The following is a 71,906-nucleotide window of genomic DNA, read 5'->3' on the forward strand; positions in this document are numbered from 1 at the left end:
GTGTTTCCGTGCTCTGCTCACGGTACATGACACAGACACTGTCCCCATCAGCTGATCTCCATTCGTACGGCAATCTCTCCGCCGTAGCATTGCCCGTATCTGTGTCCCCTGTCTCAGAGTCAGCTCTAGTCAGCTGCGTTACCTGCTCTCTGGCGATTCCGCCAACACTGAGGACGCTCTTTGAACTGTGCCATTGGCGCAACACTCCTGCCACCCTGTTTCCACATCGATGCGCAAAGACTGTTCACAGTGGGCACTCGCGCCTGGCGATTCGCCCGTAACCGCATGCTCATGCGGTTCGACGCAAATGTCTTCCTTTTCCTCACGCGCGTCGGCAACCTGGACTGTTTCGACAACAACCTGTATGTCACCCGGCACGCTCTCAGGGCTCATCTCAGTACAGGCAGGTAGGGACTGCTGTTCTTTTTCAGCCTCGATTGCCGACACAGCCAAATCCGGCAACTCAGCGCCTGCGATCTCTGCATTGTTTGCCTAGACCTGCACTTCGCCTGAGGCGCTATCAGCCCATACCGATTTAAAGCCATAGCAATTACCCAACACCTCTTTTACACCGCTCAGACCTTGGATGTCATCTCCTCTACGTGGAGGGGGTATTCGGCTCTGAACTCGCTCCAGCGGTACCGCCGGCTTCTGTGAAATTCGCTCTTTCTGGAGAGATTCTTGCATTTCCCTGTACTTTTCTTCGGCCACCGCGAGCTGGCGCTCAAGAGCCTCCAGACTCACATCGTCCAGTTCATTTTTGAGACAACCATCCCGCCTGGACCCTGATGCGCGTCTCACGTAATGCCCACTCGAACACCTCAGTGATGCAGTCACCTGCCATTCCATTGGCACGCTAACGGCTTCAACCGGCTTCATGCCGTCGCAACTTCCCCGATCATCTGACGCATTTTCCTGCTCCTGCCTGGCATCTCCTCCGCCTGAAGGATGTGATCGGATCTGAGTTCGCCCCGGCAGTACCACAACCTTCTCCGCACTTCGCTCTTCATAGAGAGATTTTTTCATCTGCCTGTATTTTTCTTCAGCCACTGCGAGTTGGCGCTCGAGAGACTCCAAACTCACACCGTCCAGCTGATTTTTGAGATAACTACCTCGCCTGGGCCCCAAGGTGCGCCCTGCGTAATGTCCACTCGAACACCTCAGCGCGGCCATCACACCTGCAGTTCACTAACCCTGTGGCTCGAGCGCTACGGAGGCAAGCAAAATGGGAAGGGGATTCACTCTACCGTCGTGTTGGCGTCCATGGCTTCTGCGGCTTCCTCCGAGTCTTCTCACTCAGATGGCGCCTCGTCCTTTCCAACGGCTGCAGCACTCTCTTGCTCGTAGGCCTCTCGTTGCCTCCTCGTCGCTCCACAGAGTTGCAGCGCTCTTCATCCAAGGACACTCCTCAGCTTCCGTCCCCTATTCGCCTCCAGCAGCTCCAGAGGCCTCGAACCAGGATGTCGCCTCTCTTCGCTCCAAACAGCCTCCAAGGTCTCTCACCAGCAGCCCGCTTACTTTCTCCGCAAAGGGCGCCCAGGTGTCGCGATGATCAGCCGCAGCGGTGGGGACTCTCACCAAGGCGTTGCTCTCCGGTAGTGTCCAATTGTGCCCGTGCCCGTGTCTGCTCCGCAGTAAGCCGCCGGAATCATCCTGTCGACTGCGCCAGTTAATTTTGATGATGTCTTCTAATAGTTCGGTGATCCGGCGAGATGTTGCGCAATGGACTGGACAACTTCTTCGCGACTGTGTAGTTTATTCACGAGCGCTCATCAGCGACTTCTCTCCGAACTCACTCACAGACCTTGCCCGGTCTCCTTTGCGGTGCCGGCTGGTCCCTCCGGACTCTCTCGAGCACTGATCTACCCCCTCGATCTCTCAGTCTCCCCATCTCTCAGACTCCCCCTTTTCACGCCAAAAACTCGCCCTTGAATACATTTCCCCAGCATTCTGGGGACCATTTTTGTAACCAATAGGAAATGCGCTTGTCAGAGCCAATCAGGAGAATTTCGTTCAAACTGAAGCAGCCAATAGCACGCCGGTGCTCGCAGGGTTGTTTACGCGAGCACCGCGCGAATTCCACGAAAAAGTTACGCATTTCCGCTTGGTTACAGCACCGACACACACAAACACACAAAAATACCAGCGGTGGCACAGGGAAGGGAAACACTCAGCCCGAACCGCGCGCAGTGCCCCGGTCGCGCTCTTCCTCTTCGCCGCTCGTCTTCGGAGTATCCCGTCCGTCACGCGCTGTGCCGTTGAAACCAATAAATTTACACGCGGCCCCCCTCGACGCCCCAGGAGTCCGCGCGTCGGCTTCGTTTTGCGGTTCGAACGCGACCCTGCAGGGCCTCGTCTTCTCGCCGCCGGCTACGGTGCAGTCCACTAACCGCCTTTCTTTCATGCACTTTACGACATTAGTTTTAAGCAAACCCATTCGAACGGCGCCGGGGTGGCGGCTGCTCGAGGAGCCCCGGCAAACAGCCAACACACACGCAAAACCAAGGGGGCCAGGTTACCGGCTTCGGGGTGCGTGCGCAATGGGTCCCTGAGCCGCAACCCGGCCACTCAACTGTCTCTCTGTCCTTTCAAAGATTATCCCGGCTAGTAATTCGGACACGGTAGTTTGCAGCTTTTCTTGGCGAAGTCAAGCTTTATAGTTATGACTAGAGACCGGATTTAGGCAAATGCCTATTTTTTTCAACGCATCATAGGCGCACCATTTTTACATATGAGCACGAATTAGGTGTTGACAATATGTTTCATACTCTGTTTATAGTGCCTATAAATGCTTATTTTCGGTGTCAGTGCCTATAAATGCCTATTTCCGACGTCGGTGCCTAAGAATGCCCTCTTTTACAGAAAAGGGGCCTGAAATACGCCGTGGTTTTGCTTTCAGATTCTGTTTGCTTTCGAATCCATTTCGGTTTTGAGTAGAACACAAACGTTGCAACATTAGATGACCTCGTCAGTTGGCTGTAGTGAACACTGCACCTACGCCGGCTGCGTACACAATACCAACCACGTCAGCCGAAAATATCGAAGCAACGTTTTTCCTATTTTCTCCCATTTTATCATGGCAGCTTCTTGATGACTTAGCCTGTTAAAGTGGTAGTTGGCCAGATGGCACCACATTTCGGAAAGTATACGGAGTAAGTTACAGGTTCCTCCAAATAATTACCAGTTGGATCTAATTGAAACCAACAGTAAAATGCTCCATAAACCTGCTGGAAACAGTTTAACTGATTAAAACTTCCACCTGGGTAACCTGCCTTATTTTCGATCCTTGTGCCCCAGCCGCATGCCATCTTCATCAAATGGCAATTGGCGGTAATTTTGTTGGAGCAGGCCACATTAGACATCTGGCAGTCGTGCGTGCATACGCAAACGCATTCGTGCACTCAAACCATAGAGTAAATGACTCAAACAATGTTCATTTATTTCTTGCATAAAGGCCACTCTTCCGGCATCGCTCCCGCACCATGTTCTCTCGATCCTTAAATCGAAATGATTTCTTCGCTCATTGCTCTTCTATAAATTTCTAAATACATGGCCTCCTGTTAAGGTGTTCATTGTTTCTACTTTTGTACACGAGAAGCGAATTGTTTGTTTCGAGGTATACCAAAGTGTTTTAAAAGGGTTGGTAACCGTGTTTTTGCTCTGCTGAAGCATGTGTATTGTACGAAAAGTTGCGAGACAGCCTTAAAAAAAACGGCTTCTAATGTTCGCACCTTGCTTAAGGTCCCAAATCATTCCTGCTGTGTTTTTGTTTTATTTTGCGGCAGATATTGCGCGCTGAAGTTCGGAAGTGTGTGCACTTTTGATAAAGTTTATAGTGCCTATTTTTCTCCGTTAGGTGCCTTAAATGCAATTTTAGCCGCCTATTTGTGGCGCCTAAAATGTGCTTTTTAGTGCCTAGAAATCCGGCCTCTAGTTATGACATAATGATCACTCTCCAGGGACTCATTTGAGTTTGTCCAGACCGGCGTTGGAAGGTTACGACCAAAAGTAAGATCTGGGCTAGTGTCGGCGGTGACACTATTGCCGATTCTTGTAGGTGGCTCAGATTATTATATATGGACAGGCCTTGCATCTGAATGGTGTTGCGCAATGCCGCTCCTCTCTTATTAGTGCGCGTTTGCCCCAGTGTACATGTGCGCTGTTGAAGTCCCTAATATAATGAGGGGGTCCTTTTATGCAGCGTTGGAGGCGGATTAATAAGATAAATAAAAGTTAGAGCGGTCTCCTCGGAAGGAGGTAACAGTTCACGATGAAGAAGGGATGAGGTCTGTGAGTGGAGGGGTTCTAATTCTAGGAATGTAGGAGCTACCGGGGAGGTTAGTACATGACAAGTGTATGGTACAGAATGTTGGACATACGTGGTAGCCCTAGGGTTTGGAATGGTGTCAAAGGGTACCAGAGTGTATCCTGGCAGCGATATGTTTGTGCCAGCACTAATATTAAGGGGGTGTGGAGGAGGCAGAGAGGAGTTGCTGCGGGGGGTGTCGTTTGCGGCTAAACCCCTGCAGTTCCACTGTAGGATGCTTAATTGGGGATTATTTCTCGTCAACTGGGTCATGCTGGAGGGTGGGGAGGCGAAGAATGGGAGCAGCTATGGGGTTGCTTGGGGGGGGGGGATATTTGAAGACATTCCAGCAATTATTTGAGGAATTAGTTGCAGAATGGCGTTTGTTACCTGACTGATATTCGTTTCTGTAAGCTTAGTGATGGCGGCTTCAATGTAATTTTGAGTCTGAGCCAGAGTACTGGCTTCGAGCTGTAGGGCACAGTTTTTTTAATTTACAGGTACCCGGGGTCGAAGTGGACCACAGCGGCCGTGTTTCCATGGAAGCGGAACGCAAAAGCCGCCCGTGTGCTGTGCGATGTCAGTGCACGTTAAAGATCCCCGGCGGTCTAATTTCTTCCGGAGACCTCCACTATAGCACCTTTTCTCTTTTTCTTCTTTCACTCTCGCCTTCCTCCCTTCCCAACGGCGCGGTTCAGGCGTCCACCGAGACATGTGAGACATAGTGCGTCACTTCCATTCCTCAAAAACCAATTTTCCTATTTTACCCCCCCCCCACCCCCCGTAGCTTAAGCACGACTGAGGTGTGCATTGTTCCAAGAGGGCAGTTATGCGCTGTTGGGACTGGGAGTCCGAGCCAGGAAACGGTCGAGGCGACGGTGAGTCAAATGACTTTTATGTACAATATGTACAAGGGCTTTTACATGATACAAGGGACAAGAGCACCACGGGCTAGCACAAAGAAGGGCGCCCCGGCGGCGAGCGTAGCTCCGGCGTGATGGCTCTTCTGCTGCCCGTCTGCTGCGCGGGTTGAGCGCGGCTCCGTTTTTAAAGCCGCCGGTGTCGGTTGCGGCAGCCAGCAGTTTAAACCCTCCAATCAGGTCACGGCACTGGCCATCGTTCAAATTAGACCAATGGTGGAGAGGCGACGGCCGACGAAGCGTCGTAGGAGTTCGCGCCGACGGTGAGAAGGGAAGGAGGAAGGGTCCGCGTCGGCGCCAGCGAGGCGGATGATTCACGCTGCAAGCCGCGACATGTCCGAGAGAGTCTGGGCCTGCTTTGAGCTACGGCGTGAGCGCAGCGCTGGTTTCCAGAGAGGCCAGCCAGCGAAATGTGGGCGCCGGCACTACAGCACCACCGCCGCCAGACAATGCGCCACGAAGACGAGCTACTTCCGCGTGGCTCGGATGCGGGGCGCGCTCGTACGCCAGCCACCTCCAAGTTCTCGTCCGGTGTTCAGCCGCAGGTAGCTCCAGGCTCCTTTCCGTGAGCAGGGCCCGCTCGTCAAAACAGGATCACTGCTCCGCAGCTTTGTCGCCCAGGTGACGGGATCAGCTTCGCTCGGTCCTTAGGAAGAGCTTGCTTCTCAGAATCGGTCGTTGATCGTTCTGCATGTTCCCAAGAACCGACCGACAACAGGCAACACCCAACACGAGCAAGTGCCCTCCGTCACCCGTCAAAACGCCAGACTTAACGGTCATAAAAAACTCCGCTAGCAATAATTCTGCCCCCTTTTCGCTCCCTCTTCAACAATAGACACATGTGGGATACCAGAACTCGTAAAATAATAAACTCAAACAAAGTGTCAAACGCAAGCAACACAAGGAATGAAATGATTGTAAATTCGGTCCTTCGAGATCATTTGGGAAGGAAAACAATCGGCTGAGGCCGCGAATCAGGACATCAATTTTGCCCCGAATTACGAGCGAACTTTAACAACCGTTTGCGAAGTGACAAACGGTAAATAGCGAGGCGTTCGAAGGTAGCCTTGCTCAGAGCGCACGGCTTAGTGCGTCTGCGTTCGCGTTTAACTTGCCTTTCTTATAACGAACGACAAGATTGTGCTGCTGGAGTATCATACTCCACCTCAGCAACCGGCCGCTCTTAGATGACATATTATTTAACCAAGTTTGTGGGCAGTGGTCGGTTTCGACTACGAACTTGGAACCGGCGACGTAGCAGGCGTGCTTCTGAACGCCCCACACCAGGCATGCGCATTCCTTTTCAGAAGTGCTGTACGCCTCTTCACGGCAAGTCAACTTACGGCTTAGTTTCAAAACTGGCCTTTCATTGCCCTCATAATCTTCTTGGCATAGCACAGCTCCCATGCCCCGATCACTGGCATCACACTGAATTGTGAAGCCTTTTGAAAAATCAGGCGCCATTAGAACTGGCTCCTCACTCAAGGCTTGTTTCAGCATTTGAAACGCGCTCTTTTTTTTGGTCACATATCACCTTCACGGGTTCCGACTTTCGAAGCGCGTCTGTGAGAGGACTGGCAAGCGTCGAGTAATCTTTTACATGCTGCTGGTAATATCCAGCTAAGCCTAGAAAGGCCCTTACCTCGGTCTTAGTTGTTGGCCTGGGGTAGTTTACGGCACCGGCTACTTGTGACAGTCTACGCCGGCCACGCCCCACCACATGCCCTTGGTAAGTCACTTCGGCGCAACCTAGCTGGCATTTAGCAGGTTTGAATGTGAGGCCGGCATCTTTCAGCCTGCTCAGCACGACTCGTAAGTGATCTACATGTTCTTCCCATGTGTTAGAAAAGATGGCGACATCGTCGAGATACGGGACTGCGTACTCGGACAGACCATGGAGCACGTGGTCCATTAGATTGGAGAAGCAATGTGGCGCGTTTTTGAGTACGAAACTCAACATGACTGGGCGGAACGTTCCGAATGGGGAAACGAACGCTGCGTAGCGGCTGGCGCTCTCTTTAAGGGGGACTTGCCAATAGCCTCGCACGAGGTCTAGTGTGGATATGTATTTCGACTGTGACACTGTCTCCACCCTTTCCTCAAGGTTTGGTATTGGATAAGTCTGATCCCGGGTCTGGTCGCCGGTAATCAATACACGGTCTGGGATCTTTTCCCGGTACATGCACTAGTATCAAGGGCGATGTGTAATCGCTCTCATCCGGTACTATGACTCCCAGGTCGCACACTCGCTTGATCTCACCTGCCATGATTTCTTTCTGCACCGGAGAACATCGATACGGCTTACTACGGATTGGTTCTTCACACGTTAGCTCGATATCGTGCTCAATTAGTGTCGTCTTCCCGGGACGATCCGAAAGCACTTTTTAGAACTCAGAACCGATCGTTCTCAAGTCTTCCTTCTGGGCTTGGCTTAGACGTCGTTCTAGGTTAACCTATTCTAACAGTGCATCCAAACCGCATTCCTTCATGTCCGCAGAGGTCAGGATTTCTGCACCTTCCTCGTCCGAACCATTCAAAATCACATTCAAGACAGCGTGACGCTGAATGTGCGGTTTCATCAGGTTACTATGATAGATTTTGTTGATCCTTCTACCTAGTTTAACTTCGTAGTTCGTATCAGAAAGTTTCGATACCACGTTCGCTGGCCCCTCCCACTGGACCTCAAGCTTATTTTTCTTATACGGTCGCAGTATCATTACTTGGCTGCCCACTTCGAAAGTACGCTTCTTTGCTGACTTGTCGTAGTACTCTTTTGACAATTCTTGCGCTGCCTTCATGTGGCTCTCTACAAGATCTTTCGTTTTTCCGATCCTTTGAAGTACGTTAAGGACGTACGCGACCACATTTGGGTCTTCCTCATCGCCTTCCCACGACTCTCGCAGCATTCGCAGCGGTGTTCTTAAGCTCCGGCCGTACACAAGCTCCGCAGGGCTGAAGCCTGTGCTCTCATGGGGAGCAGATCGTAAAGCGAACATGGCTGCAGGCACGCAGGCTTCCCAATCGCGTTTGCGCTCAAAGCAAAAAGCTCGCAATATTTTTTTGAGCACCGAGTGCATTCGCTCTACTGGGTTTGACTGCGGGTGATGGATCGAGCTGTGTACGACCTTGATACCGCACCTTTCGAAAAAGGTAGAGGTTAGGCAGCTGGTAAAGACACTGCCATTGTCACATTGAATTTCCGAAGGAAATCCGACACGACCGAAAATTGAGAGAAGGGCGTCTGCCACCTGAGGAGAATTGAACTCCTTGAGAGGTATCGCATCAGGAAACTTTGTCGCGACACACAGAGCAGTCAGAATGTAGCGACAACCGTTCTTGGACTCTGGAAGTGGCCCTACAATGTCAGTTACCAACCGGCGGTAGGGTTCAGTTATGATTGGCACCAGTTTCATGGGCGCCTTCCACTTGTCGGTAGACTTGCCTACTCTCTGGCAAGTGTCGCAAGAGCGCACAAAGCCTTCAATGTCCTTCCAGCAATGAGGCCAGTAATACTCTTGGGCGAGCCTAGCTTTGGTCTTTTTCACGCCGAGGTGCCCTGCCCACGCGTTTTCATGCGCCAGGTTCAATAGCTGACGGCGATACTTTTGTGGGATGAAAAGCTGTTCGTACTTACGACCACGGGCGTCAGCGTAATTTCGGTACCACAAGCCGCATTTCTGATGAAATGAAACATTCTTTTTCTTTGTTCCTCCTTTAGCTTTTTCCAGCAAAGCTATTATCAAGCTATCTTCCTGCTGTTCCCGAACGAGCGTCGCTCTGTCAGCCTGAGTTAGCTCGTGCCAGCTGTCGGAAAGTGGGCTCAATGTGGAATTCACCTCGCTCAGTGGCGTCGCCGTTACCTTCCCGTTGCCACTATCGTTGAAACTGTTTTCAGTTTCGGTAGCAGTGAGTTTTCCGCTTCCCCGAGAGTCCTCGATCTGAGGTTTTACCGACACCGTATCTAGGCTACAATGTTCATCTGCTTCCCTAAGCGGTGTTTCCCTCTCCGCTGCAAGGTGAAATTTCTGCGAGAGCTTCCGCGCTTGGGATCGCGTAAGGGCCATGCATGCCACGCCGGCAAAGAACGGTTTGCCTTTATCCCTCAGAAGCTGCTCTGAGCTGTACGAAAAGAGGTAAGGAAAATGCTCAGGGAGGGCGGGAGAAACGGCCGCGTCGGTGTTAAGCTGACCAAAAGGACCCTCAATGATCACTGTAGCGATCGGTAAGCAAGCACATTGCTCCTCGGCTACTTGCGTTATCCACGCGCATTCTCCTGTAAAGTCATTCGGAGAAACTAAAGACGGGTGGACAACGTCCATAGTTGCCGCCGAGTCACGAAAGGCTTTGCACCTCTTACCGTTCACACTAATCGCCTGCATATATGGTTCTAACAACCGCATATTCTTATCTGTCTCCCGAATCGTTGCAGAAGCAACCTTTTGTTTACAGTTTGCCGCGATATGCCCTTCCTTTTTGCAGTGGTAGCATGTCAAAGGCCTCCGTGACTCAAACGCACGTGCGGCATCAGCGCGCTGCTTAGGGGCATCGTCAGATTTCCTTAACTCCTTTTGTTCTTCGCCTACTGCCTCCTTTAGAGCAGACGCATCTTTTCGAAAATCGCGACGCGCGAACGGTTTCCTTCCATCAGGCTTTCTTAGAGAAGCATCCTTTGTTTCCGCCTTTTCGATGCGTAATGCCCTGTTGTGCAAGTTTCTGCGAGTGTAGAACTCCTCAGCCAGCTCTGCTGCCATGTTGAGCTTAACCTCAGTAAGCCTATCCTGCAGCCAGAGCCTTACATCGTCCTGGATACAGCGGTAGAATTGCTCTAGCGCAATACACTCTACTACCTTATCACGATCGTCATAAACTTCCTTGCCCTTGAGCCATTCAACTAGGTCGGCTTTCAGCTTAAACGCGAAGTCGATGTGCGACTCACTACCTTTTTTCGCGTACCGGAACCTTTGCCGGAATGCCTCAGGCGACAGCTTATATTTCCTCAACAGGGCCTCTTTGACCTCTTCGTAGCTCTCGAACGCCTCCTTCGACAAACACGTTATCACGTCGGACGCTTCCCCGGGAAGCAGAGCTAGCAAATTCTGTGCCCACAGTTTTCGCTCAATGACATTCCTCTCACAGACATCCTCAAATTTCACGAGATACTTTGCCATGTCCTCGCCGATTACGAACGGTGGCAGTTGGTCTCGGAATCTTTGGCCGTTAGCCTGCACTGTCATTGAAGCTACGCTAGGCGCCGGCGAGCTGTACCGCAGCTCTGACTCTTTTAATTATCTAATCTCTCGGCGTTCCTCTCGCTCTTCGTCTTCCCGCTGGAGGCGTTCTTGTCGATCTCTCTCTTCCCGCTGAAGGCGTTCCTGTCGCTCTTCCCTCTGATGGCGTTCTTGTCGCTCTCGCTCTGCGTCTTCGCGCTCACGCTGCTTCTGTTTTCTCCCTCTTCGCGCTCGCGTTCTGCCTGTTCGCGCTCAAGCTGCTTCTGTTTTTCAGCCTCTTCGTGCTCACGGCGTCTTTTGGCCTCCTCGCGCTCACGGCGTTCTGTGATCTCTTCCCAGGCCTCATTGGCTTCCTCAGCCGTTACATTCTCCCTTCGCATGATCTCAAGAATCGCATGCTTTCGTTTTGCGGGGCCCAAATCAATGCCCAACTATTCATAAATTTCGATGAGTTCCTTCACTTTGAAGTTCTCCATCGCGCACAATAGCCTCTTGTAGTTTGCCCTTTTCTTATAATTCCCTTGCCTTTTACTACTATAGCGCTACTAGCATGACACGAGAAAGTAATTCTTTCCAAAACGCCTCGTTTACTCCCTCTGGACCAGCTTTCGTTTCAAAGCGCTCCGACTTGGCTCGAAACAGCAAAGCTCTCTACACTGCTACACACACAGCCCTACTCTAGACTACAATCACGTGTGCTAGAGCAGTCTGGCGAATTGAGGGGAAAACATCAGGCACTCACCGCGCCGAGGTAGCTGACGCCGGTCGATCCCGCAGCTGCCATCCACTGTTGTGACTGGGACTCCGAGCCAGGAAACGGTCGAGGCGACGGTGAGTCAAATGTCTTTTATGTACAGTATGTACAAGGGCTTTTACATGATACAAGGGACAAGAGCACCAAGGGCTAGCACAAAGAAGAAGGGCGGCCCCGGCGGCGAGCGTAGCTCCGGCGTGATGGCTTTTCTGCTGCCCGTCTGCTGCGCGGGTTGAGCGCGGCTCCGTTTTTAGAGCCGCCGGTGTCGGTTGCGGCAGCCAGCAGTTCAAATCCTCCAATCAGGTCACGGCACTGGCCATCGTTCAAAATAGACCAATGGTCGAGAGGCGACGGCCGACGAAGCGTCGTAGGAGTTCGCGCTGACAGTGAGGAGGGAAGGAGGAAGGGTCCGCGTCGGCGCCAGCGAGGCGGATGATTCACGCTGCAAGCCGCGACATATCCGAGAGAGTCTGGGCCTGCTTTGAGTGACGGCGGGCGCGCAGCGCTGGTTTCCATTGAGGCCAACCAGCGAAATGTGGGCGCCGGCACTACAGCGCCTTCCATGTGCTTTCCAAGCTCCCGCTCCATTGGTTTCGCAGCTTAAAGCGCGACTGAGGTGTCCAGCGCTGGTTACAACGGACAACGGCGGAGGCGACGCAGCGAAACGCAGAAACGGGCGCCAAAGAGCTGCGCTCTAAAACATGTTGTGACTGAGAGAAGGATGAAAAGGAAATTCCACGGGCCTGTCAACTGGCTCAAGCCCAGCCACCAAGCGCTGCCACGTGCAGATAGAGGAGAGTTAAAAGATAAGAGGAAAGAGTGAGGGTAGAGACGCGTGTCGCAACAACCACGTCCGCCGAAGCGAAGATGCTGGCTGAAACAACAGATACCCCCTAATCATCTAAAACATCGTGGCCAAAGCATTCCTTTCGCATCTGGCCCACAGAGGGCCTGGGTTCGAACTCTCACTGTGGCTGTTTTATTTTTCTGTATTCTTTCTTGAGTGATCCTGGGTTTTTTTCTTACTAACGCCGGACGAAGGAAGACGCCAGGTTTCATACAGAACGAGCTCCTTACGCTATCGCGTAAGAGTTACATAAATTCTGCAAGGAGGGCGTGCTAAAATAAATGCGTGCGGTAATATGCAGAACAGGTTCGCGTGAAATAAAATAGAAGAATAAAGGTAAAGCTACACAGTTTTTTTTTCTAATATCTAGCCACACTTCCGCAACAAAAATAACTGAAAAAAAGATCGAAAACAAGCGTAATGAAAGGGGGCAGGCAATGAGTGCGGAAAGGTACCTGCAATGAAGAAGGGTATGAGTGATTAAAAGTTGTTTCTGCAACAACGCGCAGAACCTGTCTTGTGGGCATGCTCAACACGAGATGAGCGATAGTTAGGAGCGATAATGGTGTGGCTGCATGAGAGATAATGACGATGGATTTCGTGGATCAAAGGCGGTCGGGTAAGGTTTATTCAAAGTGTTAGGCTCGGTAAGTACGAACTGTTTTCCGTTAATGTAATACCTGTAGTGGGGTCTTGCAATTTGAGAGAATAAAATGGCATAGTCGTTATGAACTAGACAGCTTGCGTTACGAAACGCAAGGTATTTATTCTGGCTACATGATGAAGGTAGCTTATTCGAACAAAATCTGAACATGGGTATCATAAACCAGTAGCTTTGTAGAGGGGGAAGGTGAACAGTACAATAATTACAACGCGAATAATATATAGCGTGAGTATTCTTGCTAATTACTCCTGAGCGTGCACCTTCCAATGTAATGTCGATGTAATCAGCCCGTCTAAAAATACATGTCATGAAACGGAAGGAGTCTAGTGTTATTTAGCGGGCAGGAAAAAGGGATAGTAGTCTGTCTGGGAGCATTTATTTGCTTGCATTTGTTAGGATTCTGAAGACGCTGGGCTGGTTTTTTTATATCGGATTTTATAGCCCACTGGCAACTAAGACCATCGTCCGAGAAGTTGAGATTTGTTGCACCTTCTTTCGTAAATCTGCTCGGCAATGCCCGACCCGTTGCAGGCGTTACGATACACGAGCTGGCATTTCCACGGAATGGAATTGTTTGTTGGTGGTTCGTTGACAAGAACCATGCATGCATATCCTGCAAAATAAAAAGTAGTGTCACAGAGGCTGTGCCAGAAAGACTGGCTTTTCACAAACAGTCAATATTGTCAACAACATGATTACATCTACTGCACGATACAGACCCCTCCCACAAATCTCCAGTTAGCGATCTCCTGTATCAATTACAGTCACCGAATCTCTCAAATTTTTCTTCCCTTTCTTGCAGACATAAATTCAAGTGGTAGCCTGCTGCGTTACCGATTTGTTGCAATGCGCTCAGTTAAGTGAAGAAACGATAATTTTTATGATCTTCGCAATCACCAGTTGCCTATTAAGATTTTCGTCTTATTAGTGGTCTTCTCTCAGATATCATTCATACGTGTTTACTGCTTAGTCAATTATCCTGTATCTTTGGTATTTTACATCGCAGTTATTGTCTTCCTTTCGATAGATTGCTGTTTTGCATACCTTGGCTACATCCATTGTCGTCAACCTTCCAGTTGATGCCCGAATGTTTAACACTTCCTCTTCTATCTTCATGTGGCATAATGTTAAGCTGATTGCCATGAGTAGACAACGTTTTCCGTATGCATTTCAAGCCGCTCTTAACACGCCATTTATTTCAGAGACATGCTTTGAATGCGTGGCTATTTCTCGAGATTGATATCCTTCTTTCGATCTTATATTTGCTGTTGTTAAGGCTCGTTCCATATGTACACTTCTCGTTCTGAATTTGGATTTCTTTATATTAATTTTGTTCACTGGCCAGCCTTTGATGTTCAGGCCTTCACTAAGGCGCTGCAGGTGCTCTCTCTAGTTTAACATGCTCCGCGGCTATTTCTTGTTTATGTCTGATATATAAAACTTGTGCGAAGAGCACCCACAAAAACTCGACTGGGAACCAGACGAGCAAACTTGATGATCTAAGAGGGTATTGTCGCCTGTATACTGCTACGACCCGTGCTGACTCAGCGCTCCCGTCGCCCACACTGTGTGGTTGCGCATGCTAGCAGCCTGCTCTCACCTGCCGAGCGAAATTACTCCATTACGGAACGTGAGTGCCTCGCCCTCGTTTGGGCTGTATCTAAATTCCGCCCATACTTGTTCGGACGTGTTTTTTCTGCAGTCAAGGGCCGCCATGCCCTTTGCTGGCTATCCTCGCTGAAAGACCCTTCCGGGCGTCTTGGCCGCTGTACCCTACTCCTTGAGGAGTATTCGTACACTGTCGTGTACAAGCCTGGACGCCTCCACCAAGACGCTAATTGCGTGTCTCGGTACCCTGTCGACCCACCTGCTCTCAGTGACACTGATGATATCCCTTCCCTGTTTGGCATTTCTGATCTACACATCACCGAGCAGCAGCGCAAAGACCCACATTTGCAAACAACCATCGAGGGCCTCCGCTCTAGAAGCTCGGCGCGCTCCCTGCAGCTCTTTATTATCAAAAATGGCATTCTCTATCGCCGCAACATCCATCCTGACAGGCCCTCCCTCCTTGTAGTTATTCCTCAGCAGCTGCGGCCTTCTATAATTGCAGAACTCCATGACCTGCCTGCAGCTGCCCACCTTGGTGTGAAACGAACTTACGACCGGACATGGCGCCGTTTCTTTTGGCCTGGATTGTACCGTACAGTCCGGCATTACGTCACCACTTGCGACCTCTGTCAGAGCAGGAAGAAGCCTTCGGCACCACCTCATTGTCTTCTGCATCCTATAGACGTGCCCGTGGAGCCAATCCACCGTGTACGGCTCGACCTCCTTGGACCATTCCCGAACTTGGAATCCGGAAATAGGTGGGTCACAGTAGCCATAGGCTATGCCACTCGGTATGCGGTCACCCCTGCGTTCCCAACGAGCTGCGCTGCCGATGTCGCTGACTTTCTTTTGCACAATGTTATTCTACAACATGGTGCCCCTCGTCAATTACACACAGGCCGCGGGCGCTATTTCCTGTCCACAGTTCTTGACGACATCCTGCGTTCATTTTCTACCAAGCATAAGACTCTCACAGCATACCACTCGCAGACAAACGGGTTAACCGAGCGCTTGAACCGAACATGAACAGACATGTTGTCTATGCACATCTCCCCCGGCAACAAAGACTGGGATCTCGCCTTTCCCTATGTGACGTTCGCTCACAGCACCTCCGGGCATGACACAACTGGTTACTCTCCGTTTTATCTCTTATACGGCAGACACGCCGTCCTGCCTTTGGGCACACTCGTCCCAGCCACTCATCGTCCAGTCACCGCCTACGCCCGTGACGCAATTGCTCAAGCTACAGACGCTCGCCAAATCGCTCGTACTCGGCTCCAAGCGTCCCAGTAAGCACAAAAGTCTATGTACGATAATCGCCATCGCCATGTCACCTACAAACCGGGGTCTCGTTCTTCGGTGGTTCCCTTCCCTTCCGTCGGTCGGTCTGAGAAATTTTTGTCCCCCTAACGTGGTCCTTGTCTTCTTGTGCGTCAGGTCACCGATGGCACGTATGAGGTTGCTCCTCATACACCTGCATCCTTATCATGTACACCACCCACCGTTATTATTCACGTTATGCGCCTCAAGCCCTACCATGCCGCTCCTCTATCACCGACCTAACGCCGGGACTGCGCTCGTGCCATCGGGGGTCATGCTACGACGAAGAGGAAGTGGAAGACGAAGTGGCCTCCCGCGTGAAAGGGATGAACGAAGTAGAAGAGGTTGATTGTGCTTCCTGTTCGCGTTGGGGCTCCGTGCTGCTCCCTGCCAGGAACTATTTACCAACCACTTATTAATAAATGTCAATAGTATTTCACCTTCACAATAAGAGAGCTTCCGGAAGTATCAGCCATGTTTATTTTTAAATTCCTGAGCGCTACCCTCTGGATAAGTATGCCATGTAGTATTAAAATGTAGTGAAGATACTCTGTTGGCTTGGCAGTCCTACATTGTTATTGCATCAATTTTTTTCGTGCAACAGTGAAGTGACTGTCGACTCCCAACTGACATTATAGACGGCCTTTGTATATTGCACCGAATTATCATTGTTTTATTATCTCTATCTGTGCAGGTGTTTTCACTTGACGATCATGTGCTTATTAGCATCAATGAAGGGTACATAATCAAACTGCCCTTATTCTCTCATGTATCACGTCTATAAAGGTCATATTGACACTTCTCTGTTACTGCGATCATTCCATACTTTCGAGCAAGGTTTCCGAAATCCATCGTATTGCTTTTCGTGATAAAGGAAGGTTCTTTGGTTCTGTTGCGCATTAATTTGTACACTCGAATTAAGTTATAAACTTCTAGCTAGTTATTAAATTAACTTATTTCCTATATTTCCTAACTCATTGAATGTTTTATCATTAGCATGTCTTTGTGCCTCTGGTAATTCTGGTGCTTATGGCAATATAGGTTGCTGTACAAAAATACCAATGCAAAATATTTTATTTCACTTATGCGATTCCGCGTATGTTTTTTAATATGGTGTTTTCTTGCTCACTGTTGTTAAATTGTTTTCGTTAAGATTTGTTTCAGTTTTAAGGAATGCGAATAATTAAAAGTTTGCTGCAATCTTGTGCAGTAAATCATAAACCCGGATGGTATGCCGCAATAACTAACGGTTGCAGAAATCCCACAAGAACAATTCGTCGAGGAACCATTTTTTTTTTCAACTACCATAAAGCACTTACCTTTATAAAAGTCTCGCACACGAAGGATTAGGCAGTTTTCATAGTCCGAATAGATAAGCGTGTAGTTCTGGGGATGCCATTTTTCTGTAGGTGGTGTACAAATAATGGTAAAACTGTTGTTTAACTTCCGTTATTGAAAAACGGCCTAAAAGCAGATAACTACATTTTTGTTTCGCGCAGTCATGTTACTCGATAACCGCGCAGTCGTTTTCAGAATACATCTTTGCATCACTGCAGCTTTTATATCGCGATCGGAGGGGTTGAGTCCTCATATTTTGTAATCCACTTGTATAGCATCAATCAGTTTTTACAGGAAAATATGAGCGTTCTTAAAACGGATGAAACAAACCTTTTGCGCGTCACCGGTCGTATTCATGTTATAAAAACTGGCAATTCATGTGTGTGTATAGCAAGATAAAGCTATAGATCTGTTTGGACCTTTCAAGCATGTTTTTTTTTTATCCGCTGTCTTTAAGAGCTCTGTGAGCGTCGCAGCGAAACTATACGATAATTACGTGCCAGAATGTGTTAAAGTAGTCATTTCCAGAACGCCAGTAATATTAAAGAAAATCATATTTTTGGAGGCGCCAAAATTAGATGGGTTCAGGTTGGTATCTCTAGCAGCCTATCAATTTTTTCTAGTACAAATTTGCTCATGGAATGGTTTCTCAGCATTGACCTTTTTCTAGCGACTGTGAGTTTTATATGAGAAGAATATTAGCCAATTCATTCTTAAAGATAAGGATTCTAGCGAGATTCATTATTCAAGTTATTATTTTTTACCACTTACATAAAAAGGTTCCGAATTTCCAACTTTGATTAGCTTGATTCTTTAGTTCATATGTGTAATCATGGAATGTGTGTTAAAACCTATCAATCGCATTCAAATTTTTCCGAAATTTCAATCTGTGAAAGACGTTTCATGTGTATTTAAAACATTGGATTGATTTCTGGCTTTACCTTACAGTCGGGCTTCAGCGCATTACATCTGACCTAAGCCATCTGAGCCGCAACAAAATGCGCCCGTAAATTTTGGGCACTGCAAGCTGAATCTCAAGCCGTTCTTGTGCCCGGATACGCGCACCCTAAATTAGAGTAGGTTGCACCGTGACATGACATTTATTATCAATTAGAAATCGTTGTTATTTGTAGCCTACTAACAACATGGGCTACCAACAACAGGGGGCTGAGGCCCTGTCAGGCAACATTGTGCCTTTAGCCTCAGCCCCTTCTTAGGCAAGCGTCTAAGCAAGAAATAAAAAGAAAAGGAAAAATGAACATTTAGTAAATTCTTCTAAAGTAGAAGCTGGTACAGCGTTTGAGGTGTGCCTATATAAATGTTTCCTTTTACAAGCTTTTTGTCATAAAGTGAAACATTAGTGAATGCTAAAACAGTAACTGGCGCTTTTTAGGCAACTCCTTCAACTCGTTATTTTCTTATTGCACTCTCAAAAAGGACTTGAAAATTACGCTGTCCCACATTATGTACCGTTACCATGCTGCGTAAAATGGTAACGTCTCACCACCATTTACCCTTCTTGCGAGTAATCGTATACAAGCTTAGAGAACGCAATATAGGGCATCCTATTAGCTAAGTGCCTGAAAAAAAATTGCTGTTAAGAAGAAGAAATTGCGTGTAGTTAATAGGGGTTATCAGAGACTGCCTCTGTTTCAAACCGCATGTTCGCCGTTGGCTCAAGGAATGTTCGTGGCTCCAGGAAAGATTTTATAAGAGACACGCTCACAGATACAGGCAGCGAAGAAATAAAGGACACAGAGAACTCGTGTTTCCTCGCCTTAAGGGCTAGACTTAAATTCGTAGTCGTTGGGGAAGCGAGGGAGCCAAGTTTCTGAGAAATGCAAAGAGAAAATTATAGCAGAAAAAGATAGGAGAATGAAGAGGAACACATGAAAGTGAGGCACACACCTGATGTCAGGGAGGCGTAGAAGCCGTTATTCGTTTTGCGTTCTGGTACTGGGCCATCTAGCGGTGTTTGAAAGAATGTTCCGACATACTCCATTCCCTGCCTGTGAAAATAAAAAAAAATGGAATTAACACATGCTCCGCCTTAAGGGGATTACAAGATACTTTCATTGATTAATTCCATAAATGCAGAATTCATTACACTCTGCTGAACAGTTATAGATCTCTGAAAGTCCTCGTGATACTACTGTCGAAGTGGTGATGCGGCTAAGGGATGCGCTACTGCACTCCTATTGTAGGTGCTGCCACTGGTGGGGCTGGTGCAACCCAGGTTACTCTGGCCGAGCATCATTACTTCAGATGCCACCTGCCACTGTGGTCAGCTTGCTCACCATCCGATGGGAATGTCATGACGCTGCAATGTAACAGGATCTAAGTGGACCACCTACCTGCTAGGTTGCTTCTCTGGGAATTTTTCGTGGAGTTTTAACTCACCGTCAAAGACGCCGACGACACACGCGACACAAGTTCCTTAAGGCTATTGCGTTAAAAGGTTGGGCGCGAAGGGAATGATGCCTGTAACTAAGTAGGTCCCATAAAGAGAACGTCCCCGCTCTTCTTACAATACACAAAACTCCCTCAGAAAATCGCCGCTGGGATTTGCAACGCGAAAGCACGCTGAAAAAACTTGACAACTGCTTGCTGTCTCACGAAATTTAGTTTTATAGTCATCGCGACCGTCACTATCGCTAAAAAAATCGGCAGAGAAACTTAACGCTGCTTATCGGAGAATGTGGAAGCATTATTGTGTAAAAGTGCGAAAGGTAGATGAACACATTAGTGTTCATGCTTCCGTGCCCAGTACCTACGCTGCTAGCGGGAGCCCCATTTATAGCTTGATTCAACTCTGTCGCCACCTGGACTGGTGGACGCAAAATTCTGATGCAGGCATGGCCAAAGGTAGGACGCTGATGGGTGAAAATCTTGATCCACTTGTTCTGGCAATTCATGGTGGTCATGCGCAGTTTACATGACTAGGACGACACGCCTAGAAATAGAATTCGGTGCTGCGTAAAAACTTCTGTATGATGTACTCGGAATTCCGTGCCATAGACCGTAGACGTTGGGTCTTATGGTAATGAGATGTGTAATGGGTTCGCATTAATTAATTCGGCCCTTTTTATCTCAGCGGTTTAAATCGCAAGAAATGTTAAATTCTTGTGGGCCACTAATGTTTAAGGCGAGCTCACAATATGCTCTCGGGTATCAAACACGTCACAGCTGTCCCCTGAGATTTCCGGTCGCCGAAACAAGTTTTTTTGAAATTAGACACGGGGTATCACAGCGATGCAGACATCCAAATTATTTTAGATTTTAATAAAAAAAAGACCAGTTTGAGGAGGGCAACATTTACAGCAACACCAACAAAATTTTCTCGGCAGCTTTTCTCGAAAATTGTTCAGCGTGTATTAAAAATATAATTTATATCCTGTATTTTTTTCACAGTTTTGGCATTGTCACTTGCCTTGAGTAGCGGCCGTACATAAATACTTGTACGACGTGTTCTAAATATACTCGCAGTGGTAACAGTCGCGTTGCTACTAGCAATGTTGCACAAGTGGCGTTTTCGCGTGCACAACGACGCCTGCGTCAGGACGAAATGTCATTAACATGTGCCTCAGTGAGTTGCACTGAAATACTGCATTTACAAGTTCTGCATATTTTTAAGCATTACTTCGCATCCTGCAATTGAGAGGAGTGGTTTTCGTTGATATGAAGAGCGCGGATTCTTTCGTGAAGTTTTCGATACACTGGATGAACATTTTGGGTGAACAGGAACTCTACATTCTATTGAGGGACTAACATTCTCCATAGAAGCCACAGTAGTTTTGGAGAGGCTTGAAACTACAGACTGTAAGTACGCAAAGAGGAGGCTTGAACTTCTCGTGAAATATTTTCGAGCTGAAACTAACATGAGCTACTCTTGAAATATTTTTGAGTACAAACTATAGGGACGGGTTTTCACCGAACATTATCGTTTATTAACGCCATCTTCCGGTACTCTAAAACGAATGCTACGAATCGAAACTGAGATCGCAGCCGCACATCAATTTCAAGGACCACGAGAGGGCCTGAGAAACGCCTGTTCCCTTAGAGCCTTTTCACGTACTAAAGCGGTGTATTCGCATGTGGGACTTGTGCGTGAAATGCTTAACCGCCACGACGATAATCTTAGTAAATAAATTGTTTTTTGATGTGCTAGATTGAGCACCATACTTTGGGTTTTGAAAAGATAACAAAGCTAAAGAACTTTTTTGTGCTCAGATTCGCTAAGAGAGATACTGTATTTGGTGAAATTGAACTGAAATTTATTCACGGCACATCTTATAGTGTGTTTATATGACACTGGTAGCTCGAAGAAAAATCGTCCTCGAAGACAGCTTCAGAAAAGCCTCACGCTCGTATTTGACATCACACATCAGCGTGAAAATAACCCATTCGCAAACACAAAAAAAAAATATTGGGAAAACGCACTGACAGAGCAGAGGGTGGCTTGTTGAGAAGCAGAGCCAAATGAAATAACAGAGGGCACACTGGCCAAATTATTCCAAAAATAAAATATTATACCCAAAATATTATATAAATATTATATTAAATATTATTTAAAGATTATACCCAAAACTTATTAGAGAAAACAAAATGAACAGAACGCAGCTTTTGATTGTTGTATCGCACTGTTGCAGTAATTGCTTGCAACGCTCCGTAGTGTTCTGTAATTAATTTCAACAAGATCTGGTTTTAGTTAAACCTGTTTAGAACCATATGTTGCCCATAGGTATCTGTCTATGCACTTTCCATGTTTCGCTATACCATGTTGTGTTCTGAAGAACACTTTTTGTACCAAAAAATTGTTTCTTGGCCTGTTGTTTAGCTGTCGATTTGTAAACAGAATGGTAGTAAATAATTCTAGAAAAGGATGTACGCCTTATTATCTTCGTGACAGTATATTTCGTATTCACTAAACGACCGTATAGTTTCAAATGACTTCAGGAAAAAGCATCCAGCTGTGAGTCCTAGGAGATGTTGTCTTTAAAAAAAACGCCGAGCGCGTTAACCTTTTGTAATGTTTTGATTGCCACTGATTACAACAATTTCATTTTTGGCTTTGGAATAATAATATTTCCGTTTTTCCCGTGTCCATTTTAAGGCTATTTTTTTTAGAGCATTGATTCAACTTATCGAGCCTTACGTTCGCTTGGTGATCAAGCGCACTGCGTTGTTTCCCGAGTACAAACATGCTCGTATAATTTGCTCACATAACGTGATTTGTTTCGGCGCTGCTCTTCAAAATATCATTTGCACCTATATTGCAGCAAGAAAAGAAGATAACTAAGACCACAGAGAAAGAAATGATAAACATCCGCTTTGAGGAGTCTCAGAACTCTTTATTGCAGATGGAAAATTATTCCATCAACATGCTTGGATTCCTCAGGAATGAAAAGTCGTCAAAGTGACCCGTTTACCAAAAAATAGCGGTGGCGGGTATTTTCTATAAAATATTACACCTATTTCATTGACATCCAACGTGGTTAAATTAATTGAAAGGGTCATGTTCCTGTGGGCTTCGTAGCTTTTGGAGCACGAAAATTTCCTCAGCCCCTGCCAGTCTGTTTTCCGTCCAAGATGTTCCATATGAAGTTCACACACCGACCTCGAGAATAGAAATCTCCTTGCGTGGAGCCTAAAAATGAGCGCTGGTTTGGTGATATTAGATGTATTCAAGTATGATGCCAGTGTGGAACGCAAGATATTGTTAAAAAGACATCAGACTCTGCAGTTTCTACAACATTGAGCTGCGTGGATATCTGCGTTCTTCAAAAGGAGATATTTTTGTGCACTAAATAGTGCCAACTCTGGGTGATATAAGCAAAGCAGTGTTGTTCCTCAACGGCCAGTTTTTTAGCCCGTGCTTTTTACTATTCTCCTGATATCTAGGCATAAAAAAATCGCACGTGCGTCTATTTGGAAGACACTGCATTTTTCCTGGATGGCCTTGATATTCACAGTCCTTATGTGCGCCTGGGATCACATCTGAATTTGCTTCAGAATTGGTTATGTGGGTTGCGGCTCACCTTAAATGTTAGCAAGTGCGCGGTCGTTTTTCAAATAAACGATACTCTTCACATGTCTCTAAGTTACCACAGATGAAATAATCCTTAGGATAAGCCTGTAAAATATCTTCGTGTCATTTATGATAACAACCTGAATGGCGTCTTGCACTGACCATTTTGCAGCGAAAGATGCTCGTGCTGTGGGCATGTTGCTTGGGATAAGTAATCCCCTGTCTGGAATGTGGAAAGGTGCATTTTTACTGATTTATTTTGTGTATTTCTGAGCAGTTTTACAATTTACACCTCAGCAGTTTTCTCGTGCAGCTCCTTTTAAAAATTTGCCCGTTCCTTCTTTAAGAGCGGGACGAGCTTCAGTAGTGCGTTGTCCTCCCCAAATTTGTGGCTAACAGCGTGCTTTATTTTAAAGCCCGGATTCCACCTTTATTATCTTCATTTTAAATTTATAACTGCTAAGCCATACCTGAGGATATGCGAGTCAAGTTTTCACCACTCCTTGTTCGTTTTTAGTTGCCTGCCGACGTTCCTTTTGGAATCCACTGGTCTGATTTCAACCCTCGCAGGATGCATTAGTACAAAATTTCCTTGCACCTTTAAATGTACTGCTTTCTAACATCTTTCCGACACAAAACCGTGGGTTTTCTATGGAAATTTTCTCTGGTGACATTTCCTCTCCTAAATGCTAAGTATTTACCACCCTGCATTTTAAATGGAATATTAGACAACTATTTACAAAGCGTACCTGTTACATAACAGTAGCAACTGACAGCTCCCAATGCGATGAAAAGGCAGGAATGGAAATATATTGCCCACATCTACATTTGTCGTTTTTTTGTGCGTCGTTTGAATTTGAAACCAATTTTCCAAGAGGAGTTTCTGGTAGTGGTACCTGCTCTTGGCAAACTAGACCCATATTACTCTACAATGGATGTTATTACAGACACTTCCTCTATGCTCCTCCCTGTCTGCGACTATGGGTTCTCCAATATTAAACACCTTCCTATCATTCCTCCTTCCACATATCAGCCTTATACTTACGATATGCGTAGCAGGTCCTAGCAGAGTGACAGTCAGTGAAGTTGTTGATAGGCTGGCAAAGGCGCCCCTCAACGCCCCGTGCTACCTATCCGCCTGGCAACAGGTCCTGGGCTAAGGATGTTCTGCGTTCTGTGTATCTTGTGGGTAGAATTATTACGTAACGTTTACTGTGCACATTTAATAAAATGCCAGTTTTATCTAAATAAATAATCCTTGAGCATATGGTCTGCACCTCCAAGTCAATGTAACCGTGGTGTTTTTCAGTTAGAAATGACGCCTCGGAAATTTAGAAAGGACAAAATTATATTTTAGGAATTCGTCAACAACAAATCCAGGTAGCCATACCTCCCTTAGGTGTTACTCATCAATAATGAAGTCAATCGTAAAGTTACCACTGAAATGAGGGACGTCTCAGTATTCCTTGCAAAAGCGGACACGCAAACCGGAGTGGGTGGCCTTTGCTTTCACTGTCCGACTTCAGAGCCGTCTCAACGTGGTTTGCCTCTGTACGATACCTTGCGCCTTCGGCTCCACAGTCCTTGTCTTTATCCGGCCTTCATTGCATCTGGCTTCCGCCATAAAGATATACAACGTGACTATCTTCCCTCCCTTGTATCTTTCGCTCCACCTCACGTCCACAAAACTCGAAATCATGCTGAAATATCTTGGCCCTAAATTGCTCTGACTACCGGCAAGTTCCCGTTCTAATTATTCTTACTGGCTACCCATATTCTGTGCCGGAGTAGTGTGCAACTGCCCACTAGCTATTTTCATCCAGTTTTCTATTAATGGGACATTGATTGCACTATCACAAATTAACCGGGTGACTAGTCATGGCGACTAGTCATCACCCTGCAAATTTTAGAGTTAGCTATCCGCTTTACCCCATCTCAATTATACCTTACAATTACTGACATTTTATTAATGGTATGCTATCAGGTTTACTGCTAGCCAAATCAACTTTTTTACAATGTGCTCCACTAAGACAAGGAGTTAAGGTAGTTCGTACACACTCAATGGGAATAGCAGCGCTGACACAAAGGACAGAGGAAGCAGACGTTACGGGCGGTATCTAACTGCGTTTTAGCACAATGAAACACAAAAAAAACTCTTTTCGCAATCAGAAGTGCGCGTGCAACACCAATCCATAGACGCATAACCTCAACCATGCGAATCCAGATAATTAGGCACACACTGTCTATGTGTTCATGATTGTGAAATAAAATATCTAATTTCTTATTATTGGAGTTACCAGCGTGTCTTTTGGTGATGCACATGCGCTCCTGGTTGTGAAAAGAGTATTTTTTGTGTTTCTTTCTAATAAGCCGCAGTTGCTAGTAAGCGCCAGTCCTGTCTGCTTCCCGTGCCTCTTGTCTCAGCACTGTTAATCGCAGTTAAAATGCTACACGAGGACACAAAAAGATAGGGTGACGAGCACTGGCGTTTTCGCTCGTTTTCCTGTCTTTTTGTGCCTTCATGTAACTCTTCGTCGGAAATTAAGCATTCATGACTAACTAGGCAGGAAACATACGTTACTAAAAGCCATAAAACTCGAAAAATCATGCAAGCGCTACGATGTTATGTCCACTTGGTACCATTTAACACCGACTTTGTAGAATATGCGCTTACCTAATAAAAAAAAACAGTTTTTCTAAATGAAACATTTAATATAGTTTCTGCATAACTTACAGAGTGTCATTCACTAGGTAGTGACTTGAGTAGTTCATGCGATCTTCATGCCACTGTTTTATGTGAAAAATCGTACACCTTCTCCCTTCTGTATATGCTCTCGGAAAATTCACCGTATGGAGCCAATAATCAGTCGAGATGTTCAATGCCTGAAAAGAAGATAGAAGTGGCTTATATTCCTTTATAATACTACACCAAGGTTATTCAAGGAACGTGTCTTCGAATTCTTGTCGCCCGCAGTGGCTCAGTGGTTACGGCGGTCGGCTGCTGACCCGGAAGGCGCCGGTTCGAACCTGGCCGAGGCAGTCGAATTTCGATGAAGGTAAAATTTTACAGGCCAGTATACTGTGCGAAGTCTGTGCACGTTAAAGAACTCTAGGTGGTCGAAATGTCCGGAGCCCTTCACTACGGCGTCCCTCACGACCAATGCCGCTTTGGGACGTTAAACTCCAAATAATTCAATACAAATTCTTGCCGCAATAGAGAAAACAAATTTCTTTTAAAAGGCTCCATTAATTGGAAATTTACTGCAATCATATGAAGGTGCGCAAGTCGACGCAAGTTATTCGATGGATACAATCGCTGGGTGCAGCCGAGAGTTGCGTAAACTCTATAATTTCCTGCTGCAAATCGCTGGCCCTCAGCATGCATGCACTCCTTCATTCAAAAGGTTTTACAGTATTAAATGTGTGGTTTTGCAGAAACACTCATAATAACTAGGAGATGAATATACTTTTATGACCTCAAGCTTTTTAGAATTTCCCACACCTTGAATAAACACAGTTAACTTTTGTAGGGTCTGCTCGCGGGCAGGTCAAATCTCGCGCCGCTCACCGCGGGTAGCCTCGGACCCCTTCATCCCGAGTGGCGGGGCGGGGGGAGCGAGGCTAGGAGAAAGCCTTTATAAGGCGCGACCGGGAAGGCTCGCGCTCTCTCGCTCTTGGACCAGCCCTGCCAAAGGACCACCTGACCCAGCTGCCACGACGACGACCGGCCCCCCTGATGTGAGATTAAACCTTTTCATACAAAGACCTGCCTCGAGTCACTGCCTGTGCGTCCCCGCGCAGAGGAATCGCCCACAAATAATGGCGCCCAGCGTGCGGCTTTAATTAACACCTTGTGGACGATTTCTCTGCCGATTTTGGGACGTGCAGCCAGACTCGTGGCAGGCCCTCTTTGTTCGGGGTCACGCCGGACCGATAGGGTTAAGGAGCGGATCAGGCGGAATGTTCGCGGGGTAGCGACTTGTGTAGTGTTGTAAATTTGTTAGGGGTTTTGTGTTATTTATGTAGTTTTCGGGCGTTTTCTGTTGTGTATTTCCGTGTGTTTGTAGATAGATTGTTGTGTATATGAGTGTTCTTGTTGCCATGAGCAATTAGCCGGTGCGGCCGGACAGTTAGCGCGAACTATGCCTCCCAGAAAGGATGTTTCAGCCACGGCTTTGGATGGCAGGCAGCCGGTAGTGAGACGGCCGACGCGGCGGCCGTAATGGGGCAGGTGACTGAGATGTTTGCCGCATTAGCCCGTCAGCTCGGTTCGGTGGCTGGCGCCAGCCAGGCCGCAGCATCGGTAGCATCGGCGACAACATCGCGCCCGCGGATAAATATGGAGGTCCCCTCCTTTTCCAGGTACACGGACGCGAAATCAGTCCACGAGTTTTTACAAACACTCGAGGACTACCAGACGGCTCTGGGCGCCCCAGATGACGTAATGCTAGGGCAGGTCCTGCCTGTAGCACTCGTCGAGAGCGCGGCGCGATGGAGGCGCTGCCAGCCGACTTTCCAGTCGATGGCGGACTTCAAAGACCGTTTCCGCGCCGAGTTCTTGCCGCCTGATTATGAGCGCCGGATGCTGGAGGAGCTCGCGTTGCGCACCCAACACCCAGAGGAAAGCCTCCTCGAGTACGTACGCGCAATGCAAGAGCTGTACAAGAGGGCAGATCCGACGGCAACCGACCGAGATCAGGTTGCGCGTGTGATCAGGCAGTGCCATCCACGCTTCAAGCCGTATCTGCGGGGCCGCAGTTTTACAAACCTCGAGGCCCTAGCGCAGGAGGCCAAGGCCGTGCAGGCGGATTTATTGGCCGAACTGCGCTACCAGCCGCCCCCCAGGCCGGCCGAATCGCTAGAACCGGGATGCGCATGGGATGGAGGCCGAGAATGCGCGATGAGGGCTCGGCGCGCCGAGGTAATGGCCGTGGAAAGGCAGGCGGAACCCCCTGTTGTCCCTCGCGCGCTGGACCCGTACGCATTCGAGCAGCGGCGTCATGCCGGCCTCACAGGCCGCGCGCCGAGCGAGCGTCAGGAAGGCGCGGAGAAAGGGGAGAGTCGTCCCCAACCGCTTCGTGGAACGAGGGGCCCTCCGTCCACGCGGCGGGTGAACGACCGGCTTTGCTGGAATTGCAACCAGCCCGGCCACATGGCACGCGAATGCCAAGCTAGGCGTATGCAGGGAAACGCCAGGCGCTGGCGCTGATGTCTGGTGGCACCGGCCTTTCACCGTCAGCGGGAGAATTTCATGGTTGTCAAGGCGCTAGTCAGGAAAAGAACTCCCGCGCCGGCGACGGGGAGGCCTTTGTCCCGCTCGCCTGTAGAGCTCAGGGAGTCGTTCCGCGCTCAAGCCCTTTTATGCTAGTGCAGTTAGCGGGTCGATGCTACTCTGCACTCGTAGACACGGGCTCAACGCTGTCACTGGTCGGTGACGAGGTGTACGAGGCCTGCCGGATAGGTAACATCCGTGTCAGACCGGCCGAAACCCCGTTAAGCTTAGCAGCTGGGGCGGCAAAGGCAAAGGGAGCAGTGCGTCTTACGATGCGCTTTGACGGCAGAAAGCGGAGACATCGCTTCGTCTATCTGCCTGGCTTGTCGATACCAGTAATTCTGGGAAGGGATTTTCTCTCGAGCGAAGGCATTGTGCTCGACATGGGGGAGAATGGCTATCGTTACAGCCAGCTCGCCCCCCTCATTCCCTTCGAAAGCGCATCCTTGCCCGGCTGTCCTGCACAAAAGGTGGGTGTCCACGCCTGTGCGACAGAAAGGCAGGGGAGCTCCCTCGAGATGCTGAGAGACGGTGGCCCGTTAGAAGCGATTATTGCGTCTTTCTCAGGACCCAGTAGTCAGCGCCGAAGGCTCGCGGAAACTTTACTCCCGTTTTCGGATTGCTTCACGGAGAAACCGGGCAGAACCGACCTGCTTCAGCACGAGATTCAGACGGGTGATACGCGCCCTTTCAGGTGTAACCCGAGGCCGTGAAGTGCGCATAAGAGGCAGCGTCTCGACTGTGCCCTTGACGAGATGATTGACACCGGTGCGGTGAGACACTCAGAAAGTCCCCGGGCGTCACCAGTGGTTCTAGCGCCGAAGAAAGATGGATCGGTCAGGCTGTGTGTTGATTATCGTAAGCTCAACTCACTGACGCCTACGGTTGCGTGCCCTTTTCAGTCGATCGAGGCTGTGATGTACGCGTTAGGGAACGCGAGGTTCTTCACAGTCCTAGATGCAAGCAGAGGGTACCTGCAGATTGAGGTGGCCGAAGGTGACATTGAGAAAACCGCATTCACCTGCCACCGCGGGCTCTTCGAATTTACTCGACTCCCGTTTGGTTTGTCTAACGCCCCGAGCACGTTCATGCGACTGATGGACATCGTGCTGGGCGATGCAAGGTTCAACTACGCCATGGCGTACCTCGACGACGTTGTGATATTCTCACAGTCGTTCGAGGAGCACCTCATTCACCTGAATTCCGTTCTCGATAGAATGAGACGTGCCGGTCTAACCATTAATCCAAAGAAAGTGCAGTTGGCATCGAAGAGAGTGAACCTCTTGGGCTTTGTCGTGGATGATGGCACACTGAGACCGAATGATGACAAACTGCAGGCAATTCTGAACTACCCCTGCCCCATGGATGTGAAAAGCTTGCAGAGGTTTTTGGGGATGGTTGCGTTCTACAGGCAATTCATCCCGCGCTGTTCGGAGCTTGCAAGGCCGCTGAACCTGCTGTTGCGTAAAGGCTCGAAGTGGGTCTGGGGCAAGGAACAGAGGGACGCATTTGTTGCCTTGGCTCGCGCGATAGCGAATACCGCTAGTCTGCGCCTCCCCGACCTGAACAAGCAGTTTGTCTTGCAGACAGACGCTAGTGACTACGGTGTTGGAGCTGTTTTGTTACAGGAACACGAGGGCAAACTGCGCCCTGTCGCGTTCGCTAGTCGCACGCTCACATCGGCGGAGCGGAATTACTCCGTGACCGAAAAGGAATGCCTGGCGATCATGTTCGCATTGTCGAAGTTCGACATGTACCTAGACGGAGCGGTCTTCACCGTGCAGACAGATCATCAGGCATTGTCTTGGTTAAAGAGGCTCAAGAACCCCGCAGGCAGACTCGCGAGATGGGCGCTGACGTTGCAACGTTACGCGTACGCCATCGAGTACCGCCGGGGCAGCTTGAACAAGGTGGCCGATGCTTTATCGCGCGCACCGTGGAATGCTGGCGGAAGCGCTTCAGAGGCGCAGCCCAGCTTTGTAAAAAGCGGCGTCACCGCTGTTGAAGAGGATGAGAGGGCGGACGGGAGTGTCGCGCCCGGTTTGACGAAAGAGGAGACGGACAAAGGTCCCGCACGGTGCTGTGACGGAAGGGAAACACAGCAGCTCGTGGCGGCGACCGCTCGCCTGCCTAGGAGCGAGGCAGAAAGAAATCTGTCTTGGGGAGTAGCAATCAGTAGAGAAGAGCTGATCGAGGCCCAGAAAGCAGACGGTCTTTGCCAGCGGGTGCTGAAGGAGCTTGCGAGCAGCGCGGCTTGCACCGGGAACGCTGAGGGCAAGGACGACGCGTATCTGCTGGGCGATGATAGCTTGCTGCTCCGCTACATCCCCCAACTTGACGAGGAAGAGGCGATAGCACCCCCTTTCCCTGTCGTGGTCCCGAGAAGGTTGCGGAAACGGTTCCTGCAGTACTTCCATGACTCAGCGCTGGCAGGCCATGGCAGCGGCAGTAAGACTTACGACAAGTTATGCCGTGTCGCGACCTGGCCAGGCATGAGAAAGGATGTGCTGGGATACGCCCGTACCTGCCCGGTATGCCAGGTAGCCAAGCCGCGGGCGGGCAAGCCCGCTGGCATGATGAAGGCGGTAGTTAGCAACTACCCGTGGCAAGTGGTCGCGTGCGATATCATGGGACCCCTCCCTCGGTCCGCGCGCGGAAACCAATTCATCCTGGTAATAACGAACCACTATTCCAAATGGGTTGAGGTTTTCCCCCTTAGGAAGCTTGTGTCGGAACGAATTTCGGAAAAACTGTTGGAGACTTTCACTCGTTTCGGTTTCCCTTCCGACCTGATTACAGACAATGCTTCTTAATTCACAAGCAAAGTCTTTGTAGACTCTTGTCGGGCGCTTCAAATCCGCCACAGGAGAACGAGTCCCTACCACGCTCAGAGCAACATAACCGAGCGGGTGAATCGAAATCTGAAGAGCATGCTGGTCGCGACGACCGAGCAGCACAGAGATTGGGACGCGCGGCTGTCCGAACTGGCGTTCGCTACAAGGACAACCGTGAACAGGTCAGTGGGTATTACACCCGCTTACTTGAATTTTGGGAGAGAGATCGCTTTTCCGCTAGAGAATGCCCTACTCGACGCGGCGGGGCCTGCGCCCCCTCCGCTTTCGCAGTACGCGGCAAGGCTCCGGGAGCGCCTGGAGGCAGCGCAGCGCGCAGCCCGCGAAAACCTCGATGTCGCGCGCATGGAGCAGGCGGATCAGTACAACAAAGGTCGCCGCCACGTCGTTTTCAACACGGGCGACTTAGTACTCAAGAGAACGCACCCACTTAGTAACGCAGCGCGCGGTTTCGCCGCGTCGCTAGCGCACAAGTGGGCTGGGCCGTACGAAGTTACGGCACGGACTACGCCGCTCACCTACCAGCTGCGGTTGTTGACAAACGGCGAAACCGCCGGTCCGGTGCCTGTCGCTGATTTGAAGGCTTTCCACGTTCGCAAGGACGACGGCTGCGAAGCGGTGGAAAATCAGCGCGATGCGGCGATCTCACCCCCGGGAGGATGAGCAGGTAGCGGTGCGGTTCGCAACCGACGCTACAACCTGAGGACCAGGTAGCACCCGTGTCTCTCGATTAATAATCACTCGCCAAGCTCTCGCCCTCTCAGTATGTCTTCTAGGAAGCTCCAGCAGACCGACGCCCGTGGCTCGGACTCCAGAAGGCAAGGCAGACCACCGTCGAACGGTGGCCGCCATCAAGGCGCGCCACCCGGCTGGTGGCAGGAGCCGCGCGAGTGGCGCAGGTTCCACGGCCGCGGTGGCCCCCACCGCCAGCCAAGCCACGTGCCTAACCACTGGAGAGCACCTCCCAGTGGTGCAGGCCAACGCAAGGGCGCCAGGGATCATCACGCGCAGGGCACCCCTCAGCACCCAGCCGGCGCTTCGGCCGCCGAGCAGCCGCAACCCAGGCGGTCCAGGAGCCATCGGTCGCTTGTACAAAGACGAGGAGCGGGTCGGCCTGTGTTCCCTCTGCGGCACACTTGTTGTGCACCGGCCCAGCCACGAGGCCGGTGCGCTGCATAGAGCGCGCAGGGAGGCGGCGGAAAAGCGCTTGGCGGCTGCAGCACCTTCCCCCGCTGCGCCACTGCAGAGGGGCAGCCCGGAGGAGGCGGCCCTCCGCATCCTCCAGTCCAGCCGCCCAGACCTGCTGTCCCCGGCGGCCGAGGAGCTTTGGAGGGCGCTGCCGGCAGGGCCCCCAGCGGAGCCAGGCGCCTCGCTCCCCCAGGCAGCTCGTGAGGAGCCCATCCAGCCAGCTGTGAGCGGCCCCCCGGCGAGGACCCCTCCCCCCTGCGACGACTCTATGGACCCGGACCCGGAGGTCATCGAACGCCTACTGGCGGACCCCGGGACGGACGTTTGAGGGGGGGGGAGATGTACGGTCTGCTCGCGGGCAGGTCAAATCTCGCGCCACTCACCGCGGGTAGCCTCGGACCCCTTCATCCCGAGTGGCGGGGCGGGGGGAGCGAGGCTAGGAGAAAGCCTTTATAAGGCGCGACCGGGAAGGCTCGCGCTCTCTCGCTCTTGGACCAGCCCTGCCAAAGGACCACCTGACCCAGCTGCCACGACGACGACCGGCCCCCCTGATGTGAGATTAAACCTTTTCATACAAAGACCTGCCTCGAGTCACTGCCTGTGCGTCCCCGCGCAGAGGAATCGCCCACACTTTGTGCCTCACCAGTTGCTGGCAGCATAAACCAGTTCTGACAGAATAAGTAGGACGACACGAGGATGGAGGAAATGAAAGAAGGAAGCGAGGAGTTAATGAAGGCTCAAGAGAAGCTGCGACGACCTATGTTTCTTTAAAATGAACTGACATCGCAAATCAAAACTCCTTTTCTAATGCTTCGCCTCTATCAGAGCGCGCATGTGGATTAACTGTAAAATATACGGATTCGATATTATTTAACAACAGTGAAGAGACAACTACATTCTTTTAGGAGAACAAAACAGGATTATATTCTGAACTGAAATACATAGTATGTCCGAAGTAGACGGAATACAGTGAGCTTCTGGTTGGGCCGAGCACTCGACGCTTGGCCGCTGGCTTCCCCCTTTCCCTCTCATGGTCGGCGACTCGACGCTTGGCAGCAGTCTTTCCCGGTTGGGATCGACGCACAAGCCTCTTCAGCTCCGGGCCCCCCTGGGGTGGAGCCGCGGCCTTACAATTTATGGCCGCGCCTGTCACAGTCGAGTGGCGTTGACGGGCATTCTTCCAGGACCGCGTTTTCGTAGCTCCGTGTAACGGGATACGTTGTTTTTGTCGTCGAGGCCCCACTTCGGCTCCGCGCTTTCTCGGAATGCTGCAGTTTGGCTGCAAACACGGACATGCTACCGTAGCATGTCTGTGTCCAAAATTTCTCACGGACTTCTGTCATTGTTGTCTGCAGCCCTCCTTGGAGGGTCCGCAGATGAGCTGCTTGAATGACAAGCTTTGTGATCGCGTGGTCCTTTGGAAGTAGCAATGTGTGTTTGATTTCTTCATGCAATAGTGAAAACTGAAGCCTGCCGGTGACATGTGTCAAGCCGTCCGCGTCAAGGATGGGCTGGTACTGGATTATCTGCGATGACGTCGGTAAGCTCTCGCCGAGTGACAGGGCGTTAATTTCTGACATGAAACAGTCCTCCATAGCCTGCCTAAGCCAGTATTTTTCAGCTTCACGTATCTCTTCGGTTGTGAGGTATGCATGAGCTTTCTTGTTTTCAGTGCGGCAGTTTTGCACAAATCTAATGACCCATGCACTGACTCTCAACAAGCGGGTGTAACTGCTGAAATGGTCTGCTTGTAGAAAAGGAGGTAGATGCGATGCCTCAATCAGGAGCTGGCTGGACTGCTTCTTTCTTTCTTCATTTGCCAATATACTGTCACCATCGAGCAGAGACTTATTCGATGGCCAGTTATTCGAGGCTTTCGAGAGCCAATCGGGGCCGTTCCACCAACGTGCGTTAGTCAAAAGTGCCTCTGCTTTCATTCCTCGAGTGAGGCAATCGGCTGGATTGTCCGCACCCGGGCAGTGGTTCCATTGTTCTGGGCTGCTTGCACTCTGTGTTTCGCCAACTCGATTTTGCACGAAAGGCTTCCAGTTTTTGGCTGAGCTACGAATCCAATGTAGAGAAATCATTGAGTCCGACCAAAAGTACCTTTGCACTGCCTGAGGGACTATATCTTGCAAGTACGCTGCCATTCTTGTTCCAATCAGGGCTGCCATTAATTCGAGCCGAGGTAAGGACAGAGCTTTCAGAGGTGCTACTCTTGATTTTGCAAAAAGAAGGCTTACGCTCACCTTCCCGTTGTCGTCTTGAATCCTGAGGTAGGCGCAGCAGCCGCAAGCCTGTGGGCTTGCATCGCAGAAAATGTGCATCTGCCAAGAGATGCCATTGTTCGACACGATGAAACGTGTGAAATGCAGTTGTTTGAGCTTCACGAGATCTGAACACCAATGTGTCCACTCAGCTTCCAAGTCACAGGGTAATGACTCATCCCAACCTAATCCTTTTTCCCACATCCTCTGAAATAGTATCTTTGCTCGTACCACAAACGGAGACACAAGGCCCAAAGGGTCAAACACTCTCGTTGACGCCCGCAACACCGCTCGTTTCGTCTTGCTCCCCGTGCTCACGTTAGTTAGCACACTTGTGAGGGATATTGCCATGTGGTCTGTTGCGGGCATCCAATGCAGACCAAGGACCTTTTGTGTCCCGTCTGAGGCGGCGCCATCCCCACTGCTCAGTTCTCTTCGCACTGTGGCAGAGTTCGACGTCCATTTTCGCAGGCGCATTCCTGCATTTTTCAGTATGTCTGCTGCTTGTGTTGCTATTTTCATAGCCTCGTCGTCTGATTTTGCACCCGTTACTAAGTCGTCTACGTAGAAGGAGTTCTTCAGTAAGCTAGCCGTTTCTCTCAAGACACCCCTTTTCTTTTCGAAGTGATGAGAAGTGTGGCTGTGAAAAGGTTGGGGCTTGCTGTAGTTCCAAATGGTACCCTACACATTCTCCATTCTTCTACGTTGGGCAAAGGTCCCTGAGCAATAGGTGGGCTGCTGTACCAAAGAAATCTCAGCGCGTCTCTGTCCTCCGGTCGGACGCTGATTTGCAGAAATGCCTTCTCTATATCGTCAACAAGTGCAACCTCGTCCAGACGGAATCGCAGTAAAATGCGCACCAAATCGCTGATCAGCTTGGGTCCTTTTTCTAAGTGATCATTAAGTGACTCCTTGCCGGGCGCATGCGATGAGGCGTCAAACACTACGCGGAATTTGGTAGTGGTCGACTCGGTTCTGATAACTGATTGGTGCGGCTTATAGTAGACGTGGTTGGTCTTCGCTCCCTTAGGAATACTTTCCGCATGCCCTCCTTCCATGTAGCCTCTAATTGCCGAGTCGTACTCTTCCATCATTTCTTTGTTGCGACTAAGTCGTTTTGTTAAGCTGCTTAGTCGGTGCACTGCCATGCTTCAGTTATTCGCCAGCTCAGCGCTTTCGTCCTTCCATGGCAGAGCAACGTCGTAGCGGTCACTTTTCCGCTCAATATTTATGACGGAAAGTTCACATCTTTGTTTATCTGGCTTGTCGTTAATTCCAATGCAGTCCGATTCCCAGAATTTTCGAAGAGTCGTTTCGTTAGCGGCTTCGATCCCAATTCTCAGCACATACACGTTGGTTGCCAAAGCGAGTGCGCTGGTGACGTTGTAAGGACCTTGGAATGTCCACCCTAGTGTGGTGTTAACTGCGGTTAACCCGTCGTCCTCCTTGTGACGGCGAACTTCTCCTGTCATGAACTTACACAGGTGGTCTGAGCCAATCAGCATTCCGATGCCAGGTGCTGCTGGCATGCCGGTACACAGAAATTTGTCTGCTATTAATGCTACACTCTTTTCCATTTCTTGAACGATTTCTTTCCTCGCTTTTCTCTGAATCAGCCACTGCAGCTCCAGGAGTCGACTCAAGCTCGGCCTTTTTCCTCGTCGCTCGGTTATCCTGACGATGAAATTCGACGACCAAGTCTCTCGGTAAAGCGGACAAAATTATCTCCGTCAACGTCGCAGCGTATGTGGACTGGTTAACTCCTAATTCTTTAAGCCCGCTAACGTGAGCCTGTACGTGGTCATGCAGACGGCGTAGCCCCTGTACATCGTTTGACGATGAAACAGCTGGCAATGTCCTTAATCCTGAAAGATGCTCCTGCTCAATTCTGCTCTTGTTTCCGAACCTTCTTGCGAGTATTTCTACTGCATCGTTATAGCATGCTTCGGTAGCCTGCAGTCCATTGATAGCTGCCGAGGCGGGTCCGTATAGCAGCGTTCTCAGATAGTGCATTTTTTCTGCTTTGGAGAGGCCCCCATTTCAATGCACAGCGTTCTTATAACACTCCCAAAGGGTTCCCAGCTCACCGTTAAAAGTCTCCAATTTTAGCTTTGTGAGCTTGATCCCGGTTTGTGGTGGCGCTGATAGAGCCGCTTGTGCGGGGACAACGTCGCGCGACGGAACTGTTTCCGCCTCCACTGCAACTATTCTCGCTTTCAGCTGTCCGATGGCGTGGATCGCTCTGTCGTCGTACTGGATGGCCTCGATGCACTCCGACTCGAACGTGTTTTCTGGCAGAGAAGCCTCTACCTCGTCGTTGATTCGACGCAGCTCGTTGTTGTTGCACTCCAGGCGATACAGCAAAGTCGTCAGGGTCTCGACGCTGGCATCCCCACTCTGTACCGCTGCTGCAACCTTCTTGATGAGGACCGTATTCTGTCCACGTCGTGCTCTCCTCTTTACCTTCAGCTTTTTCATTGTTGTTCACCTCACCGTTATCTTCCTTGAGACCTTTACGTGCGAAAGGGCAGCCGTTACGATGTCGCCAGCGGACTCACGATGATAAAGTCACAAGAAACTATGATCTCCCAGGTTTCGGCACCATTATGTGGATTAACTTTAAACTATACGGATTCGATATTATTTAACAACAGTGAAGAAACAACTACATTCTTTTAGGAGAACAAAACAGGATTATATTCTGAACTGAAATACACAGTATGTCCGAAGTGGACGGAATACAGTGAGCTTCTGGTTGGGCCGAGCACTCGACGCTTGGCCGCTGGCTTCCCCCTTTCCCTCTCATGGTCGGCGACTCGACGCTTGGCAGCAGTCTTCTTTCCCGGTTGGAGTCGACGCACAAGCCTCCTCAGCTCCGGGCTCCCCTGGGGGGGAGCCGCGGCCTTACAATTTATGGCCGCGCCTGTCACAGTCGAGTGACGTTGAGGGGCATTCTTCCAGGACCGCGTTTTCTTATCTCTGTGTAACGGGATACGTTGTTTTTTTCGTCGAGGCCCCACTTCAGCTCCGCGCCTTCTCGGAATGCTGCAGTTTGGCTGCAAACACGGACATGCTACCATAGCTGCGCCTGGCTTTCTGAGTCCGGTTCCACTACAGCGCACGCCACGGCCGGTACAGATACAGGGCTCCGACAGCCGAAATTGCACGACCATGAGAAAAAGCACTGTTTACGTTAACACGTTTTGGCGGGCTAGTTGGTTAAGCATCTTGAATAAACAGCGCGAACGAAGACGAGCACAAAAGACAAGGAAACGGTGTCGTCCGTTTCTTTGTCTTTGTGCTCGTCTTCGTTCGCGTTGTTTATTCAACAACGCACTGCTTTCGACGATATATGCACAACTCATTACTAAAGTATTATGCGTCGTGTGCTTCTCCACTTATGAGACCCATGATACACTGGAAGGCTGCTTCATCAATGCAGGCCTATTATAGTCGCCACAAAAGCACAGTACATCCACGTTGTTAACTGTAACGGCACTAAGGCCATTATCGGCGCGGCGCCGTGTTTGTAGCGACACATTCTAAGGGGAAAACTAAGTAGTTGGTAATTGGTACTCGCCCGCGATCGGCCCCGTTTAGCTTGTAGGGGCCCAGCATCCTTCTCGCTACCCTGATTAAAGCTGTTCGTAATAAAAGCCGGCCGTAGGCAAGAGCCATATCTGCTTTTTTTATTCTCTAAAACGCAATTACCCTCGGGGCTGTGTCATGGCAATTAGGGCCACTACTCGCCCCGTTCGGAAGCGGCGCACCAGCCGGTAGCGGGAAAGGATCACAATCAAATCGCGACAACTCGCGCCGACGCACCACGTGACAACCGGTACCTCAACCCCACTGTGGTGCTCTCCGCTCCACGCCACATCGATGCTCCAGCGCGGGTGGCGAATATATTGTCGCGTGATAAATCGCCACGGGGTATCGCGATTTGATTCACAAGGCTTTGTGCTCCTCACAGCCACTCGATTTTCGAACGGCGCAAAAAATGGCTCAAATTAATTCAGACCCGCGAGGATAATGACCTTCATGAAATTCCAAAACTTAATACGTTCACCACTCCCTCCTCTAGCTCCCAGGTCGCCCCTTTGGCTGTCCTTGTCGAAACCACCACACAGGCACATCACACTCGCTTGGTTCAGCTGGAAACTTCGGTTCTGCAGATTCTTACCGCCCTCCAAGCACAATCAAAGCCGTTGCAATCCTTCACTTCTATGTTCCAATTCGTCCTTGAGTCACTGCCCCCTGCCAAAAAGAAGGAACGCGTACCATCACGAGCCTCTACCTCTCCACTATCATAATAGTGTTTGGGGAGGACTTCGAGATTGTGCTGTGGATCTGCCGAAACCCTTGCCACAATAAGACCCCCCTCCATCGGTATCGACTCACCCGCCCCTCCATACCTCATTTTCTCCTTCTCCAGGGCACTCTGGCGGCCCGCACTGTCCCAGGCTACCGCGCCTACCATGCCTCTACGGCCACACCACTTGTGTCTATTTATGTACGCAGTGACGTGCTCGTAGAGCCAATTGACATCCCCTCCACCGTCCTTAAATATTTAGTTGGTGTGGTTTATTACAACCCTTCTTCCCGCATCTCACTAGTCCTTTTGTCTTTTCACGACCCACCTGTCACTTCCTCTTTATTCTCTGGTCTGGGCAAATTCATTCACTCTCTTCCTTCTACCTCTCAACTCCTTTTTGGTGGTGACTTTAATGCCCCTCACACACTCTGGGGCTACCCACAAAACCTCAAACCCGGCCGCCTCCTCCATTGTCTGGCCCAGAAACGCCACCTCACCCTTCTTAATACTCCTGGCTGCCCTACCGGAGCCGGCACTGCTTCACAACGCCCCACGACACCCGACCTCACTTTCTCTCGGGGTTCACTTTCCTTTGACTGGAAGGTGACAGCCGAAACTCTTCTCAGTGACCACTTTCTCATCCATATTACAACGTCTCTTTCCCACATCCCTCGCTGTCATCCGGTTGTTCACACTGACTGGCATGCTTTTCGCACTAATCTCGCTCCGACTCCTTTCAATCCTACGCCGACTGGACGTCGCGCATCTCTTCAGCGCTCACGTCCAGTAGCCGTCGGGTTAGCTCTCGTCACCCAATCCCAGACCCAGATCCTAACCTTTTCCGTTTATGGCGCCGCCATAGGCGTCTTCAACGCTCCTTACGCTCCAAACCCCACAATGCCCAACTTTCCTCCCGGATCACTGCTCTACGGGCCGAAATCGTCGCCCACTGCGCCTCCCTCGAGCACTATCGTTGGAGTGCTCTTTGTGATGGCCTAGACTGCATTGCACTCGCGATCCGCATGGTATCTCTTTAAATACCTCCTTGGCACTAAACCTGCCCTTGCTCCCACTCTAGCTAAAGCCCTCACTCAGGGCACTGCCTCCGAAGTTTTTGATCACCTCGCCTCTCTCTACCTCCCTCCCCCTCTGGCACCCTCCTACCCGGTGTACTCAGGTGGACCTAACCCCGATCTCGACCACTCCTTCACTCTCTGGGTCCTCGAATCTGCTCTGGCTGCTAATGCTACACTCTCGGCTCCCGGTGAGGATGCCGTTACATACACCATACTTCGTAACGTTTGTGACTGCGCCAAAGAATTCCTCCATCAAACCTACAATGAGGCCTGGGAGAGCGGCTGCTTGCCTAGCTCTTGGACATCCTCCCTTATTTCTATGATTCCAAAGCCGGGCAAACCTAACTCTCTCTCTAACCTGCGCCTAATCTCCCTGACGTCGTGCGTTGGTAAGACCCTTGAGCGAATGGCTCTGACTCGCCTCTCTAATTTTCTTGAGGTACGGGAGTTCTTGCCGCATTATCTCATTGGCTCCCGACGCCGCGTCTGTGCACAGCACATGTTTCTGATTCTCCAGGAAACCTTCTTGTCACCTATACCCACTCAAATTCACGCACTTGTGACCGTCGATGTTCGCAAGGCCCTTGGCCGTGTTTGCCACGATCACATCCTTTCTCAACTCGCCTCTTTGGACTGTGGCTCCCGCATGTACTCTTATATCCGCTCATTCCTCTCTAAACGTGTGGCTCGGTTTCGAGTAGACACCCACTTGTCTGACCCACTCCACCTCACCCGTGGCACTCCTCAAGGCGCTGTTCTCTCTCCTACCCTTTTCAATCTCGCTATGGTCCCTCTCGCTTCCCAGCTGGCTGAAATTCCCGACGTGCACCATATATTTTACGCCGATGACATCACTCTCTGGTGTTGGTCTGGCTCTCTGGGTCACGTACAGGACACCCTGCAACGTGGCCTAGATCTCATCGACTCCTTTCTCTCGACCGCTAGCCTCTCTCCTGCTCCTGTGAAATCCGAGCTTCTCCTTCTCAACCATTACTCCGACCAGCGCTCACACAACCGCTTCGTCTCTCTCCACCTTTCTGGCTCTCCCATTCCTGTCGTCACACAATGCAAAGTGCTTGGCTTCCCTTTGCATGCGGCCCAGGATGTGCAAGCCCTCCACCGCACTGTCACCACCTGCCACTCGGTAACTCACCTCCTGCGGCGCGTGGTCCCTCGACGCTAAGGTCTTCACGAGGCTCACGCGTGCCGAGTTGCCCACGCGCTGGTCCTCAACAAGGTCTTGTACTTTGCACCCTACGTTTCCTTCACTTAGACTCAACATAACGCTATCGAGACTGCCCTTGTAGGCCTCTACAAGGCAGCTCTCAACCTCCCTATCACTACCTCTACCGCTAAGCTCTTTGTCACAGGCCTCTTCCATCCTCTCCTTTCTCTTCTCTCTGTCCATCGTGACTCGCAGCTTGCCCGCCTTTCCCTTACCCGTCAGGGTCAGTGGTTACTGACTCAAGCTAGTATCTCGCCCATTCCAATCTCCCCGTTTACCTCTCCACCCCCGCTCCCAATCTTCGTATCCTCCCTCCCGACCAACATGTCCCCCGTCCTGCACGCCGGCTGTCGTCATGCCGCCGCGCAGCACCATTCCCCTCTCTTTGATATCCAGGGTGTAGCCTACACGGATGCCTCCTTCGTGGCTCCTCGAGGTTCCTGTGGCTACGCCCTGTACCATCCACACCTCCCTGCTACTGACACCCACACCAGCGGGCCGTATCTACACTCTCCAATCGCATTGTCCCTCGACGTCCTCGCCATTGTGCATGCTCTCCAGTCATTTGCCCTCCTTCCTTCTCTCCAAGAGTGCACAGTCAATTCAGACTCAGAAACCAGTATACACCACATACTGAAACGCACCCTGACGCCTTCTCTCCAACAGGAGGCCGAACGAGCGGTCTCCGCAATGCAGCCTCCCATCGGTTTCCTCCGCTGGGTCCCTGGGGATGCAGGGATTGACGGCAATGAGCTGGCCCATCAGCTCGCCCGCGACACACTTTTCCGGGCACCGTTGATCCCCTGGCCCAAGCCCTCGGAGGACGGTGGAGACTCACCCTTCGCCGCACCATAAAGGAGCTCTACCTTGAGCTCCGCCTCGACAAACTCTTTTACGCTTCCCCTCATCCATCACTCACGATGTCGGATTCTCGCCTTCTTCGGCACATCCAAATGAATGCAGTTATCACCCCGTCCCACCTCTTTCTCTATCGATATCGGTCGGACCCTTCCTGTCCCAACTGCCCCTGTATCTATGCGCTCCTGACCCATTGCCTCTTCTATTGCTCGGTTGCTCAGCAGTCGGCTTCCTCCCCCCCACCCTCTCTATCCATCACCACCTGGCTCGACTGGCTTGGCGCTGAAGGGGAAGAAGAACAGCGACTTTTGGTAGCCCATGCGGTCGACAGGCTCGGCGTATAAATTATGGTCGATTAAAGGTCTTTTACTACTACTAATACGGCTATTACTTTAGACCGCCTACAAATAACTAGTTGCAATGGGGCGCCTATCAGTAGTTGTTTATAACTTATTAGAAATCAGGAGATCACTTTTCTAAACACCAGTCGCCTGTTTTTGACGTCCGCTAACACTGCTTTTAATAGACGACAGAAAGCTTCTGAGTACCTTTCAAACACTATTCTTGAAAATTAGTGGCGGACTTCCTTGAAAAAATATTTTTACGGCTTGAACAATAGCTAGGAAGGGCAAGATGGAGAAAAGAAGACAAGGAAGTTGCAATGTTTTTGGTTGGTTGGTTTATGAGGTTTAACGTCCCAAAGCGACTAAGGCTATGAGAGACGCCGTAGTGGAGGGCTCCGGAAATTTCGACCACCTGGGGTTCTTTAACGTGCACTGACATCGCACAGTACACGGGCCTCGAAATTCTCCTCCAAAGAAATTCAGCCGCCGCGACCGGGATCGAACCCGCGTCTTTCGGGCCAGCAGCCGAGCACCATAGCCACTGAGCCACCGCGGCGGCGCAATGTTTTTCCCTGTTGGACCGAGCTTCCCACTTTCCTATTGGACCACTGGCCGCTGACCTGTTGAAACGGCTAGATTGCCTCGACCGTAAGATTACAGTGGCAACATTCTGGTGGAAGTGCAAAGTAAAGATCACAGCTACAAACGGCGCAGCCGCAACTGGAGCCACACCGGAGTCGTCGCCTTCCCGGCCTGTAAACGCTGACCGGCGCCATGCATCCTGCCGAAGAGCGATGCGCAGCATGAAGGGACACTGTGATCGAAGCTGCTGACCGCGCTAATTCTGGCGCCCAGCCAGAAGACCTGAGAACGCGCGTGGGTATTCAGTGCTTCATGACTCGTCGGAGTCTTTTAGGGAACAAGGTCTGCTTGGCACAGTTCCCGTGTGCCACCACTGCGTCTTCGAGGAGCACATCGCTCGCTACGGCGCCGCCGTCCACCGCCTAGATACGTGAAGCCCGTCCATCCTCCTCCGCATGTAACCGTTCTTGCGATTCTCCTTGGCAATGGCCATCGATCTGGTGCGACTATCCCCTGCCCGCCGGACAACGCAGCCGCTCTTCCGTTTCCAACCGAAGTTTCTCCCCACCACCTTCCTCTTCTGCGCGCCGTTCTTCGTCACCCCGGCGACTTTCCCTATCGCCTTCGCCGGGAAACTAGTCATCGCGGCCCCTGGAGGTTAGTCCGCTGGAGATTGCGCTGCGTATACAAATTTCTTCACCGGTTCTTATGGTTAAAAATACGGTTCATTGGATCGTGGTCTGTGTACCAATAATTGCGTTAGTGGATACGAGTGCAACAATCGCTGTTATGAGTTTGTCGTTCAAGAACCTGCTAGGCCACAGTGTTATGTTGCTTTGCGACCGCAATGTGACCTTTCTTGGCGCGGGCGGTGAGTTGTTGTGCCCTCTGGACATATGCAGCGTTGTGGCTTTACTCGGCAGAACTGTTTTCGCAGCAGTTTGCAGTCGTTCCGAGATATACGCATTATGTCAACCTAGGTATTGATTTTTTGCGAACGTGGGGGGAAACCGTCGGCTGTCGCTCTGGGGAACTCTGCGTTGACGGTTCCCTTCCGTGTGGACTCTTCGACGAGCCGCCAGCTGTAGATGCGTTTTGCGTATCCGAGGATACCAGTGTGCTGCCGCTTTCTATAATGTGCGTCCCAGTTTCGTGCCCCAGCCGTCCTTCCGATGGCTTCGATGTCACAGTGGCGCCTTTGTATTCTAACTGCGCCAAGAAACTCATTCTTGTTCCGCACTGCCTGGTGTCGGTGTTCCAGGGCAGGGTGCAATTGTGGGGCGTCAACCTTTCTTCGCAACCTGCGGTATTTCTGTTCACATGACGATTTCCAAGCGTAATCAAGATGGCCCTGCTTCGATGGCTTTGGTTGTTGAGGCAGCAGACGCAGTTGCTGCTATTCAGCCACTGGCCCGCAACTGCGTGCGATGATCAGCAAATCTCTGAACAGTGCGGAGCGTGATGCCTTGGAAGCGTTTCTGGTCAAATACTCGCCCACCCTTTACTTTTCGGAGCTGAGCGGTTCATCATCATCATCATCATTTAATGGCCCTTAAAGACCCCTGGCGGGGTATTACATAAGGGGGGGGCGAACATCGAAGCAAGTAATGACATTATTAGGTCAAAAAAATACATATACAAAAAAGTACAGTAAAACAGTGAAAAAAAAAACTGAAAAAAAGTATACAGTGAAGAAAAAGTATACAGTGAAACAATCGTTGCTTGGGGAAGAGAAAAAAAAAGAAAAACACGTTTATAAATCAGGTAGACAGGTGCAGTAGTATATCAAACAATCATAACATAAAAATAAAACGCAAAGGCAACAGTTACCCACATTGGGATTTCAAGTGCAATGACAGCATTTGGCGGAATTTCAGAGCATCGCGTTCAGTGACAATTAATTCGGGTAGTGAATTCCATTCATTAATGGCAAGAGGCAGAAATGACTTGTTAAATGCGTTTGAGGAGCCATGAAGTCTTAGGATGCTCATGGAGTTGAAAAGACGGCGTGATGTTCGGAGGGGAGGGAGCAGAAGGGAGTGTCGAAGTGAGGGAAAACAATAGTACAATTTATGGAATAATGATAAACGGGCAATTATACGCCTATGCGCGAGAGGCTCGATGTCGGCAGATAATTTTATTTTGGTAATGCTAGAGCGGGTGTCATAGTTGGAGGAAATAAAGCGGGCTGCACGGTTTTGGACGGCTTCTAGGCTGGCTATTAAGTAGGCTTGATGTGGGTTCCATATTGGGGATGCAAATTCAAGTTTGCTACGGACGAAAGTTTTGTAGGCTAGGCTGCGAATGGAAGAAGGGGAGAAACTGAGGTTGCGTCTGATAAAGCCAAGTGTTTTAGATGCATCAGCAGCAATCTTCGTGATGTGCTCGGACCAAGTGAGGTTGCTCGTGATATGGATGCCAAGATACCGGTATGATTCGGCTTTAGTAAGGATGGTTGAACTGAGTGAATAAGCGTAGTCGATATTAGTGCGCTTGCGTGATACCTGCATGTATTTGCATTTCGTTACGTTGAGCGTCATTAGCCATGTGGAACACCAGCTTTCAATCCTGTTTAGGTCGCTTTGGAGCAATTCCTGATCATTGTTAGTAGTTATGCGGCGGTACAGGACGCAGTCATCTGCGAAAAGACGAATTGTCGATGAAATGTCGGAAGGAAGATCATTGATGAAGATTAAAAATAAAAGTGGGCCGAGCACCGAGCCCTGAGGCACACCAGAGAAAACTTTTGTTGTGGGAGAATTGTCATTATCGATAGCAGTGAATTGAGAGCGATCAGTTAGGAAGCAGCGAATCCATTTTAATATCAGGGGATCGAGGCATAAGCATGAAAGTTTAGCTAAAAGGCGTTGGTGGGGTACACGATCAAATGCTTTTGAACCCGAGTGATACCGATGGCACGTGGTGCTTTTGCGTCGACTGTCGCCGCCTGATTGCTTAAAAAAGAACGAAGTGTGCTCACTTCCTCGAACTGATGATGCCATTGACTGCCTGTTCTCCGCATCGTGCTTCTCATCTGTCGATCTACAGCCAGGCTAGTGGCAGATCCCTCTGTACTTTGAGGACGAATAGAAAACTTCTATTATGACACTGGACGGCGTTCTTGAATTTAACGTAGTGCCTTTTGGGCTCTGCAAAGCTCCTGCAACTTTCGAGCGATTTATGGACGCGATCCTATGTGGCTTTTGCTACCTCGATTGTGTAGTTATTTTTGGCCGGACATTTAATGAGCACAATGAGCGCCTCATCATTGTACTGAACTGCCTGAACGCGCTGGTCTGGTGCTTGATTTCAATTAGTTAACATCGTCCTCCGGGAAGGTGTCGGAACTGACCCCCAGAAAACCGCGGCGGTTGAATCTTTTCCAATATCTTAGACTGCAAAGAAACTTCGAAGCTTCCTCGGTCTTTGTTCCCATTTTCACCGCTTTAGTCCCCGTTTTGCTGACTTCGTGCACCCGCTCCTCTGCTTCTCCACACAAACGCTACCTAAGACTGGCCATCTGAGCGCAATTCTTCTTTTTGGCAGCTTAAGTTTCTCCTCACATCGCATCCAGTTCTACTTCAATTCAATCCTTCTGCCCCAATAGAAGTGCATACTTCTATGCCAGCGGTATTGGCATTGGTGCCGTGCTGATTCAACGTTTTGGGGACAAAGGACACGTCAATGCTTAAGCCAGTCGTTTCTTACGTAAATATGAACGTAACTATACCATCACTGAGCAGGAGTGTCTTGCAGTTGCTTTGACGTTCAGCGGTTTCGCTGCTACCTGTATAGACGACCTTTCACCGTGGTCGTCACCCATCATTCCCTCTGTTGGCTGGTCAACCTCCATGCCCCATCTTGGCGTTTTGCACTGTGGGCTATCTGTTTGCAAGAGTTTGGTTACACCGCGTCGTACAAGAGTGGACGCCAACACGCTGACGCGCACGGTCTCTGCTGGTTGCCGCTTGGTACGACGGAATGTGACGCAGAAAACTTCGGCCACTACATCGCTTCCGTAGAACCTAAATTCCCCTATGCCCGTTCGTTCCACGAGCAGCTACGGAAGGAGCAGTATCTCACGCCATTCTTTACCACTGCGCAGGGCGCTACAACTTCCTGTACCATCTTTGTCAAAAGTAACCAGGCTGCATGGTTTGCTTCTAGCTTGTATAGTGGAGCCCTTGTCGCTTTCCTAAAGATCGAAAGGTGTTGGAAGGTAAGAAGACCCTAGTCCTTACCTTTAACGGCCATTTCAGCTTCAGGGAAGCTGTAAGGGCTCCAATGTACGAGCTAGAAGCAAATCATGCAGCCTGGTAAATTTTGAGAAAGACTACATTCTGTGTACGAGATGATCTTCTCAACAAGAAGGTATACTTTGCCACGGGTGTCCGCTTCGTTCTAGTGGTGCCTGACAGCGTACGCTCCTGATATGCGTGTCATGCATGACGATTACACTTCAGGACACCTGTGATCTGCGCAGACTCGTCATCGCATCCAAGAACTCGTTCACTGGCCGCGTATGCGTGATACCATTGCAAAATCTGTGTGCGAGTCACAAATACCCCACCGGTACTGGTGCTGGTCTTCTTCACCCTGTGACTCCTCAGAGATCTCGTTTTGAGAAGGTTGAGGTCGACGTCTTGGGTACTTTTTCCGAAGTTCCATGTGTGTAACCATTCGATTGTGGTCTGTACTGATTACCAATCTCGTTAGTGTGAGACAGCTGCTCCCGCCTCGGAAATTGCATATCAGGTCTCTGTCTTTCTTCTACACTCTGTCATCCTGCACCATGGGTCCCCGCGACTTGTAATCAACGACCGTGGGGTCCAGTTCAACGCCCATGTTGTTGAAAAAGTCCTTCGGTTGTGAACAGCTCAGTTCAGACGTTCTACACCCTATGAGCCACAAACTAAAGATTTAACAGAGCGAACAAAGTTGACACTCACCAACATGCTTTTCATGTACGTTGCCTCCTACCACAAGGACTGTGACTGGATCACATTTTTTATCACATGCGCATACAACACCGCTGAACACGAAGCTACGAGCTATAGTCCGTTCTTCGTCCTCTATGCCTGCTCTCCACTACACATCCTGGATACCGTACTCCCGTTCTACACCAGCGTTGACCCTGCAATCGCTGAGAGCATCTGCAATGCTGAGGAAGTACGCCAGCTAGCTCTCCTGAGAGCTCTTGCCTAACGAAAATACTCCAAAGCCCGCTACGGCGACCATCACCGCCAGGAAAAAAAATCCCCAGGTCCTGATGAAATTCCTAATGCTTATTTAAAGCGGTATGCAGAGTGGTGTTCATTTTACCTCGCAGATGTTTTCCAGAAATCCCTTGAATCTGGTCAAGTTCCTAATGGCTGGAAACTGGCTAAGGTAATACCAATTCATAAACAAGGTCCCAAAGATGATGTCATGAATTACCGACCAATTTCCCTGACCAATACATGTTGCAAAACGCTGGAGGATATTTTGACCAACCACTTGATGAAATTTGTGGAGGAAAACGGCATTCTGGGGATCAATCAGCACGGTTTTCGACGAGGGTACTCAACATCCACAATTCTGACTGAGCTTGTACATGAGTTTGGTGAATTTATTGATGGAAAAGGGCAAACCAATATAGTTTTTATTGACTTCCGGAAAGCTTTCGATAGAATATCGCATAGAAAGCTGCTTATAAAACTGTCCTTTACGCTCGGCAACAATCAGCTAGTGAAATGGATAGAGGCATACCTATCACAAAGGTAGCAATTTGTTTCATTAAACTCTACTCATAGTTCTAAAAAATCAGTTCGATCAGGTGTGCCGCAAGGATCGGTAATAGGGCCTTTACTGTTTTCAATATATATCCGTGACATGAGCACATGTTTTTCCCCACAAGTTGTGATGAAACATTATGCTGATGATACCATTGTGTATTCAAAAATATATTCCTCTTCTGACCAGCAAGAACTTAGCAACCATTTGGAGAAAATTAGTTCCGGGTGTGACGAGTGGCAAATGGAACTGAATGCAACGAAAACATCTTTTATGTGCATGACACGCAAAAGAGACCCTTTAACCTTCAATTACAGTATCAATGGTACAGCATTAACCCAAGTAACCGATGTCAAATACTTAGGAGTTCACCTTAAACATGACCTAAACTGGACAACGCACATTGACAATGTTTGCAATAAGGCCACGCGGAAGCTCTGGTTATTGCGAAGAAAACTTCATGATGCCACTGTAGAGGTAAAACTACTTGCTTACAAGATGGCTGTGCTTTCAGTGCTGACTTACGCTAGTCATGTTTGGGAGCCGTATACTAAACAAAACATATTGAAATGTGAACGGCTACAAAACAAAGCTCTAAGATTTATTTTTAACTCGTACTCTAGAACCCAATCAGTGTCTGAACTTAGAAACAAGCCCGGGCTGACAACTTTGAAGCAGAAAATGCAGCTTAACAGACTGATATTCTTTTTTCATGTGCTGACAGGTAGCTGTAAGGTCAATCTAGACCGATACATCAAACCACTGAATGCTTCTGGCAACAGAACAAAACACTCCAAACATATCACACCTCTGAATTTTAGAACAGATTCCTTCAAATACTCTTTTCTGGTTCGCACTATTGACGAATGGAACAAATTACCAAAAGAGGTGATTCAATGTTCGGATTTAAAGGCTTTTGAAAATGCCCTCATGAAGTATTTGTGACTGGTTTGACTGGTATGTTTTTGACCCATATCACATGTCATTTTGTCTTTCCTATAAATTTGTATTGTTGTATTGTTTTGTATTTCTCCTAAGGCGGTGATCTGCTGATGTACTGTATCTAGTTCTTGATTATTTCAAGGATCTCAACTCCTGTCTTTGCAGCAGCTGACAGTATGAATAAATAAATAAATAAATAAATAAATAAATAAATAAATAAATAAAATAAAGTCCCCCAGCTCCCTGGCGATTTGGTCTGGGTTCGGCATCCACTCAGGAAGCGTGGCTTAAGCCAGAAACTGCTTGCGAATTATACCGATCGCTATGTAATCTTGGAGCGACTTGGTGACCTTACTTATAGGACTGAGCGCGTCACCGCAAGCGGCCAACGTTCTGCCCGCAGTAAACTCACCTATGCCGCGCGGCTGAAGCTTTGTCTTCCCCATGTAATGCTCATGCCTGACTCCTGAGTGACCCAGCGGGCTTCGCCTGCGGCGGCGGAAATGTTGCAGCTTGAAGAGCTAGGAAGAGCAATGTGGAGAAAGGAAGAAGAGAAAGTTGGAGTGTGTTGCCCCGTTGAACCCTGCTTTCCGCTCGCCCACTGAACCGCTCTCCGCTGGCCTGTTGAACCAGCTAGAACATCTCGGCTCTGAGGTAACAGCCGTAACATTATGTGTATATAGTGCATGCGTCGTCAATTCGGCCTTCGTACCCATTTGAATTTAATATGCACGAGTTCCAAGTGCTACCTAGAAGATTTATTTCTTGCTTCTTGAAATGCGTGAGTGGCGGCACTCATCTTCGCCCAAGCCGTGAAAATTTAAGCGAACACAGTCTGCCGGCAGAGTCATGGCAACTGTGTTTTGGGATCGAAAATGGGTATTGTTGGTAGACTTCTTGGCTCCTAGCACCACAGTAAACGCGGACAGATATTGTGAGAGCCTTAAAAAACTCAGAGGGACGACTCAAAATCGCAGAAGAGGAACAACGCTCGCCTCCACGTTGCCTGTGAAACCATCGCTCTCCTAGAACAGTTTGTATAGGACGTCATCAGCCACTCACCCTACAGTCCTGACTACTGTTGTTGTTGGGACTGAGAGCAGGATGAAAAGGAAATTGCACGGGCCTGCCTCCTGGCTGGAGCCAAGCCACCACCGCTGCCACATGCAGATAGAGGAGAGTTAAAAGATCAGAGGAAAGAGAAAAAGGAAAGAAAAGACGCGCGTCGCAGCAACAACTGCGTCCGCCGGAGCGGACCCTGCTGAAAAAACAGATAAGCGGCCGAAGCCGCGCTCGCCGAAGCGATGACAAATATAGTCTGGACTTGGCACTAATTGACTACCACTTCTTTGCAAAGCTAAAAGAACACCACGCTGGAAGGCGCTTCACTGATGATGACGAAGTGAAAGATGCGGACAAACGCTTCCTCAACGGCATAGCGGCGAGCTGGTATGACATGGGCATACAAAAACTGCGCCAGCGTCTGTAAAAATGCATAGACCCGAACAGCGATTATGTGGAAAAGTAGAATAATGGTGTCCCTTTTAAGGTTTGGTTTATTGGTGTTTAACGTCCCAAAGCGACTGAGGCTATGAGGGACGCTGTAGTGAAGGGTTTCGGAAATTTCGACCACCTGGGGTTCTTTAACGTGCACTGACAACGCACAGCACACGGGCCTCTAGAATTTCGATGAAGGCGAAATTCTAGAGCGCTGTATCGTCTTGCCTTTCTTTGTCCGTGTCTCAGGAGTGCGCTGTATTTTTCCCCTAAGATGAACTACCAGCTAGCCCGCTCTTCCACCCTTGCAATCGAAATTCAGCCGCCGCGGCCGGGATCGAACCCGCGTCTCTTGGGTCAGCAGCCAAGCGCCGTAACTACTGAGCCACCGCGGCGGGCTGTGTGCCTTTTAGGTGATTTGTAATTTGCTTAAAATAAAAATGTCTTTCGATTTATAAAAAAACTGCAGTCCTTAATTTTGGAATGACCCTCGTACGGGGTGGTACCCAATTGAAACTATTTCCAGCGAAAACGGACCAACAGGCTGAACTATAATGCTGAACGTTACGACCTCAAACGTAAGTTTACAAAAAGTGCATGTTGAATAAGTCAGCCGTAACCTTGGCCCGAGTTCAAGATTGTAATATGTAATAAGTTATTACAGTGGTTGAAACGCCCGCCACTGAATGGGTGACCGCACGGCGAAGCGCACTTCTGCCTCGATTCTCGCTGTAAACGCTCGTGCGATTTGGAAAAGCGCAGTGATGGTGACCTGCCGCTATCACGCTATCAATATCAAACTTGCAAGTGGCATCACCATAATGTGTGAAACGCAGCTTGTAAATGCTAAAATTATAAAGCGCCTACCGCACGGACGCCAAAACGAAAGCACTGCCTCGGCCGCTGCGCACAGCTCTCCGCCCGGACTCGTCACGGAGCGGTGGCGCCGCAGCGGTGGCGATGAGAACTACGCTCAATACGGCTCTTTCGGGCGAAGCAACGGGCCGCACCCAGTGCGCTCTCCATTGAGCGGCCCTGGTACAGGGTACGAATTGATAATTTCAGGGTTAACCTCACATTTTGTATTTTCTCTCAAATATAGCATTCGATTTACTGCGAAGATAAAAATGAAATAGTGTGGTTCCAGTAATCTAGTCAGGTAAGAAAATTTCCAAGCCGAAGGCATTACACATCCTGTTCACGAGAAAAGCCGGCGTCCTTTCATTCATGTCACAAAAAACATGCAGCCCACCTGCTGCAGTGCACAACCTATCCATCTTGCTTGGTGCCAATGAAATTTCTTCAAATAATTTCTGCAACTGTCAGCTGTTCCTCGTGGCACAACTTATAGGCTCATTACTCCAGAGATAGCAGACATAAGTAATATCTATAAAGAAATGAGCTTGATAGGCGCTAGGGAAGCGCAACTTGGGCTTTAACAGCCGCACCGGCAGCTCTACTTGAAACAGCCACCCTCAGCGCTGTGGGCCAGTGTTTAACAACTTCACTACTATGGCAGTAGCGGTATGAGAACTTCCTGCTATTTACGATACTTTTATAGAAGAGTACTTGCGCGGAAAGAACTCCAATGCTATCGCGAACTACTGCTATGGTCACGTTATGTTTGGCTTAGGTTAGGGGGGTTTAACGTCCCAAAGCGACTTAGGCTGTTTCGAACGCCATAGTGAAGGATGCTTGAAATTTCGACTAGCTTGTGTCCCTTAACGTGCTCTGAAACGACGGGGCCGAGATCGAACCCGCATCTTTAGGATGAGCAGCCGAGCGCCAAAACCCCTGAGCCACCGGGACGGCTATGGTAGGTCAAGCTTCTTACAGGCTTTATTATAAGTGTCTACTTATTGAAAGTTTTGCAAAAATGGTATGAAATTAGCGTTTAAAAGAAGGTGAGAAAAAATCATGCCAGACCATGGTTAGTAAAGTCGGTTACGCATCGACCGGAAGCCTAAACGAAGCGCATGGTAGGGCAATCATGCTACAAAGGCTAGGAACAAGACGTTTTTGTGCATCTTTGATGTCGTATTTTCCCTTTCTGCATAGAAGTTTTGACACTCAGAAGCTTGCCCCGTACGTTGTACTCTCAAAGCCTAGCACTACTTGTGAGCTCCTCGCACCAGGTAATCTTCGTTGAAGAGCGGTACTCAGGTTATCATATAAAGTGGAGTACCAATCCTGCAACTGCGGAAATGAAGCATTAGCTGGATGCGAAATGCTCAAGACTCAGAACAATTAAGTACCAAAATAGGGTACAAGAAAGCATTCCATTTAAATGCATACCACAGGAAATACATCCTGAATTTAAAAGTACAGCTCTTCTGATTGCCTCACAAGCACAACACGGGAGAAATGGGGAATGTTCGGTCATTCGCTGCTGAAAATAACTAGTAAACGCTAATTTCAGAACACTATTTCAATAAAATATAGAATTTTCCAATGCTCTAAGATAGGCGCCGCAAAATACATAGGTAGAAAACAAAAGTTCTATGGTCGGACTAACATCAAAATAAATGCACCACTTTTCCTTATCGCAAAAGCATGTCAGCGTGTGAGTGTCAGCTCGGCCCTGTGCCTTTTCTCTGTATCCTGTGAAATGTTAAATCACTTGAGTTCCTTCGCGCAATGCAAACAAACAAACCTTGTGTTTGTTTGTTTGCATGGCGCATGATGGCGCATGATGGCCTTTGTTGCCTATGAGCCATTAAGTCCTGCACATCTCATCGGTGTATCCGTAGTGGACGTTTTACATTACTCAATAGATTAGTTACTATATACACTGCTACCTCAAGGAGAAGAGCTGCACCATTTCTTTGGATGAGGTAAGCTATCACTCGGTAGTGAAGTCACAAATTCATGTCTCAAAAAATCTAAAATTTCTTCAGCAATTTTTTACCCATAAGGGCAATGACTGGCGCCTACAGTTGCGTTGTGTTTCTTTTATGGGGGAGGGGGGGCTTCTTTAATCACCATTCTCTGCGAAACAACACACAAAGCTCCATGGTGTTAAATGCATATTTTCCTATGTTGTTTTCTTTACAAATTCACAACAAAAAAATTTCAGAGCAAGTCGATCATTCTTATATTTAATTCCTCTACTCAAAAATGTTTTTTTTTGTGTTCATAATGAATAAAATGCGTCTGAAAAAAGCCTGCTGCCTTGATTCTATGCCATTATTTTCACTTTCTCTTTTACCTTAACAACCCCCACCAAATGGTCTTCTACAATTTTTGTCTGCTTAAACTTGGGCTCAATGCAATATACATCAAATCTTCAGCTACGCCATGGCTCCTCACGGAACGTAAACGACTTTCGAAAATAAGATAGAGTGTTCTAGGTGACTGAAACAAAATGACTGCTGTTGACTCATTTGTCTGCGTGAGGAATAATTTGTTCTGCGAAAGCAGTACACTAAAGCAGCATAGAAATGCCGGCGTCTGTGTATATCTTAAGGGAATCAAGTTGCCTCAACGGACCACCACCTTTGTACAACTCCTCGCCCCTCCGCTGCCCACCTTCAGTATCCAGAAGCGCCACTGAGAACTCAAAAGCCATATCATGCTTCCAAACCAACCACCTACCATCAGCCTGCTTACATTCACTAACTATGATGTTGCCAAACCTGGAAGCCGACTAATTTTCAATTCGATTTCGGCGTTGGTTTTCCGTTCGACTGGAGGCTATGTACAGGGTGCAGCTGTGTGAGTTGGTGGAACGATGCGCTTCTGGCGCTGATAATGGGTGTTGTTAAGGGTGTGTTGGGAAAGTGGCTTAAGGATGGCAGTGGTTTGGTTTATTGGGGATTCATGTCTCGAAGCAACTCAGGCTATGGGGACACCGTAGTGTAGGGCTCCGGAAATTTCAACCACCTGGGTTTCTTTAGCGTGCACTGACATCGCACTGTACACTGGCCTCTAGAACTCCGCCTCCATCTGAATTTGCCCGCCGCGGCCGGGATCGAACCCGCGTCTTTCGGGTCAGCAGACCAGCGCCATAACCACTGAGCCACCACGGCGGTCTAGGGTTGCAGGGGTAGGATCGGCTGCCCCAAGGTGTATTATATACCGTTGTTTACATGGTGTAGTTTTGTGATTGAAAAGAAAGTAAAAGCTCTCGGGACCATTGCGTCTTGATTTATAATGGCGACCTGAGAACGCTTCGGCGCTTCTTCGGACGTGGTGTCCAGGACCTGCCAATGGGAGCGTCGAGAGCTCCTCACACGACTCTATAATGTGGCCCTCCTTTCGTCGGCGCTGTCTTGGCCAAAGTTTTGCGATGTTGAGACTACAATAAAGCAGGCTCTCAGACAGAAGCGCAATGGCTCAAAGCTCTGTGAACGAACCTTTATTTCGGGTGGAGGTGCCGCAGAGGCTCTACTTCAGGGCTGAAACAACGGCACAGAGTACTTCGGTGTTATATTAACAAGGTTGCAATCTAAACTTACGATGCACGAAATTTATTACTCCTATGTGTGCCAGACGTGAAGGGCTTTCAGCTGTTTTTAAGCTGCATAAAAAGATCGGCCCCTACATATGCACATGTACAAAGCGATCAAAGGTGAATACCATGAACAATAAACTATGGGAGATGTCACGCAAACAAGAGTCTGGATGAATCAGTGGTTTCCTTGTAATGCATACCTCTACAAAAAACACAGGTTTCAAACGCCTTAAACACAGATTTCTACATCTGGGCAAACGGTTGTGAATATTACAAAGAATAGGTTGGGGCAACCGAAAAGGCAATAAAGAAGCAAGCAAGAAGGCATCCCAGGTATGGCTGAAGCACGGGCCACCTTTCAAGCCTTGAGCACAGCATGGTATTCGCCTTAAGAATAGTAGCCGACAGTATTCCCACCAGAGCTGCTCTGTTATTCCAGAAACTTTTCACGCCACCAACATATAAATTGTGAGAAAATAGTTCACCAAGAAGAAAGACTTAAAGTAGACACCCAAGAATTAAAAAAAGGGTTTGGGGATGATGCCACTGGGAGAAAACGTAGGTCGATCCGTTGGAGTAATTTGCCTCATGCGCTATATATTTAGGTGGTAGTTCATTAGATAAGATGCGGTATGAGTCGTGAGCAACCTCTCTCATCAGAATAAGCGCCATAGGCGAGCAACGCGACACTGCCGCATATGAAGTCAATGCCATTTACGTACGTAGCTACGTAGTACGTAGTTACTATCACCTGAAGATAACAAAGCAGCTTTAACAAATAACAATATTGCTGAAATAAAAAAACATTCTTTAGGAATTATTTAGCACAAAAAATGGTCTTTGTATGCAAAACGAAAATTTGAAGTCATAAAGTGGTATGCGGTTTCCAGAATACATTTCTAGCGTAGAGAATGAATGTTTTGGGGTAATGCTATTGCTTGAACGGCGACACCAATCAAATTTTGGCGAAAACGTTACCCTGCGGACGTCTTGGTACTGCTCGTACCAGGGTTCGTCGTCAATACGTCTTCCGGCGTGAGCCCCGATTCCCATGAAGGCAACCATTACCACCAGAAAAACCGCTGATTTAGAAATGAGACAGGGCATTGTAATAATAGAATGCGCCATGAAAACTTTCTGCTTCAGGCTGACCGTAGCGTTCACTAGACTTCTGCAGTGTCGAAGCTGGAACTGTGAGAATGCTAGCTTTGTGTGACTTTTATATGATGCTATAGTAACGAGGCGCCGGTTGTTTACGCAAAGTGTAAAAAATAGGACTTGTCACCAAGTGCGATCGATCAGTCAATATTTCCATTCTCCTCGAGGCAAAGCGTTCACTTCATGGCAGCACCACAGGTTGGATACACGTGCCTCAGCGTCGAAAAGAAAGCAGTGATAGATGTTACGCAGTAAACGAAACATAGCGAACAAAGGCTTTGCTCTTACGCCTGTGACTTCTATCTTTTTACCCAGAGAGGGGCACGATTCGAGGTACCCACCGACTGCAAAGCGCGCTCTCTGTTGAAGACATTGAAAGAGGCATTGTCTATGGACTGCTTGATAGATCTGTATCTGACCTTCTCGCCTTCCGTACAGAGCGCGTTATATTTAACTTTGCGCAATAAGAATCGCATAGGTAGATAAATTTACGGTAGTAATTACCGGTAAAATTTTATTTGAAATATGTCCACAAATGCTGAGTTACTACGTTAGGCCAGCACAACTGTCGGGGAATGAAAACGCTTGAAAAATAGTGCCTAACCTTTTTTCATTAAATGTTACATTAAGACCTTACACACCTAGAAGTGAAATATGGCTATATACGTCTCATCGTATCATATACGTCGAAATATCATATACGTCGAGCAGTTGACTAGAGACGGAACCATTCAGAGAACCTATTGTTCGAGAGATGGCTAGATGTTTCACCAAGAGGTATCTGTGGGAAGCAGATTATCCAGTATAATTTGTGCCACCGTCGAGTCTTTACATTTAACCGAATATCCTCAATCTCAGTGTTGATAAAAAAAGATCGGTATCATTTTGCGCAACGATTTCGCGAAATCGAACATGCTGCATGTCATCACGTGGCGAAGGTGGGCTGAGTGTGTGGCATGGCATCTATTCAGGCTGTTTGTTTCGTCCAGGTTTACCTGGTATATTACAATGGTCCTCTTTCTTAACGTTATACCTAAAGTTTTTCTTTGTATAGATCTCTGCGCTGTGCTTACTTTAGGCTGAACCCTTTCCTTAGCCTCCAGGTTTCCAGCTGAAAGGCGAGTATCAGTAAGATACAACTATTTTATATTTTTCAAGGATATTGCTAAACTGCCATTCATGAGAAGACGAATGCAGGGGGAGTAAGAAATGAAACGCGGCTGGGTTAGTGGCGTCCTAGTCGAAATCAAGTTTAAGGAATTGGCTTGGACAGGACATATAATGCAGAAGCAAGATGACCTATCGTCGTCACGGGTAACAGGCTGTATTCCAAAACAAGAGAAGCGTAGCAGGCGACACCAGAAAGATAGGTGGAGAGATGAGAGTAAGGAGTTCGCGGGGATAGGGGGACCGTAGCTGGCGCGGGACTAGGTAAACAGCAGCGATATGAGAGAGGCCTTTGTCCTCCAGCGGGCGTAGTCAGGGTGATGATGATTTTAGAATTCTTGAGTGATATGTCGGCGTGGTCTGTGCAGGTGGATTGTACGAAAATATGATTATATGTGCATTAATACATATAATATTTGGACGACTATTCAAATCCGTAGTCAACTTCCTGATTTATGGTTTTACAGGACAAGATTCTGTTGCGAATTTGACAGCCATTCCCATTGCAAGCAAGAGCAGATTTTGCATCATATCAATCAGTATTGCGTTCGAAATATGTGCTGTCAGAAACGACCTCGCTTGGCTGGTATGGTCGTGCGCTGGTATGGTCAACTTCTAAACGTAGAACTTACAATCTCCGTCTATATGAGCAGTAATGCAAGGGTGATGGACACCATTTTTTTTAATTTGGGAAGCAAACAAAGCCAAGCCATCGCGCTTTTAGAAGCGCCTTTTTGACACTCGGCGTTTGCAACCAAAGTGCCGGTTCAATAAATTTAAAAAAAATGTTTGCTTGTCATTTTTGCACAGTAACTTTTGCACTAAAATGAAATGTTAAAACTTCATTGCGGTATAACATTAACAAAACGGCGACAGTTATCGTAATAATGCCTAATTAGAGATAAACCCAGAAGGTGGTAAAGGCCTGTGCGCCTATATCCTGTCATGATGACCAGATCATCTCAAGCTTCTATGAAGATGTCGAATCGGCAGTGAGCAAAGTAAAAACAGAATACAGTATACTGACTGGCATGCCACTCTACCTGACAGGCCTACCGTAATAAATAATGTGCGATTACGAAGAAAAGTTCTGCCCATCACTCGGAATACGGAGGCAAGTAGAAATGAAGTTTCCAGGTGCCATTTGTCACCAACGAAACTTCACTAGACGGGAAATGCTTTACATAAACTAAGCTATTTAAAAATGTATATAAGCATTTGCATGAGCATACTGCGTTATTTCGTGGCCGATACTTGCGGTAATATATGCTTTCCAATAGTGGCGTTGCTACTCTGTGAAAGTCATGTGGCATAAAATTTGTCACTGATGCACATGCATTATGGTATTCTCTGTAACAAGAATTTGTATTGCGACATTATTTGTATTTTCTGTTTGGCTTCAGTAGGTATCACGTGATGTATTGAAGTTATTTTTCTTTCATAATGTTGTTATCTTATTTTTTTGACATTGCTCGTGTTATATTTGCACTAAAGTTCTGTGCCTGTACCAGGCGATGTCAGGCCTACCGCCTTTTGCTCTGCCTTGCCTGTTCATTTTGAAAGAAATAAACACCAAACCAAGCCAAAGCACTGTCCTCTAATAGAAAACGATATAACAGCTGTATCTTACCGGTATTCACTTAAGGAGCTGAATAGCGGAGGCTAACGAAGAGGTCTGAATTTATACTGAAGGCAGTGGAAGAACGGTGTGTGTTATGGCACCAGCGCCGCCGCCAAGTAAATAGAGGCGGCTAAAGTGGATGAGTTGCTTTCGAATCGGCCATTAGAAAGCGAGGGGGGCGCATTTTTAGAGCGTGGTGGAAGTACTTTTGTGGTTGAAATGCCATTGAATGTCCTTGCAAGTCTCTTCAGCTACTAGAATGTTTCGAACATGGTGCCATGTGTTGAAGATGGTCACGTGCAGCGCGGCTAAGTGAACCACCATGACCGCACGGTAAGCGCCTAATTTCAACGAAATATGCATGTCATATCTTGACACTAAGAGTGTATAGAGAGGACGTTATTAATGGGAAATCATTATGTGGCTCATGAGGCAGAATATCTGGCGTTTTCTTTGTAGTTCATGCCAGGTGGTCCGAAAAATCCCGTGTCCTCATGACGCTACCGTTGGCACGTGCATATGTTAGTGTATGAATGCATGCAACACACAAAATTTGTCCCCTCAGTGTATTTGTCACTGATGCACATGCGTCACTGTCTTCTCTGTAAAAAGTATATTTATTGCTACTTTATTTCATTTCCTGATTTAATTTTATAGATATCACGTGATATATTCAATTCAAGCCTTTTTGCGTCATATTTTTGTTATAATGGTTGTTGACGCTGTTTTTATCATAATTGCTATAAAGTTGTGTGCTGCCGCCTGTATCAGGAAGCCAAGGCCTAGTCAGGCCTACCGCCCCGTTCATTTTGCAAGAAATAAACATGAAACCAAGCCAAACCCATGTACTCCCAAAGTACAAAGCAAGGATTTAAGAGCTGTATCTTACCGGTACTCTAGGAGCTTGGATATGGAGGCTAACGAAGAGGTCGGAACTTATATTGAAGACAGCAGGCCATAAAAAAGAAAAATGATAGGAGTAACGTGAACAAACTGCAAGAGTCCAGAGTAGGTAGGGGAAAAAAGCGGGGTTAGCGACATCCCGATCTGAAGGAGAGGACGAAATCGGCTTGGGCAAGGCAGGTAATCAGGAGGCAATATAAGCGGTAGTCCTTAAGGGTAATGGACAGCATTAAAAGATAAGACAAGCATAGCAGGGGTGCCAGGACCTAGGTGGGCCGATAAGATTAAGAAGTGTGCGCGGATATGGCAGCGACAGCTGAGACAGGACATGGTTAATTGATGAGGCGTCGGAGAGGCCCTTGTCGTGCAGTGCGCGTACTCAAGATGCTGCTGTTGCTGATGACAATTTGGGTTCGTTCAGATGGATAAAGTGTTCAATTAGCGTAAGTTTGTCTCAATAACCGAATCTCCCCGAGACGTTCACCGGCGGGCTTTAGGCTGCCTCGGCTGCCTTGTGATAACGGTTGCCGAGAAGAGCCGTTAGGTCCAAATTAGCTAACGCTGGAGCCTCAAACAGAGCTGCCACTCATCTTAGAGCACGCTCGCTCTAAAGTTTACCTGACACTACAGCCTGCAGTCACCGACTCGCGAGGGGCCTGTTGGAACGTCGAAAAAGGCTGCACTCCCTTCCTAGCCATTCGAACCTACCAAAACTGCATATGGGATACGGACTGCGCACACCGCATATGGGCCACTGCTCATCAGGGGTTGGCAGGAAACGAGGCAGCAGACGCAGCCGCCCGCGCGCTCTCTTACCGGGCTGCTTTCTCCACCCCACCCGATCAGGAACCCGCTTTTAATCCGGTCTGTAGGTTCAAAGATATTACAACCTACTACCAAGATAGCCATCGCCTTTACCATAGCCCATGTAAAGGCCTCAAGAAGGCGGATGAACGGCTCCTTTTCCGCCTTCTCGCCAATACATTTCTATGCCCGGCAACATTTTGACGCCGATTTTAACGGCAGCCGCCCGCACTGTAGTGCGGTGTCTTCTGGCCCGAGGGAAGGAGGACGCAGAGTGTGCACGAAGGACATCGAGCAAGCATGAAATCCATGGATCCTGGCGTTGTTGATTGGGCATGTCCATAGTAGTGAGCGCTGCGAGTTGGGAATCAAATAAGGGGTAAGAGGGCGCAGGAGTGGGCAGTGGCGAGCGTGACAAGGCGTGGGCGTCGGAGTGCTTCCGGCCCGACTGGTAGACCACGGTAATTATCGAATTACTGAAGACGGAGCGCCCAGCGGCCAAGGCGTCCTGAGGGATCTTTGAGGGAGGCCAACCAGCACAAGGACTGGTGATCAGTAACGACGGTGAACGGGCGGCCATAAGTAAGGGCGGAATTTCGTGAGAGCCTACACTACGACCAGACACTCCTTTTCAGTAACAGTGTAGTTCGATTCTGCTTTGGTGAGAGCACAGCTGGCGTACGCAACAATGTAATCAGAAAATTCGGGCTTGCGCTGGGCCAGGACAGCACCGAGGCCGATTCCGCTTGCGTCGGTGTGCACCTCAGTAGGAGCACTGGGGTCATAGTGCCGAAGAACAGGGGCTGAAATAAGAAGACGACGGAGGGCAGCAAAAGCATAATCGCTGGCAGAGTCCCACGTAGACAAGTTGGCGAGACCATTGAGGAGTTTCGTAAGGGGCGCGACGATAGAGGCGAAATTAGACACGAAGCGCTGAAAATAGGAGCAGAGGCCCACAAATCGGCGCACTTGTTTCGTAGAAGTGGGTTTAGGGATGTCAGCCATAGCACAGAGTTTTGTCAGGATCAGGTAAGACGCCATCTTTGGATACGAGGTGGCCGAGTATTGTCAGTTGCCGGGAGCCAAAGTGACATTTCTGGAGGTTAAGCTCAAGACCAGCACGGGTGAGGCAACTCAATATCTGGCGCAAGCGCTGGAGATCCGTCGGAAAATCCGGCGAATGCACAACATCATCTAAATAGCAGAGAAAAATGTTCCGCTTGAGGCCGCGCAAGATGTTGTCCATCATTCGTTCGAACGTGGCGGGAGCGTTGCAGAGACCGAATGACATTACGGTGAATTCATATAGGCCGTCAGGGGTAACGAAAGCCGTTTTAGGATGGTCGGACTCAGGCATCGGGACATGCCAATAGCCGGAACGGAGATCCAGAGAGGAGAAGAACTCGGCGCCTTGCAAGCAGTGAAGGGCGTCGTCAATACGGGGTAGCGGGTAGACGTCTTTGCGCGTAATTTTGTTGAGCCGGCGATAGTCCACGCAAAATCGTATCGTGTCATCCTTCTTTTTCACCAGGACAACTGGGGATGACCCAGGACTAGCAGATGGCTGAATAAGGCCGCGTTGTAGCATGTCGTCCACTTGCTCAGCGATGAGGCGGCGCTCGAGATGTGACACACGGTAGGGGCGCTGGCGGAGAGGAGTATGGGTACCTGTTTCAATGAGGTGCTCGACAGTCGTCGCACTGCCCAAAGAAGAGGACTGGTGGTCAACGATGAGCGATGAGCAGGGCAAGAAGGTGCGCGTGTTGAGCTGTGTCGAGGGCGAGGTCAATAGAGCGGTCGAAAATGTCCGAAGGCAGTGGGTGATCGGGAGTAGCTCCGCGTGGGGTGAGGGCAGCGATGTCGGGACTGGAGGACGTCACAACGGTGTTCAAGGAACAGATCAAGTCTGCGGTTTCAAAATGACCAAGGCACTCGCCACGGAGCAGGGGGAACGGAGAGAATGAGGTGTCAGAGACGAGGATTGCGGCAGCAGCGTGGTGAATGTCGATGACGGCGAAGAGAAGAGAGAGACGTCGGCGAGAGGCAAGCAGATGGGAAGACTTGAAGAGAACGGTGGCGTCAGAAACAGAGGCGGCGCACACAGTGACGAGCACAGCACTCTCAGGGGGAATATCGGTGTCCTCGGCAACAACAAGCTTATCGTCACAGCGATTGCCAAGGATTGCAGGCAGCGGGCGCGAAACTGTGTCGGTGAGCAGCAGGTTGTTGCGTTGTGTCTGCTCCGATAGCGGACTCAACGGGTACCGTAAAACCAAGTCAGTAGTCGGGCTGCAGGCACTCGAGGGCATCGGGGCTGACGCCGATGCAGAGACGGGTCGAGGACGAGAGAAACTTAGCAGAGATTTATTTACATGGTGATCAAGGAGATATCGGTACTGAAAATGAGCACTGCGGCTCCTTTTAAAGGGGTCCCTTGTCCCTAGGTGCCTGGTTGGGGAATTTAGCCCGATTAAAAGCGTCCAGTCATTGTAGTTTAGGTCACGTGTACAGTCTTCGGGAACCGCCCACCAGGACGTCCCCGACACACTCTCGCCACATCCGGCAAAATGTTGTCCTGGCCGTTCTTGCAGCAGTGATGACAAGCACGGAATGAGATCCAAGTGGGGGCCGAGGCCAGACACCTGAACTGCACAGGTCTCCGTGTGGACGGAATGCCGAAGCTTCACTCGCGCTTGGGTTCCGCACAAGGCAAGAGGAGTAGTCCCTTTCCAAGCGCGAGTATACAGGCGTCGTTGCTCGCTGTAAACAACCTCTGCCGCCTACGCCGTGATGGACTGCCGAAGCTCCCCTCGCGCCCACGGTTCCGCACAAGGCAAGCGGAGAAGTCTCTTCAGAAGCGCGAGTACACAGGCGTTGTTGCTCGTTGTAAACAGCTTCTGCCGCATCCGCCGTGAATCACGCAGACCACCGCCGTCGCCGCCGACGCACACGATACCATGCTGTTGTGGCCCAAGTAGATGGCCGTGATGAAACTTCCCAGGCAGCGGACGGCCATCTCGACGCCGCGGTCTCGATGCACAGAGGAATTTGAAGCGTAAGAGCATCGCGAGCCCGTGGGATCAGCCGGAAGGAATTTGCGCAGATAAGCGGATGTCCATCCGAAACCCACTGACTCGAAGCTCGGAATAATTCGAAACATAACAAGGTGCAGGCACCGCAGGAGGAGCGTCTGCATAGGCCTGCGGCCGCGGTGGTCTTCTGACAGCGTCGGCATAGGTGAGAGGCACGGGCGCGGGCGCAGGCGGCACTGGTACTGGAGGATCGTAGCTCAACGGGGCGGCAACAGGGGTGGGCTGGATTGCGAAAAGACCGGCCTGGGAAGCCAAACTAGCCCGTTGCCGATGACAAGGAAGTGCATCAGCGACCTCCTGCGTGATGGCATGCCGGATCTCAGGACTGAGGACGGGCGGTGACGGGTGTTGGCGAGATAGGAGCGAGAGTTACCTGTCGACCTCGTCCCGCACGAAGTCTGATGGTAGAGAGTAAGTCATGGTTGATACCCAGGCTGGAGATGGAGTCGGCAGGTGAGGGAGGGCGACGAGCGCAAAGGCGTTGCTTGCGCAACTCGTCGAAACTTTGGCACAGGGTATACACCGAGGAAACAGTGGTGGGACTCTTCGCCAACAACATCTGAAAAGCGTCGTCGTCGATGCCTTTCAGGATGTGCTTGATCTTGTCAGCCTCGTTCATAGCCAGATCAACACGCCTGCACAGGTCAACTACATCTTCAGTGTAGCTGGTGAAAGTCTCATCCGTGTGCTGAGCTCTGACACGCCGGCTTTGCTTAGCGCGCAGTTTCTGCACGGCGGGACGGCCGAAAACCTCCGCAAGTGTGCTCTTCAGAATGGCCCAGGTGGGAATGTCGGCCTCGTGGTTCCGGAACCACAGTTTCGCGACGTCGCTGAGGTAGAATATCTCATTTGTGAGTTTGACGCGGTCGTCCTAGTTGTTATGGCGGCTCACTCGTTCATGCGATTCCAGCCAATATTCCACATCTTGGTTGCTGTGGCCGCTGAAAACAGCGAGATCCCGCTGCTGGACGGCACCGGAGCAGACGACTGGCTCCGGTGGGGGGGGGGGGGGGGGTTGTTGACTGGGGGGCTGTTGACCGGCCTTGGACATCGGGATGGTGCGACTAGGAAGGTACACGGTGATGTGTGAAATGTGAACGCAGCAACTTCCACCAAATGTAGAGCGGTTTATTGGCACGTTGAAGCGCCGGCGACGAATACCCTGGCGCAAGAAGTCTAGGAACCAGCGAGGCGAGAGACCGGCACACAAGCGGCAGTTCTCCAGCACGAGCCTTCGGAGGGCGGCGCTGGCGCTTCGTCGTCGTTGGTGGCGGTGCTTAATCCTCTTCTTCATTCCAACCAGAAAATTTCTCTATGTTTCCAACTACATAATCAATGATGAGGAATCCCGGACCTATTTTTCCTCCGTCTGGTAATCTGCGATAGCATAGTACATGCCCGCTGTTTATTATTCTGAAAACTTCCTCTTACCTCCTGGCCTATCCCATTCACTGCCCACTATTCCTTGAACATCACCGCTAGACTCAACTGAATAAGGTTCTGGCGTAAACGTTCCGAGGTGCAATTTCCAAAGGCACCCTGTTCGGAGACCGAGATCCTTAGCCCACTCCGCTTTGCCACAGAACTGGCCACAACCTTGGTCAATTGCTTCACAACTGCTGGGGACTGACCGCCGAGTGTTAAGTGACGCATTTATGTAAGAGCTTGTGACCAAGTGCTAAACGAGGGTCGATGGAAAAAGTGCGTTGTTGGAAGCGCACGCTGGTATGAGGACACAAGTCAGATCTGGCTATACAATTGTATCAAACAGCGGGTATTTTGCTTACGTTGGAGAACTCACCCACCCACGGATTCGAAGCCGCGTAGTGTTGCACGCGATGTTGAGGCTCTGCCTCTACGTCATATCTGCATATTTACTGTAACAAAGCTTTAAATATATTTTGAAGCGTCCTGAGGCCGTGCAATCAAGGACAGTGGTCGCTTCTACAACTAAAGCGAAATGAATGTAAAGATGGGGAGATAAACGAAACCCATTTTCTATTCACGACCAAGGGCTGAGTTCTCTGCATTTCTCTTATAAATGACGCAATCATAAAAGAAATACTGCCGGATGCAAGGAAATCGGTGGCATTGCGTATTATAAGCTCGTGACCTAAATTTCACAAATATGCCTAGTCTGAATTGCATTTTGCAGCTGGTCGTAAGTAATAGCCATATCAAGATTTAGAATTTTGAAATCGCGATTTCTCTTGGGCTCAGCAGTTTGTTTCTGTTTAAAAGCACTTACTGTGGAATGACCATTCAGATTATTTACGCAGTAAAGTATCGCGGTCAGTAGGCATAATAAACAGACTACGAGTGCTTGTACCTGTCAGATGCAAACTACAGCTATACTACTCTTTATTTCACTCCTATATACATTACGGCCTACTTGTGTGGGGAACAACAACACTTACTAATATAGAAAAATTATTTGCGCTGCAAAAAAGGGCTATCCGAGCTGTATCCAACCTTACACTCAGCCAAGACACAGGGGAGGTTATTAGAAAACACAAGTTACTTAAAATACAAACAATGTATGACAAAAACTGGCTATATACATAAAGAATCAAATAAAATACAGTAAAGAAACGTTTCAGAACACATATCTGCACATGCCTGGACTATATAACGTCCGAACAGCTAATTTCCATGTTTCAAAGTCCCGTACAAATTATGGCCACCAAATGTTGGCATTTATGATATCGCGAGTTCTAAATGCTTACGCCCAGCTACTTTCTATGGCAATGGAAAAACGAAGTGACCAAAGCTATAAAAGAGCCGTGCATGATATGCTACTTTCGTGACAGTGCTGTATAAGTAAACACCGTTGTATCTTTTTTGGTATTAAATCTGTATATTACTGCCAATTTAATTTTAACCTGCGTTTTTTTTTCTGTTCGAAGGTCGGTTGCTGTCAAATGCTTTGAATGTTTGTTTTAATTTGTTGTTAGTTTTTGTATAGGAGGGCAGGCCTTAGTCAGGTGTTGTTTAACGCCTTTTGCCTGCTCGTCCTTGGTTTACGTATGCATTGTAAACCAAAAATAAACCAATAAAAAATTAATTCTAACGCAGTTCGAGATGTGCATGCAGGCGAGAACGCAGAGCGAGTCTCGCCGGCGACCGTCGTCGCTTAGCTTTCATGTTGCGGGATCTTCACAGCTACGGCATGCCTGCAGCCGCGAGGCACTTTTAGCACTGTAGGGCAAGCTGCACAGAAAATGTTACATGACATGCATGCCACCGAGTGAAGCGTTTTCACAGGCACCGCTGAGTGGTCACCGCGAGCGCGCAATGTTCGCATTGCCCAAGAAGCGGCCAATGTTTGTCTGTAATAAAACAAATAATTGCGTGCATGAAATTGTAAATACTAATACGGCTATTCCGAGTGCTCGGAAAACAAACTCAAGTTTCCAACAGACATCTATCTGTAACATTTAAAAAGTTGACTTTTAAAAATCTGCAATCTTATTTGCTGGCCACGAAAAGTAAAACGCGCGCCCGTGAAGCTGCCAGAGGCATCACGTTATATTACTGTATAACGATTTCAATGCCTCCATGATTTTTCACTAAATTAAAGCGGTTTTTCTGCGAATGTTGTGATGTATGGCTATGCAGTAAAGGTTCGTGCTGCTTTTTTCTTCCTTCTCATATTGCCTTCACTGCCATTATCGTAATCTGATAAAAAGCTTACTTGATAAAATGTCTTAGTACGGAGAACGAAACACGCAGAACTCAAGTAATTTAATCCAGTCTTTCCTCCTAATAGTGGTTTGCGCTTAATGAATTTGCAAGATTTTTTTCATAATTCATTATGTTCTTGATATTACAGTTGAAGATTGACTCAAGGAGAAGAAAAATGTTAAGCTTGGTCTTTTTTTGATATTTTGTGGCGTGTAAGAGTGAATTGGCCTCTTATAGCGGTGAGACATTACGCTGTGCTTGATAGCGAAGTGAATGCCAATGATTGTAGTTTTAAAATTATTTACGACCGTCCTTTTAGTGGCTATCCGCCACTTTCCATTACATTTCGATAACTGGTTTCCATTTATTAATTTTTCATGAACATCTTCGAACTAGCGAAATTTCTCTTATTGGATCAACAACTATACACATGTCACATGATATTCTGAGGTTGCTTTTTCACTTCAATTTTCGGCGCTTCTGTTTTCTTTTTTGATAAAAATGTCCTACTTCATGAAGGTTTTTTTTGAAAATCACAATGTGTCGGGCGGACAGCCACAGTTTTGAGATTGTTATGAACCTTGTCACGAGAGGTGATTCATGATCTTCGTTGTCAGCAGAATAACTCAAAATTCTTCTTTGAGATCAGACCCTCCACTGCGTAGAAACTTTTTTATTGACTGATTGCTGGGCGACTACTGCAAGTTGAGTGGATATTTCTGAGCGTCAGGTTTTGGACATCGGGCATCTCTTTTGTACATCGCGAGCGAGAACGTGTATATTTATTTTCCTACCGAACGAGGATTTGCACATCCTGTGTGAGCAGTTTGAATGCAAGAGAGATCTCTGGCAGCCAAATGTCGCCACCTGTTGTGTTGAACTCTCTGGAGGACAGTCTAACGGTAGGAGACAAAGATAAAATATTGCCTTTGAACGTTGTCGCCAAGCAAACAGGTCTATATTCTTGGTGCCCCACCGAAAATCGCTTTAGACTGTTAGGAAGCGCTACTGCCTCATTGAAAACGTTGTCACGAAGGGCATTTATTCCAAAATATCTCGCCTTTTATATTTCTGATTCATCAGAGCTTGGGTGACTTCCAACCAATTGATTCAGTATGCACCTAGTGTTAGGTGAAGACAAAGTTTTATAAAATAAATGATGTCAAGAAACCCGATTGCCTAATGAATGGCTTATCTATATTCGGGCAAAAGAAATAGTGAACAGCAATATAAAACACAATTTCAGATCTGTAGTAGAATGCGCTATGTAAGAAAGAAAAAGAAAATACAGGACTGGAATAGCTAAATTTCTGACCAGCGATATTTACATGTTTGGATCAAAAACAAGTACAAACATGCGACAAGATATTCTGGGGTACGTTTTCACTTCAATTTTCGGCGCTTCAGTTTTGATAAAAATGTCCCATTTGATGAAGAGGGAGGCTAATGAATAAAGGAGAGGTCTGCCTAGTTATGAGCCTAGCATGCTAGTCCAGTATTTCATGAAGGTTTTTGTGAAAATGACAATGTGTTGGGGGGGGGGGGGATAACTCCAGTTTCGAGATTATTGTAAACCTAGTCGCGAGCGAGGTGATTTATGATCATCATGGCCAGCACAATAACTCTATATTCTTCTTTGAGCTCGAACTCTCCGCTGCCTAGACACTTTATTAATGATTCATTACTGAGCGACGACTGGGCACAACGCGACAATTTGTTTCTTATCGGGCTTGATACTATAAACGGGCAAAAAAGTAAACTTGACACTTACCTGTTGGGACCGTCGATACGTTTAGTACAACAAAGTTTAAGGTAAAGGTAACGCACAGAAAAAAATTCTAAAATGAGCTTTAGTGTACTGTAATACGGTCCCAAGGGATGAAATTATGGCTACAACATTTAAAATTGGGCTGCTTACGTAGCCAGACATCCAAGATTAAGGTAAATATTTACTGATTACAACTGGAGGCTGTTGCTTTCTTACGGAAGTTTAAGAATAGTTTGACCTAAAATTTAACTCGCACAATTTTTCTAGCCCCAGGGTACACGCGGGACAAAGCTCGAAATATTTTCATTCTTGGGAGTTATGTAAAGAAAACAGCTGTTTATTGAGGTTTACCGTCACAAATGAATACTTGCTATGAGAGATACTCTCGTGGAAGGCTCCAAATATATTTGACCCCCTGATGTTCTTTGCCTTACAGTGACATAGCACAGTACCAATCGTGCACTGCTGTTCGATTCTAAACATCGAACACTACTTTAGTATTTTTCATCAAAATTTTTGGACACATTATATCGGTCTCCCTCGTATTTCGGTCTCGTAGCCATCCATCGCCCTTTGAAGTTCGCCCCTTCAGTGGCAAGTCAATGTGATGGAATCCCGAAACAGTAAGTATATTCTATTAACTATGTTCCCTAGCTCTTCCTAAACGAGCTTAAAACACGCGAGATTTTAAATATGGCGGAGTTGGTTGTTCATGGTAATATAGTTCAAGCGGGAAAAGAACATCACGAAATGGAAAACAACGGATGCACAGATCCTCATCATCAGCCTGACCACATCCACTGCAAAGCAATGGCCTCTCCAACGCCTCTCCAATTAACAGTGTCGTTTGCCAGCTGCGGCCATCGTATTCACACAAACTTCTTAACCTCGCCCGGCCTACTAACTTTTTGCCTCCCGTGCTATACTTGCGATCCAATACGTTACCCTTAAATTCCAGGCGATATCTTTCCATCGTATAACATGCCCTGCCCGAGCCCATTTTTTCCTCTTGATTTCTACTCGGAGGACATTAAACCGCGTTTGTTCGCTCATCCGATTCCCGTCTCCTAAAGTTACACTAATCATTTTTCTTTCCATAGCTCGCTGCGATGTCCTGAAACTTAAGCTGAACCCTTTTAGATCACCTGCATGTCTTGAGCACATAGGTGTGTATTGATGAGATACAGCTGTTGTACAGTTTTCTCTTGGATATTATTAAACTGCCATTCGTGATCTGAGAGAAACTTGCATATGCGCTCCACCACGTTTTTTGTTTTCTCTATATGTAGAAGATTTTCTTTAAACAATTCCTGATTTGATAGCGCATTGTGTCTCCTGTTCTTCCTTTCATGACGTCTTTTTCGCGCTTTGATCATGGTACATTAAACTCGCGGCGAATAGCATTAGCGATTTAGTGTCTCTGTCTTGCACCATTCCTCTCTGGAATAATATTGGTGACATAGAGGAGCAGTACAGTGGGTATGCAACCGAGATAGATAGCTCCTAGTATTGCTGAATGGGACTCCTCTGCACTCACATTGTGTAATGCAGGCAAGAATACTGAGGTTTCCACTCAGTCAACTGCTTCTTCGCAGTCAATAAAAAATGTGTATGGGGGTTTGATATATTGAGAAGATTTCTTGATCGTCTATTCTATAGTGTGAATAGTATCTACTGTCCACTAACACTAATAAAAGCCTGCCTGATCATATGGTTCATTGAAGTGTAAGGTTTGTCCTCAAAATATTGGCAACTACCTTGCAAATACATGCCAGTCTACGAAGAGTAAGCTGCCAGGTTTGTATTCCTCAATTCTTGGTCGTCTCATCTGCTATGGATTCAGAAGATGTAATTGTTCCTTCAGTCTACCGGAATATGTAAGGTCATTAGGTATTGTGAATACTGGGTGCCTACAATTTTCTTCCGCAACCCCCCCTCCTTCGTTCAGTGAGTGCCGTTACCTTATCCTCACGAGCTGCGTTACACTTTACATTGCTCTTATGGCTTTCTTTACTTCCACTATTTACAGGCGGGATGTCCCGCTGGTTGG

General features: G+C 48.6%; 1 protein-coding gene across 11 annotated transcripts; it reads right to left on the minus strand.

Moving 5' to 3' along the window:
• Nucleotides 1-13,076: 13,076 nt before the first annotated feature.
• Nucleotides 13,077-56,839, minus strand: LOC149333654 (uncharacterized). Of its 11 annotated transcripts, XM_089558729.1 has the most exons (9): nt 56,638-56,839; nt 55,562-55,603; nt 50,772-50,866; nt 50,122-50,230; nt 25,751-25,899; nt 23,179-23,239; nt 18,897-18,997; nt 16,970-17,053; nt 13,077-13,332 (listed from the first exon to the last, which is right to left on the minus strand). In XM_089558729.1, exons 5-9 carry the CDS (start codon nt 25,758-25,760, stop codon nt 13,172-13,174), a joined length of 417 nt encoding a protein of 138 aa, XP_089414855.1. In that variant the 5' UTR covers nt 25,761-25,899; nt 50,122-50,230; nt 50,772-50,866; nt 55,562-55,603; nt 56,638-56,839; the 3' UTR covers nt 13,077-13,171. The 11 variants fall into 11 exon arrangements, with proteins under 11 accessions (XP_089414855.1, XP_089414861.1, XP_089414856.1 ...); XM_089558735.1 differs by lacking the exons at nt 55,562-55,603; nt 56,638-56,839 and adding an exon at nt 24,062-24,198 and having other exon boundaries at nt 50,772-55,550; XM_089558730.1 differs by lacking the exons at nt 50,772-50,866; nt 55,562-55,603.
• Nucleotides 56,840-71,906: the final 15,067 nt, after the last annotated feature.

Source organism: Amblyomma mixtum, chromosome 8 (assembly GCF_055824585.1).
Source record: "Amblyomma mixtum isolate Tamu chromosome 8, ASM5582458v1, whole genome shotgun sequence".
Lineage (NCBI taxonomy): Eukaryota > Metazoa > Arthropoda > Arachnida > Ixodida > Ixodidae > Amblyomma > Amblyomma mixtum.

Excerpts from the sequence above, each read along its gene's own strand:
- LOC149333654 (XM_089558728.1), bottom strand. The coding sequence starts at position 50,875 with ATGTGGCAGCGGTGGTGGCTTGGCTCCAGCCAGGAGGCAGGCCCGTGC. Across the intron at positions 18,998-50,771 it reads ACAGTAGTCAGGACTGTAGG|GCAGGGAATGGAGTATGTCG; the intron begins GTGAGTGGCTGA and ends TTATTTTCACAG. Across the intron at positions 17,054-18,896 it reads CTACGCCTCCCTGACATCAG|AAAAATGGCATCCCCAGAAC; the intron begins GTGTGTGCCTCA and ends CACCACCTACAG.